Source organism: Marmota marmota, unplaced genomic scaffold (genome assembly GCF_001458135.2).
Source record: "Marmota marmota marmota unplaced genomic scaffold, marMar, whole genome shotgun sequence".
In the NCBI taxonomy this organism is placed as follows: Eukaryota; Metazoa; Chordata; class Mammalia; order Rodentia; family Sciuridae; genus Marmota; species Marmota marmota.
Genome location: NW_025999968.1, coordinates 18,621,098 through 18,693,186, shown reverse-complemented (window position 1 = coordinate 18,693,186; position 72,089 = coordinate 18,621,098). Strand labels below are relative to the sequence as shown.

The 72,089-nt window shown below is 37.7% G+C and overlaps 2 protein-coding genes across 7 annotated transcripts in view; both read left to right on the top strand.

Moving 5' to 3' along the window:
- Nucleotides 1-29,877, top strand: part of LOC107136363 (transmembrane protein 45A-like) — a 66,439-nt gene extending 36,562 nt beyond the window's left edge. For 2 of the 3 annotated variants that reach the window (XM_048803453.1, XM_015478581.2), the window contains exons 3-7: nucleotides 15,132-15,324; nucleotides 16,578-16,784; nucleotides 18,114-18,298; nucleotides 24,345-24,490; nucleotides 29,360-29,876. In XM_048803453.1, coding sequence (XP_048659410.1) covers nucleotides 15,132-15,324; nucleotides 16,578-16,784; nucleotides 18,114-18,298; nucleotides 24,345-24,490; nucleotides 29,360-29,453 — 825 coding nt within the window. In that variant the 3' untranslated portion in view covers nucleotides 29,454-29,876. Of the gene's footprint in view, nucleotides 1-15,131; nucleotides 15,325-16,577; nucleotides 16,785-18,113; nucleotides 18,299-24,344; nucleotides 24,491-29,359 lie in introns of all 3 variants that reach the window. The other variant, XM_048803452.1, reaches the window with a different exon arrangement.
- An 11,952-nt stretch (nucleotides 29,878-41,829) lies between these two features.
- Lnp1 (leukemia NUP98 fusion partner 1) lies at nucleotides 41,830-70,246 on the top strand. Of its 4 annotated transcripts, XM_048803451.1 has the most exons (7): nucleotides 41,830-42,411; nucleotides 46,457-46,570; nucleotides 59,581-59,726; nucleotides 61,030-61,224; nucleotides 67,127-67,357; nucleotides 69,124-69,139; nucleotides 69,734-69,845. In XM_048803451.1, the coding sequence occupies exons 4-7, from the start codon at nucleotides 61,069-61,071 to the stop codon at nucleotides 69,739-69,741; spliced, it is 411 nt and encodes a 136-aa protein (XP_048659408.1). In that variant the 5' UTR covers nucleotides 41,830-42,411; nucleotides 46,457-46,570; nucleotides 59,581-59,726; nucleotides 61,030-61,068; the 3' UTR covers nucleotides 69,742-69,845. The 4 variants fall into 4 exon arrangements, with proteins under 4 accessions (XP_048659408.1, XP_048659407.1, XP_015334064.1 ...); XM_048803450.1 differs by lacking the exon at nucleotides 69,124-69,139 and having other exon boundaries at nucleotides 59,581-59,648; nucleotides 69,734-70,246; XM_015478578.2 differs by lacking the exon at nucleotides 69,124-69,139 and having other exon boundaries at nucleotides 69,734-70,246.
- Nucleotides 70,247-72,089: the final 1,843 nt, after the last annotated feature.

The following is a 72,089-nucleotide window of genomic DNA, read 5'->3' as shown; positions in this document are numbered from 1 at the left end:
ATGGCAACTTTCAGTAAATTTCAAAGGAAAGCCTGAGGCCAGGCAGAGGTTTGCTGCAGGGGCAGAGCGGACAGGGAGAGCCCCAATGTGGCAAAGCATAGGGGAACCATGGGAGTGGAGCTGCAGCTGGGACCTCAGAAAGTAGAGCCATCAGCAGTGTGCAGTGCCAGTCTCAGAAAGGTGCAGACATCAGCACTTGGCCTGAGACAGCCACCACAGGAGCTGTGATCATCAGAGGTGTGGGAGGGGCTTCCTGAAGCCTCGGGGGCTCAGAGTGCAGTAAGTTCAGGGTGTTGGACTCGGAGCTTTGAGATTTAATGTCTGCACTGCTGGCTTTTTTTTGGGGGGGGGGGGCTGGGGGGGGTTAACTCCTTTCTACTTCCTTATTTCTTTCTTTTGGAATATGAATGTTTATCACATCCCTGTGCTACCATTATATTTTGTAAGTAGATAACTTTTTTTTTTTTTTTAATATTTAAAAGCTCACACTTGTATGGAATTTTTCTTGAGTCTTATATGAGACTTTGAAGTTGGACTTTTGGGTGAAGTTGCAATGAGCTAAAACTTTGGAACTATTGGGCATGGAATGATTTTATTGTGCACTGGGACAAGGACATGAACATTCGGAGATAGAAGCAGAATTCCATGGTTTGAATGTAGTTTGGATCCCACATGTTGGAAGTTTGGTTCTCTATGGTGATTTTGGGAGGTTGGGACCTTCATGAGGTGGAGCCTGGTGCAAGGTCCTTAGGTCACTGGGAGTGCTGTCCCTTGGAAGGGATTAACATAATTCTCATGGGGTTCCAGTTAGTTCCTGAGACAGGGTTATTATAAGAGAGTAATACTGACTCCTCTCACTCTCCGGTTTCCTGTTTCTCCATGTGATCTTTCCCTATTTCACGCACTCTCACCATGATACCATTTGCCATGTGGCCCTCACCAGAGACTGATCAAATGGGGGGGTCTACCCCAGCTTAGACTTTTAGCTTCCAAAACTGTGAGCTAATTAACTTTTTTTTTTTTTACTTTGCTTAGCTCCAGGTAGTTTGTCATAGCATTGGATAACAGATTAATACAAATGTGTTACATGCATTTTTGACTTCTGATAGTTTTAACTTACAATGTTTTGGGGGAGTCATGAGTTAAAGAACATCTATTTACACACACACACACACACACACACACAAAGAGGGGAGGGGGATGTATGGACCTATCTATTACCTATCAATATCTATATAGGGATATTTATTTTAATTTATTTTATGGAGGCTAGAAAGCCTGAAATCTGCAGGGCAGGACCCAGGGAAAAGTTGATGTGGCAGTCTTGAACAAAGGCAGTCTACAGGGAGAATTTATCATCCTCCAGGGGACCTCAGTTTTTTCTTTTAAGGTCTTGAACTGATTGAATGATTCCTCCTGCTACCACCACTCTCCCTACCAATATGGAGGGTGATCTGTTTTACTTAAGATCTACTGATTTAAATTTAATCACATCTAAAAAAATACCTTCATAGCAATGCCTAGACTGGTCTTTAACCAAGAACTGGATCATGATTTAGTCTAGTTGACACACTAAATTAACCATCACAATTTTGAAGTTAATCCACGTCATCTCATCTTTTCCTCTACAATATTTCAGTAATGTATATAGCTCTACAAAATAAATATTCTTCAGAAAACTTAAACATAGTACATATTATTATAATTCCTATGAAATTTAAAATCCTGGATTATTTTTTAGTTAGGATCCAAATAAAGCACAGGCATTGCAACTATAGATGTAACTTAGACATCTCTTTGGGTCTATAGTTTATCCCTTTATCTCTTTTTTTTGGTATTTATTGTAATTTATTTGCTGCAGAACCCAGTATGTCTTATAGAATTTTCACATCACTGGGATTTTACTGGTTGCATTCCCATGATGTCATTTTTTTTCATGTTCCTCTGCCTCTGTATTTCCTATAAATTGGTAATTATATAAGTTGGTTGGATCGAACCCAGGTTCAATTTTATTTTTGCAAGAATACTTTAGGCACATCTTGCTGGACTATCTCTCTTTGGTATGTTAACAGTTTTTGACATTGCCTGAATTTATTAATTCATATGATTTTGTAAAATTATAAATTCTATCATTTATTCTTGCATTTATTTGTTTACATATTTCTTTTTTAAAATTTATTTTTAGTTGTAAGTGGACATAATACTTTTACTTCATTTATTCATTTTTATGTGGTGTTGAGAATCGAACCCAGTGCCTCACACATGCTAGGCAAGTGCTCTACCACTGAGTCACAACCTCAGCCCCAAGTTTAAATATTTCTTTAAAAAGAAATTTCCCTTCACTGGTCATTTGGGTACAGTTTTTCAAAGTACTTCTTCCTAATTATTTACCCCAGTGTTTCCCAAACCTCTGGGAGTCTGCTGATATGTTCTGTTGTGAGGAGTGATGTCTGCAAGTTTCCTATTATAATAACCCACCTCTGTATTTTCATCTCAATGGTGATTAAGCAACATTATAAGCACATCTGTCATCTAGATGACCTCTTGTATTCTTGGAGTTCAACCAATTATCTCAATCCTGGAATTTGCATTCCTATTGGGATTGTGATGGTGGCAAGTGGCAGTGCTTTAATTTTCAAGGTTATTGAATAAAGAAGATGAACTTCAGGTGCCTGATAATCTTTCAGTGGGTTTAGTTTGAATAGAGAAAACTCAAGTGGGGCACACAATGATATACATATTCTGGACCAGAAAGAAAATAGACATAGAGGTCAATGCCTGCTATGGTTTGAATGTCTGCTCCAAAACACTGAAATTTAATTGCCTGTGTAACAGCACGGAGAGGTTGAACCTTTAATAGGTAATTAGGCTATACCTTCATGAATGATTAATGTTGTTATTGTGGGAGAGGGTTAGGAACTGTGAAGGTGGGTATGTTATACCCACCATATGTTATAAGTCCGACCCCTGACCTCTTGTGAGTGCCTGTTTGCCCTTCTGCTATATATGACACAGCATGATGCCCTCACAAGATGCTACCCCTGTTTTAGGACTGTGTAGCTCAGAACCATGAGTCCAATAAACTTCTGTTGCTTATGATTCACCCAATCTTAGCTAGTTTGTTTTAAAAACACAAAATGGACTAAGTTAATGTCATAGTCATGTTATGAAAGGGGATTTGTTTTAGCAAATTCTATAAATCTTGTTATAATTGATTTATTATTTATTTATTTTTTATTGATTAAAAAATAAATGACAGCAGAATGCATTACAATTCTTATTTCACATATACAGCACAATTTTTCATATCTCTGGTTGTATGTAAAGTATGTTGACACCAATTTGTGTCTTCATACATGTATTTTGGATAATGAAGTCTATCACATTCCACTGTCCTTGCTAATCCCCTGCCCTCTCCTTTTCCCTCCCACCCCTCTTCCCTATCTAGAGTTCCTCTATTCCTCCCATGCTTCCCCTCCCTACCCTACTATGAGTCAGCCTCCTTATATCAGAGAAAACATTCGGCATTTCTTTTTTTTGGAATTGACTAACTTCACTTAGTATTATCTTCTCCAACACCATTCATTTACCTGCAAATGCCATGATTTTATTCTCTTTTATTGCTGAGTAAAAATTCCATTGTTTATATATGCCACATTTTTTTTAACCATTCATCCACTGAAGGACATCTAGATTAGCTCCGCAGTTTAGCTATTGTGAATTGTGCTGCTATAAACATTGATGTGGCTGTGTCCCTGTAGTATGCTGTTTTTAAGTCCTTTGGGTATAGACCAAGCAGAGGGATGGCTGGGTCAAATGATGGTTCCATTCCCAGATTTCCAAGGAATCTCCATACTGCTTTCCATATTGGCTGCACCAATTTGCAGTCTCACCAGCAGTATATGAATGTGCCTTTTCCCCCACATCCTCACCAACACTTATTGTTGTTTGTCTTCATATTAGCTGCCATTCTGACTGGAGTGCGATTGTTATAATTGATTTATATTAGTTAATTTGATTCACATTAGTTTATTGATTTATGTTGGTTTTGCAGTTTTGTTTAACTTGTAAGTTTGTCCAAATAAGTGTTTTTCTATTTAAAGAAGTTTATAACAAAGGCAACTTAAGTGAATATACTGGTGTGAATTTATTTCTCCTTTTTAAAAGGTCTGTCCATGACTCAAGTTTGAGAAATGCTGCTTCATCCTGTTCCTGCTGTTGTAGGCTATCAGCCCCATTCAGCATCATTTGTCTCGTTGAGGAGTGGCCTCCTGCTCAGGGCATTTTGTGTCTAATGATGTGTGCCTAGAGCCACTTCCCACAGTACTCAAAAAGTGTTATATTCAGGGGCCTCCTGTCCTGAGTTCATCATCTCAGACCACAGAACGTGAGGAGCTGCCTCTGGTATTTCTCCCTAGAGCCTTGTGAGTATGGTAAATGGATAATCCTACACATGAACAAACCAACTCTTTGGAAAGATAAAAACTAAAAGCACAACCACCCCCTTCTCCAAACTAATGAACAACTCCCTCCCACAAAAATATACAAAACAAAATCATGTACAGTAGATTTCCTCAACATTATTGTGCTTGTGAGTCTCTTGAGGATCTGTGTTTCTCTCAGGTGACACTGATGGCCCATACAACATAACACTGAGTGACCTGAGTCCAAACAACCCATTGCTTTGTCTTTATGCCACAATCATTTTACTTGATTTCCCGTCAGGTAACACATAGAAAGTTCTCACTAAAATGAGACAGAATCAGCATTTACTAATTATTCATTGTTTTTGTTATGATTGTTGCTATTTGTTTTTGCGGCATGGAGAAGGGTAGAAATGGTGGTAAAGTTGAGGGTTTAGAGACAGGCAGCTCTGAATTAGAATCCCAGCTTTGCCATTTACAAGCTCTTTGATTTGAGCTAGTTATTTAGCTTAAGTCAAATTTATACCGTCAGATGTAAAATGGGGAAAACACCACCTCATGGAATCCAGAGGATTTCTGTATTGTTCCTGCAGAGAAGGGTGTTCAATAAATGTCATTTTTCTTCCTTGTTCCTTATGGACATAGACTTGGAGTTGAATCTTGGTTCTGTCACAACACTATTGCAAGTTGCTTTGTATGTAATCCCTGTAAAGACAGCTCCTTATCATTATGTTTCATGTGGAGATAATAATTATGAAGATTAAATTAATTGGTGCATGTGAAGTGTCCCAGAACCCAGTGATTATCCGCCCTTCATTCCATTCCCTTCCCTGCATCACTGAATGGTGTAGTTGGCTACATGACTGAACTAACAAAGCTTAAGTACCAAGCATAAGAGAAGGGCCTGATAGTTTCAGTTCTAGTTGGTTAGAATTAGAAAACTTTCAAAATTAAAAAAAGAAAATGGTTCCCAGAGATTCTGATTGAATAGGTCTAGGGTGGAGATCAGACACCACATATAATCTTTTTATGGCTACCCAGATGTTTGCATAGGCGACAGGCTGAGGATCACTGATCTAGCAGAAACCTAAGCCTTGATAGCTATCAGATCACCTAGCAAATCACATCTTTTCTGCTTGCAGCCCCAACCTTTCTCGTTACTTCAGACTAATCTGTTTATATGTATTCCAGCAAGAGGAGTCCTGTAACTCTGCTCCTAATGCTGCTCTTCCGCAGTTTTTAGTGAGCTCCTCAAGGGATCCTCAAGGAGTATTAGTCTTAAGAACCAGGTAACATTGTGCCTCTTCCTGCCACACTAATTCTAAGCGCAAATCTCCTTTAAAGAATTCCCTTTATTTCTGTTCTGTTCTCCCCTATCTTTTGACTGTTTAAAATTAAAAAAAAAAAATATGACTGTTAAAGGTCCTCCCTTTGAGTGACATTCCTAAGGGAGTTGTGGTGAGCTGAATAATGGGTCACAAAGATGTCATGTCCTAATTTTTGGAAATGAGGAATATGTTACTTTATGTAAGAAAAAAGATTTTGCTTTTGTGATTAAACTGAGGATTTTGGTATGAGGAGACTACTTGAATTATGTAGGTAGGCTCAATCATTGCAAGATCCTTATAAAGCAGAGGTGAGAGGATTGGAATCAGAAGATGTAGGCACAGAAAAGTGGGAATTAGAGAGGTTTGAAGATGCTATGTCACTTTCTTAAAGACATAGGAAGGCCCAGGAATCAAGGAACGCAGGAGGCCTCTGGAAGCAGAGAAAAGACAATTCTCCCTGAGATCCATTAGAGGAGGCTGATCTTTTCAACCCTGAATTCTGCCTCTGGGCCCATTCAGACTCCTGATTTCCAGAACTGCAACATGTGAGTTGTAATTTGTTAGGCCAGCAACATGAAATGAAACCAGGGATCTTTGGTGCTGTAGAAAGTTCACTGTCCTCCAGTACCCCCGAAAGTTAGATTTCTTTCCCTCTACCATTTATGGTCTGTGCATTCTCAGGCAAATCATCAAAAGTCTTAAGCTCAGCTGCTTCTTCTGGGAAATAGAGCCTGCAAAAGTGTATGTATAGCACTTGAAAGCAGGACTGGGAGGCGACCTCCACCTGACAAGTGCACTCTCTGCCTGGCTTCCATTCTTCCACTCAGCTCAGCACTGAGAGAGCAGCGCTGTGGTTTCTACTCCGTCCAACTGAACCTGAGCTATTACATTATTTTGTCACTAACTGGAATACTTTTTTTAAGTGTACTTGCCATAGACATCTGCCAAAATCAGGAGTCCTAATGCCTAGACTGAGTCTATTTTTTTTTAAATTAACTAAAAACAAACAATGGAATATAAATTTCCTGACACAAAGAAACTGAGAGACCAGAGTTATGTTGTCGATTTTTTTCTCCTTTTCTCCGATCAAAATTGCACAATGCTCGGATATCACCATACTGGCTTCAGATTATGCTTATGTTATTTATGACTTTTTTTAAAGTCAGTATTTGAAGGTAAATGCACTTTCACTATTTGAGGGTAGACGCAGAGCTTGATGCCCTATTTGCCAGCTATTTCAAAACAGGAGGTGTTCTAAACCTTTACATGATGGTACTTAGGGCAAATATCATTGACAGTGATGACATCCAGTCCTAAATCCTTGGTCTCATGGAAGCTATAGTAAATTTCAAGTCCCTCTTTATGCTTAGTAGTAACATTAAATCACAAACTTGAGTAATTTTTTTGTGTGAAAGTTTTTGCATGAGAATTGTACAAACTTTTCTTTTTCAAGTTTTGGGTTGTTCTGTTAGTTGCAAAAACTTTCTGAAAAAGTGCACATAATCTTGTAATGTAATGTAATGTAACAGTTAATAACCAAATTTGTTGCATTTCTCTTTTTCCTCAGAAAGAAGGAAAAAAATAGTGTTTTGATGTTAAGGGGATTTAACCAAGAGATTCCTAGGCCAGGATTTCTTCAATGGGAAAGAGAATGTGATTTTTCCCTCCAGGGCACACAATATCTGGGGTGGAAGTGCTAGCATATAGTAGGCAGATGCCTGAGAAGCTGCTAAACATCCTACCACACATTAGAGAGCCAGTTAAAATAAGAATACTAATTTGGTAAGTCTAGGGTGGGGCCTGAGATGCCATATTTTCAACAAGCCTCATTTGATGTGGAGCTAGGACCACATTTTCAGTGTTCTAGAATTCTTATTTGTTTATCTTCTAACTCTACAAGAGAAATAGCATAAGAGCAGGAATATTGTTTCATGGCCCCAGTGGCTAGAACTGGACCTGGCACATCATAGTTGTTTAATAAATATTCGTTTTATTGGATGAGTAGATGGAGGAATGAAGAATGAATGAATGCATAAGCAGGCAGGCAAGATCACTAATACTCCCACACATACCTCTGAAGAACCTTAAAGGCACTTCTAAAGAAATCAGAATTCTTTCAACAAAGCCAGAAATGTGCCAAGAGGCTTTTCCAGAGCATGGGAGTTTGCAAAGCTGAGTGTCATGAATGAAATTTAATGAAACCAACAGGAAGCAGGGGGAGGGGAGGACTGGACACTTGGGTGGCTTTTATGCCTCTGAGTTCAGGAACTCAGAGTTTGATCTACCCTATCTGGCAGAACCATTTACTTCTCACTTTTGGCTTTCTGGGCTCCATTGATTATCTTCTGTCATTCCCCATCCTACAGACCAACAGAAATCCAAACCAGGCCAAGTTTTAAAATCTGACCGAGGAGTGCCTTTCCTTCCCTTAGGTGGCCCCTTGCTCTTGAAGGGAATTTGCTTAGAACCCTTAACCTCTCTGCTGCCCTTCTGGAAATTCATTGTGGCAGGCAGAAGAGAAAGGGAAGAGACAAGCAGGATGACAGGGAGGTGGGTAAAGAAGAGTCAAGGCAGGTAAGGCCCTGAGAACAGGCTACCGGATGGAGGACAAGGATAGCCAAAGGTTGATTCAGGTGTCCTTGTTAAGAGAGCTGTTGAGTGCAGCAACTCCCTTGTTAGAAGTGGTGCAAATGAATGTGACAACACTGTTGATTCAGGTGTGGCTGTTTCTGGGTACATTTTTTAAATAAGCTAGTTGACACTCCTGAGTGCCTATGACTGCCCTGAATCTGAAGGCAGTAGCTTTCTTCCCTGGATTGGGAGTGGGTAGATTAACAATGTATTTAGGAATCATGTCTCCACATTTCATCAAGATTAATGAATGTTTTGTGTTTTTACTGGGACCTAAAACCGATTCAGGTTGGCTATAAGATGACATTAACTGAGAGTGAGATTTGTATGTCCCTAGAATGGGTTGCTGAAGCACTTGGAGCAGTTCTCCTTTCTGGATATCTTTAAATGTTTTTTAATAGATTTTTTTTTTATTTTTAATTTTTGGATGGTTTAAGGGCTCCTGTACATCTCTCTTATATCTATTCTTTGCTCAAAGACATTCAGTTACTTCTTGTTTTTCATATAATTAAGTTGAAACTTCTTTTTTTTAAGAGAGAGAGAGAGAGAAATTTTTAATATTTACTTTTTAGTTTTCGGCGGACACAACATCTTTGTTTGTATGTGGTGCTGAGGATCGAACCCGGGCCGCACGCATGCCAGGCGAGCGTGCTACCGCTTGAGCCACATCCCCAGCCCAAGTTGAAACTTCTTAACCTGACATTTGAGGTCCTCCATTATCTGGCTCTACACCACTTTTAAAAAGAGAAATCAAAAAACAATTCAAGACTAACGAAAAACAGACTAGGTACTGAGGGGAGCATTCTCAATGCAGGGTATCCACGCAAGATAGAGACTTAAGGATGCCCCCTATCATCATTCCAATTCAACATCTTACTTAAATTCTTAGTTTATGCAAAAAGACAAGGCAAGGAAATAGAAAATAAACAGACTAGAAAGGGCAAGCTAAAACTGTCTTTGATTACAGGTGACAAAATTATCTGTGTGGAAAATCCCAAAGAATCCACAACAACAAAACTGGAATTAATAAATTATTATGGCAAAGCTTCAGGATACAAGATTAATATATATTTAGTCAAATGTTTTCTAATATAGAATAAAAAATTAGAGTTTGAAATTAAAAGCAAAACACCATTTACATTTACACCAATAAGAAAAGAAATACTTAGATAAACAATACACATTTATAAATATGAGCAAAACTATAAACCTCTTGTTCAAGAAATCAAAGATCTAAATAAATGGAGAGATAGTCCATATTTTTGGATAGAAAGAATCCATATTGTTAAGATATCCATTCTTCACAACTCAATCTATGAATTTAATGTAATCTCAAAATCCCAGCAAATTACTCTGTGGATACTGTAAGCTTACATGGAAAGGCAAAAGACACAGAATAGCCTGATCTATTGAAAAAGAACAGAGTCAGAGCATTAACATTACCAAGGTTTAAAGCTTAGTTTAAAGTTGTCATGATCAATGTGGTATTGGTGAAAAAGTAATGAAAGATCAGTGGAGCAGAATAGAGAGCCCAGGGATGGACACACATGAATACAGTCAGTTGATCTTTGACAAAGGTACAAAAGCAAATCCCGAGTGAAAAGACAGTCTTTTCAACAGATGAAGTTTGAACATTGTACACCCGCTCTATTACTTAACGTTCTCTAGAGACACAGAACCAACAGGATATTTGTAGATATACAGGAGCAGATTTAATGTGGTAATTTGTATGTAATTATGAAGTGGAAGAAGTTCCCTGATATATGGTGTCTGCAAGTTAGAGAACCAGGAAACCTGGTGATGTAGTTCAGCCTGAGTCTGAAAGACTGAGAACTAGGGGCCTGCTGATGTGAGCCTCAGAGTCTAACTCCTGAGAAGCAGGACTTCTGGTCTTTGAAGGCAGGGGAAGATAGATGTTTCAGCTCAGAAAGAGAGAGCAAATTCATCTCTTTTTGTTCCATCTTGGCCTTAAAGAAGGGATTGAATTGTTATACCGATCCGAGACCCTCAAATAACTCTCAGCCCACACATTGCCATTCCAATTAAGCCTTTATTGCTGGCCAGTGGCGGACACTCTACTCTCTAAAAGCGAGATGGTCAGAGTGGCGCACCCCCTTCAGTTTTGCCTCATATTTAAGCCAAAAAAACCACAAAAGGGACATTTGGGGGTTTAGTCAATGCAAGCAAGCCAAGTTACAGAAGCGGGAGATTGCAGTCAGGTGGCGGGAGGCTTAGCCAATCATAAGCCCAGTTACCCCAGGAACAGAAACAGAGCCCAGTTAGACAGTTCTGTGTTCTCAAGGGTTTCCATAACAAAAGGAGAAACAACTTGCCCCAGTCATGACCTTTCTAGTTGACATGGCTGTTTCACAAAATGGAGTCACTATAGTCAAGACTTCTGTCTCATTACAGAATGATGCCCATCAATCCTATCTTCTTTAGTCTATTGTTTCAAATGCTAATCTTTACTGGAAAACCCTCATGGATAAAGGCCCAAATAGTGTTTTACCAGCAATCTGGGCATCTATTAGCTTAGTCAAGTTGACAGATAAAATTAACAATCACCCCCACATGTAAAAAAGAAAGAAAGAAAGAAAGAAATCTACACAGACCTTATATATTTCACAAAATTAACTCAAAATTGATTATTGAACTGAATATTAAATGCAAAACTATAAAACTTCTAGAAGACAACAGAAGAAGTTCCAGGTGATCTTGGGCATGACAATGAGTTTTTAAAATATAATATTAAGAGCACAAAATATAAAAGAAAAATGTATATATTAAACATTGTCAAAATTAAAACCTTTTTCTCTGTGGAGGACAGTGTCAAGAAAGCAAAAAGACAGGCCAAGTAAAAAGAAAGCAAAAAATGAGGAAAGTATTTGCAAAACATATATATAATAAAAAAAATATACATTTAGAACATTAAATACAACTCCTAAAACTCACCAATAAGAAAAACAACCCGATAAAAATTGAGCAAAAGATCTGATAAGACACCTCTCCAAACAAGGTGTGCTGATGTTAAATCAGCATATAGGAAGAACATCTTTGATAAACCCAGCCTAATTCCCTCTTCAGATCGGGAACCATCTCATCACAAAGGCATGAAAAGTTAATTTGTGCTTTACTATAAATTTCTGCGATTTCTAAACTTGCTTGGAACGCCTGCCCATGCCTTGAACTCACCCATGCCTGGTTTTTCCTGACCAGATAACAACCCTCTCTGAAACCTTAGTGGCACCTCATACATTCTGATGTTGGAATCCAAATTTATGCCCTAAGTGTTGAACCATTTAGACCATTAACCTACTACCTGCCTTTGTATTATGCTTGTCAAAATCTTGTTATCTGTAAGTTCTCAAGACAACCCCCTTTTGCAACTTTTTGTTCTATAAAACTGTGCTCCTAGAGAGCTGGGGTATTATCTTCTATTCCCATAGATTTTGGGAGAGGGACAGTCCCAACTGGTCGGAATAACAAGCTTGCTTTAATCTGATTTTAATTTTCTTTAAATTGGAGTCGGTGGTCTTTTCTTTGCGTTATGGTTTAACATTTTATGTCATTAGGGAATTACAAATTAAAATTATAAGGGATACCAGCATATGCCTATTAAAAATGATACGACTCAAAATACAACATAAAATAGTGGTGAGAATGTGGAGCAACACGAACTCTCATTCATTGCTGGGGGAATCTGATGTGGCTAGTTTGGAAGACATTTTGGCAGTTTCTTACAAATTTGTTCTCCTTGATATCTACTCAAATGAGTTAAGAACTTATATGTATACAGAACCCTGCACATGAATGTTATTAATAGTTTTATTCATGATTGCTAAAATTTGGAAGTGTGTCCTTTGAAAGAGAAATGGATTAAAAATAAAAACTGGTGCATTGACATAATGGGATATTATTCAGTGATTAAAAAGAAAAGCACTCTCAAGTCACAAGAAGATATGCAGGAAACAAATATATATGGCTAAGTGAAAGGAGCCAGTCTGAAAATGTTACATACTATATGGTTCTAATTATGTGACATTTTGGAAAAGGCAAAACTATAGAGATAGTAGAAAGATCAGTGGTTGTCAGGAGCTCAGGATGAGGGAGGAAGGAATAAATAGGTGAAGCACAGATTTTAAAGGATATTATTTATGAAATACTATCATTCTGGATATATGATATTACCAGTGTACCAAACTCATAGAAGTATTAAACACAGAGTGATTATAACAAAAATCATGGACATCAGTTAATAATCATGTATCAATATTGGTTCATCAGTTATAACAAATATACTGTACTATTAGCAAGAATTAATAAATGGGAAACTGAAGGGTGGGAATAGTGTGTAATATCTGTTCAATTTTCTGCAAATATAAAACTACTCTGAAAAAATAAAACCCATTGCTTTAAAAATATAGTGTAAAGAACTATGAAAACTGTGAATAAAAAATATGACATACACTCATTTTAACTATGTAGACATGGTGTTTTGCATAATTTTCTTCCAGGTGTACTTATGGTAAATCAGCATATAGGAAGAACATCTTATGTCATAAGGGAATTACAAATTAAAATTATAAGGGATATCAGCATACACCTATTAAAAATTATATGACTCAAAATACAACATAAAATACTGGAGAGAATGTGGAGCAAGAATAACTTTTTTAAGTAAAAGAAATAAAATATTACAGTTTACATATCCCTTGCCCCGTCCCATTTCTATTTCTCTACTCTCTCCTCAAAGGAAACCATTATTATTTGTGTGCATCATTTCAGTTTCTCTTTTATACTTTTACATTTATATATGTATATGAGCAATTAATCACATTCAAGTGTTTAACAACAGTATATGATTGTACCAAAATATAGCAGTATTTCACATTAAGCATTATCCACCCAGTTGAATGCTTTAAATATCTCTTCATGTTGTTAAACATAGAACTAATCTTTAAATTTTAAAATGTTTCAGCTATTGTACCACATTCTAATGTATAACACATTATTTATCAATTTCTCTATAAATTAATGTTTAAATTATTTTCAATTTTGTGTTACTACAATTAATGCAGCAATGAAAAAAGTTTTTGGCATATACAAAAGAACACCTGTTAAGAGTTTTCTGGGGTATGTACTACAAGTTGGATTGCTGAGTTGCTGGGTATATGTACTCTCCACTGTCTTACTTATCGTCAAATTGCTTGCCAAAGCAAATTTACATTTCTCTTAATAGTGTATGAGTGCTCTTTTTCTTTTTATTGATATTAAGAACCAAGTCTCAGAGAGGTTAAGGAACATGCTTCAAACCACACCATGAGTCAGAATTAGGAAAAGAACCTGTCCCTAGCACCATGTTGTATAGAGTCTGACTCTCTTGGATGGCTTGGGTGATTCAAGGGTGCACTGCAATGAGTATCTGGGGTCTCGGTTGGAAATTTGAGACTTGTAGTGTTAGGGTCAATTTCACAGTATCCCTAGAAGGTTCCCTTTATATCAACTGGTATGGAAATAGCCCACAGGGGTATGTGCTGAACTGAGAGGCCCAGTTCTCACTCAAGGAGATAAGGAAGTCTGCTGGACCAGGCGGAATCCTAAACACCTCCTTTCATGAGTTTTCTTATGCCTAGCCTAGTATTAGATCCACAAGGATGGTTCTGGCCTGTCACTTCATTATTTTGTTGATGGTATAATACATTTGTTTGTTTGAATCAATTACTATTTCCATGATTAAAAATGCATAGAAATCAAGATTGGATTTTCTGTAGCACTGATAAAAATGGGGCGTATTTCTGGTTATTAGTCAGAGATAACTTTATAATGTGACAATAGTGTAAACAAATATTTACAATATGATTTGGGTTGGTATATATCTGGCTAAGTGGAGCTAAGCTATTTAAAAAATAAACCTCAAAGTTTCAATGACTTAGGGTAATAAAGGGTTGTTTCTTGGAAAACTGGAAGTAGACTGGTTGTTTCTTTTATTAGTATTGTGCATATTTTAGTGGGATCTGCTATGTACCCAAGGCTTCCAGGGTAAGGGATGAGTGAGGGAGAGAAGACGGGGAGGGGGGGGATGGGGGGAGGAATCACATAGACTTTATCGACACAGCCTCCAAGTGACATGCACCAATTTCACATTTAATGCTGTAGCCAGAACTAAAACTAAAGTTTTAATCCAATTGGAGAAGAGGCTGGGAAAGTGTAGGGAAACGCACACACATATCTGATGAACATTGGTGGTCTCTTTCACACACTGGATTCTTTAAAAAGTTTGTAGGCAATTTCACATTTCAAATTTTAAACAAAAGGGCATAGTTTTATATTACTTTTCTTTAAATATGCGCAAAGGCAACTGTATAGTGAAATTCGTACTAACTTTTTAAGAAACCCTCTTGAACTCTATGTTAAAAACAGCAAAGCATTTACTTAATAGTTGTGAGATCTGGGCAAGTCATTTAACTTCTCTAAACTTGTATTTCAATTGAAAATGGAATAATAATTCCTCACTCAGAGTGTTTCAAAAATTAAATTAGAAATGGCATGTAAAACACTTGACCTAATGCCTAATACACGGTGTGTTAATGCAAATTTTTATTATCTTTTATTGGTATTGTGGATATTCTAGTGGGATCTGCTATGTACCCATGATCATCAGAAGTCAGTATATTCTACAGGAAAAGGAGATGTTTGGGCCAAGTTCCCAAAATGAAATGTCTTCTTCTGTTTGTTCTTCACTTTATAGGTCATTGGGGATTTCCCAGGTCATGCCCTCCCTGGAGTCTTCTTCTTTGTCATCGGTCTTTGGTGGAGTACAAAGAGTATTTTGAAGTATGTCTGCAAAAAGCATAAGCAGACCTGCTACCTCGGATCCAAAGCATTATTCCAGCGATTAGAATTTTTGGAGGGAATTGCAGTAGTTACCATGACATTGATTGGTGAGTGGATCATTTATGTGTTCTGTTTCTCCTTCTGGATATTTTCATGTGCCAAGAGAATATTCAACAAAAGTTAAGAAATTGCTAAAGTGAATTTTGTATTCAAAACATCTCTCAATATATATTCTAAATGTATTCTATCTGATATAATTTGTTAGGTGATAATTCGTGTTAATACAAAAGCGTATTTCTTAATGAATTCATCATGGTAGTTCATTTGCCTACTCAGCCAAAGTGAATCTTCTTTATAGAATGGATTGGAGCCTCTGAAATACTTTTAAATGAATTGTTATAAGCCTTGAAAGAACAAGCCCAATCAGAAACCATTTTGGATGCGACACCAAAATAATCAAGCGTTCATGGGAAAGTTTCAATGATAAATTGTTGCTGATCAGCTGTAGAGAGAGTTCAAGGCTGAGAAAGACCTTGCTTCATGCATTCGTCCTTTTTTTTTTTTTTTTTTTTTTTTTTCCTGAATTGGAGGAGGTTAGGGCAGATAGCTTCTAAGAACTTCCCATTGCCCATGAGGATTCCATGAAGTGTTCTGTGTTTCTGGAGTTCACTGCAGTCTCTCCTCCATAAAAGGTAAAACCTCCCATTTTCCCATTAGATTTTTTTTCACAGTTTATTCATGATACAAGGCTTTACTATGACTATCAAATTACAGAGTAACTATTTCCAAATAGAGAGATTTCCTTGCCAAATTCTATAGATTAACAAATAAGGTAGCATCTCTAATGTTAATGTTTGAATAACTGAACTAACTATATGCTCTGTCTGGGCCTTCTCCGTTATCCTTAGTTGGAGAAAAGCTGAACTCTTGAGCATTTTTATTGGGAACCAAGGATAACTCCCTACTTTGTGGCAGCTACCCAAAGATGTAGTATCTAGGAAGAAAGTAATCAGCCTTTATAAGACTGATCTGGTAAATCCGAAACCCTAAATCATTCAGGATTTACTTTGTTAGACAAGAATAGATAGTTGAACTCAAATCATCAGCATTGTAGAACTGAAATAGTTGTTTGATTCATATAATTGTCTGTGACTAAAATTGATCCAAACCAGCATTTGAAGTTTTAAAACAAGGGTAAAGCTCTAGTGTTAAGCTTTTAGGCAACAGTCTAGAGAGAGGAATCATTGTCATAACAGGACATCAGATTGCAATAGTCAATGGGAAAATCCTTCTGCATCTTCATGCATGCTAGACAAAGCTACAGAGAGGGTTGCTAAAACTGTAATATATTTCTCTACAGGTATAATTGGTCTACAGTTTTTTGCTGGAGGGCCCCACCTGATCATACACAACGAAAGCCCATGGAAACGAGTGCTGCGTTTGCAACACTTGACCCTATATTTCTTCTTTGGACTACTGGGTGTGGCCAGCATCTTATGTTCCACCGTCAGTTCAATTCCAGTCTCCTTAATCAAGTTAATGATGTCAAATGCCTTCTTTGTGGAGTGTAAGAATGAGTATTTTTTTCTAAATCTTTCTCTATTATTGGGCATTTATGGTAATAATTAGTGTAACCTTTTATAATAATACATCTTTGCTGTCTTGGTGCAACTGTGATTGATGGGTATCTTGATGTGATTGTTCATAATGTATTTTGGTGTCCTATGTAGGTTGCCAAAGACCTTCCTTACTGACTCACTTAGAACTGGGCAAGCATAGTCATTCAAATGTGCTTTATTCATATTTCACATCTGTCTTAAAGAACCACCTACAGTGTTTCATTATCTCTTGGTTGTCCCGGAAATTATTATTTCTACTTTTATGAATGAAAACTGAACTCAGCATAGAGGAGCATAGATATCCTGATATGGGGCAGCAACTCACCACAGAACAGCTTTCACTGTCTACTAACTACCTTTAAAAATATTAATGAAATAAAACTCTGCAATTATGTGATAAGTAGGTCCAAAAATTCAGTCACATAAAAATATGAGGTCCTAATTTTGAGTGGTTATTGAAAAACAATATGTTTTATTCAGTTGTTTTCCCAGTTTACTATGTGGAAAAAGGAGAAAGCAAATGTTCAGGGATTTTTTTTATTGCACATGTAAGAAATAGATTGATTACAGAACAACAAAAGTCCCAAATGATTAGAAGTTGGTTACACCCTAACTGCTGCCCTTGCCTCCCACATCTGAAGATGAGGACTTCTGCTTAATCCTCTATAGAACAGGACTGGATGAAAGATGGGTGCCAACAACCAGAAGCGTGGTTCTTGTTCTTTCCAGGTGTTGCTATGTTTGGAACAAACATCTGATGAAAATGACTAAGATGAAGCTGGAATTTGTTCATGGAATGAAAAATGCAGTTAGTTACTATGTCTTGGGAACTTGTCATACCTGGAAGGTCCACCCTTGTGATTTATGGATGTGTTTCTTTCTTCCCTGAGCTGGTTCCTCAGAGCAAGGCTTCAGCTTCAGCCTGCTCTTCTCTGTAGTCACCTTAATTACAGCTCTCTGCCCTATCATATTTATTATTCATCATCTTGTTTAGATGATGCTTTGAAATATAGTTAGTGGAGAATGTCATGGTGTGTTAGAGGACAGAGTAAAGGTTGGGGAAGGGAAAGTATTAGATTTCAAATATTCCATTCTGAAAAGGCAACAATGACTCTGAAAATGCAAGAATGCATTCCTGTGGGAAGCAGTGGGGACATGCTCTTTTGGACAATTGTGTGTGTATAGAAAATTCTATGGGCAGAGAGAGGGAGTGAGACAAGCGGTGGGCAGCATTTGGTTTCATTGACAAAGACAAACTGTTCCCCTCCCTCTATTAGCTTTTATCTTCTACAACCACACTCATGGCCGGGAAATGCTGGACATCTTTGTGCACCAGCTGCTGGTCCTCGTCAGCTTTTTGACAGGCCTGATGGCCTTCATTGAGTTCCTCACACAGAAAAATATACTTCTGGAACTCCTGCGGTCAAGCTTCGTCCTGCTACAGGGGAGCTGGTTCTGGCAGGTGAGTAAGGGTCTCCAGCTAATCTACCAGACATCTCTGCCTATAACTTCTGTCCTCATTTAATGGGGCATTTTCTCCTAGACCTCCAGTCACTTCCCTCCACTGTGCTGTCTCTAGTGAAAATGTGGGTCTCTGAGAAGGCAAGTTATTTGGTTGGCACAGCAGCTCTGGTAGAGTTATTGTCAGAGCAGCTGGGCAGGAAGTAGGGTATGCACCTCTTCCTCACACACATAAATATCTTTTATGTAGGAACTCTGAGCAAATGCTGTTAGTCAAAAGCAGATCCCCATGCTACAGCAAATTACAGCCTAATGGTTACTGAGCTTAGGAACATATGGAAGGCAGGAAATAGGAAACTATTATTTATTGAGTAACAACTATCTATTGGCTACTGTACTGAATTTTTACACACTGTATTTTACTCTGTTTGCACAACAATCTGTAAGTTAGCTGATATCGTGTCAAATTTACCAATAGGAAGATTCAGAGAGACCTGGTTACTTTCTCAGGTTCACACAATATTGGAGCTAAGATATAAATCTGGATTTGTCTGACCCCAAATCCCAGGCTCTTTCTATTTTATGATGTTCACTCCTTAATCTCAGTGCATTGTTGAAATTTATCATTTCCAATCAGTGCATATATATTTTGTAGAGACTAATAAACCATAATCCAATATACATATGTATATGTAAAGAAAGTCTTGAATGGATGCAAAATGTGTTTTAATTAGGGAAGCCCTCTCAGAAGAGATGTTAAGTTGCCAGAGAGCAGGGACATGACATGATGAAGTTGTTTCAGGGATTTGCACTTCACAGTAAAGAAGCATTGGTAGGTGAGGGGAAGAAAAATAAGGTCAAAACAGGATCTGACAGCTGTGGTATTTAAATATGTGAGGGAGTAGAAGGGCTATTGGAGCAGAGGCTGGTAGGGAGGAGCCTAGATTCATGGGTTTTTTTGAAGAAAAATTTTATCAAAAAAATGACAAATGCCCTATAATGTGATAAAATTGATAACTGATAACTTTAACCAGCTAACATACAGAAATTGTCTTGTTAGATTACTTATCATTTACTGGGAAGGTAAACTGGGTAAATAGAATTGCACATAAAACACTGTTATGTACTCTACACCTCTTGATTGGAATGTTTTATTATGTGCATGCATAATAGTTTCAAAAATAAATTTAAAAGAAATGTTTTAGAAAGAGATAACTTGTACCTGAGAAGACACAGTGAGTTCATGACTCAGAGTATCTGATCTGCTGCACAGAAACAACAATGACAGATAAAATATTTTTTAAAAAACTTCTAGAAAATAAAAAAAAAAGAAAAATAATGAATGAAGAAGAAAATTAAAAAAAAACAAACCAAAAACATCTAACTATGGGTGAGTCAAATGAACAAAAACAGGGCAAGAATCCTTGTGGTCCAGACGCAGAATAGGAACGCACATGAGGAACAGCGATGAGCTCCAGGTCTGCCGGGTTCAGGTTCAGAGCAAACAGTTGTGAGTGTGTTCTGGGATGAAGTCAGGCTCTTGGAACTCTTTAAGTTGTGTTGTTTGTAGAGTCTATATTCTTAATTGTTTTCCTTCGGATTTATCTCTGAATCAGTCTCCTTATATCAGAGAAAACATTTGGCATTTGTTTTTTTGGGATTGGCTAACTTCACTTAGCATTATCTTCTCCAACGCCATGCATTTACCTGCAAATGCCATGATTTTATTCTCTCTTATTGCTGAGTAAAATTCCATTGTGTATATATGCCACATTTTTTTTATCCATTCATCTACTGAAGGGCATCTAGGTTGGCTCCATAGTTTAGTTATTGTGAATTATGCTGCTATAAACATTGATGTGGCTGTTAAAGTTTTATATTATAATTGTGAATTCGTCAATTTCTTATTTTCAGTTTTTGCTTTGTTGTAAGCTTTTACTTTTCTTTTCCTAGTTTTTTTTAGTATGTTTCTCATCTCATTTATTTTTAATCTTTTCTATTTAAAAAAAACACATTTACAGCTATGAATTTCCCTCTGTATAGTACTATAACTTCCTGTTTGGGCAATTTTTTTAAATATTTTTTTATTGGTTGTTCAAAACATTACAAAGCTCATGATATATCATCTTTCATACATTTGACTCAATTGGGTTATGAACTCCCATTTTTACCCCAAATACAAATTGCAGAATCACATCGGCTACACACTCACATTTTTACATAATGGCATATTAGTGACTGTTGTATTCTGCTACCTTTCCTTTCCCCTACTATCCCCCCTCCCCTCCCCTCCCATCATCCCTCTCTACCTCATCTGCTGTTGTTCAATTCTCTCCCTTGTTTCCCCCCCTTTCCCCTCACATCCTCTTCTATGTAATTTTGTGTAACATTGAGGGTCTCCTACCATTTCCATATGCTTTCCCTTCTCTCTCCCTTTCTCTCCCCCCACTCGTCTTTGTTTAATGTTAATCTTTTCCTCATGCTCTTCCTCCCTGTTCTGTTCTTAGTTGCTCTCTTTATATCAAAGAAGACATTTGGCATTTGTTTTTTAAGGATTGGCTAGCTTCGCTTAGCATAATCTGCTCTAATGCCATCCATTTCCCTGCAAATTCTATGATTTTGTCATTTTTTATTGCTGCGTAGTACTCCATTGTGTATAGATGCCACATTTTTTTTATCCATTCATCTATTGAAGGGCATCTAGGTTGGTTCCACAGTCTAGCTATTGTGAATTGTGCCGCTATGATCATTGATGTGGCAGTATCCCTATAGTACACTCTTTTAAGATCCTCACGGAATAGTCCGAGGAGGGCGATAGCTGGGTCAAATGGTCCAGCTTTCCTGTTTGCGCAATTTTGAATATTGACATTTCCACGTACTTTCCCTTACAACTTATGAGTTATTTAGGATTGCCGTGTGTGTGTGTGTGTGTGTGTGTGTGGTATCAAACTCAGGGCTTTGTGTTTGTTAGGTATGCACCCTACCACTAAGATATACTCCCAGCCCTAGGAGTGCACTTTTAAGTTTCCAAACCCATTCTTTTTATTCATTTCTAATTTAATTTCTCCGGGGTCAGAAATTATGTTTTGAGTCTCATTAAGACTTCCTTTGGGACATAGTCTGATGTCAGTGGTAGTGGATACTCTATGTATTTGAAAAGAAAATATACCTATTCTTTGTTGGGTTCAGAATTCTATATTGTATGAATCAATTTTACATTGCTATAACAAATGCCTGAGATGATCAACCTGTAAAGATAAAGGTTTATTTTGACCTGGGGTTTCTGAAGTTGAAGTCTACAACTTGTTTTGGCCCTGCTGCTTCTAGGGCTGTGGTGAGGCAGTACATCATGATGGAAGCATGTAATGGAGCAAGATCAGTTATCTCATGGTTGGGAAGTGGAAGAGAGACAAAGAAGGGATTGGGGTTCAACAACCCCCCTTGAGGATAAGCCCCTTGGTGACCTAAAGACCTCCTACTAGGTTCTACATCCTAAAGCTTCCACCATCTCCCAATAGCCCCACCCTGGAAGCAAGCCTTTACCACATGGACCTTTGGGGGGCATTTAAGATCCAAATTATAGGGTACATATATTTACTAGATCAATTTCTTTAAAGATATTTATATTCAAATAAGAAAAATAGTAAAAGCAAGAGAGAAAACTCAGAGACTTGAAGAATAGAATTATAAAGATAATAGTAAAATTAATCAAAGTAACTAATATTCAGTTAACAATTAATGATTAATTATGTTTAGAATCTGAAGGAATAAGCTGTGTTATATCTCAACTGAGAATAAGTCAGCTTAATCTTGGCTCTTTTGGTAGAGAAATAATATTTTCATGTTTTCCCCAATGCTTTTCCAAGGAAGAGCTACAATGTTAAAGTCTTTTGATTACTTGGAGGTTTTCCCACCTGCCAATAGGTCTAGACAAGTTTCCTGTTTGGTGACCAGCCAAATGATTTTGCAGCTTTAAAGAAGAGTGAATGTTTAATACAACACAAACACACACAATGATAGGAAGTAATGTAACTTTCCAATTCTTGGATTCCTCTGAAACAAAAATATCTAGAAATGTAGGTAAATTTATTATGTTTTCATGTCTTGTTGGTATGTGTGGTATATATTTATGGCCAAGACTTAAGCTAACAATATTATGTTGTGATTTGCTTTTCACCATATTTTTTCTCTAAGTATGGTCAATACTAAAACATAAACTATATATAGACAGATCAGAGGAAGTACCCACCTGGAATCTTGGAACCCTATGTAAGTAGATGTGAACTGCATGAGACCAGTGTTCAGGGTGGCTAGTTTTTTTAATAACTCATATTTAAACGATTGTATAATCTGCAGACAGGGGAATTTTCTTCCCAGCCTACAAAAAATGGTTTCCTTTCCATACCACACATTACATTTAAAATGCTTTCTCAATAACTTGGTCACATCATGCAATTTCAAAACTAAAAAGAAAATCTTTCATGACCCTTAATTCCATGAGTCACATTTTCCCAGTGTCTGTGTGGGAGGATATATCAATAGCTCATTTAGTACTTTGTCACTTCCAAGCTTCTCATCCTCCTGACAGCGTGGGGGACAATCTGGGGATGAGGAAGCTGCATCTCTTGTCCTCACTTCTCTCTTCTCTCTACTTGGGACAATGGTTTCCTTTGCTTCTCTTAGCTCTACTAACCCCACTTCCCCTCAGAGATTATTCCCATGACTGCTCAGATTCTGAGTCCAAACTAAAACTCAGACTTGCCTTGCCTTTAAGAAAGACAAAAGTTGAATGACTTTGACACCTTGTCAAAAACCAACTGAGGGGCTCAGGATGTGGCTCAAGTGATAGCGCGCTTGCCTGGCATGTGTGAGGCAAGCGCTGTGCCATTGAGCCATAACCCCAGCCCCTGGTTTTCTTTTTTCAAGGTTTTTGTTTTGATTGGTTTTTCTTTTTGTTTTCAGTTATCCTGGATTCCTCGAAATTCCCTGTGAATTTTCAGATCAACTTTTTTTATTTATGCAAAAAAGGCCATTGGAATTTTGATAGGGATTGCATTGAATCTGTAGATTGCTTTAGGTGGCATTTCAATCTCAATAGTATGAAGCTTTCCAGTTCATGAATATGAGATAACTTTCATTACTTTAGATCTTTGATTTCTTTCAATGTTGTTGTATAGTTTTTGATGTACAAGTCCTGAACCTCTTTGATTTTTTTTTTTTTTTGAGGTGATGGGATTGATCCCAAGGCCTCTTGCATGCTAGGCAAGTGCTCTACCACCAAATTACTTCCCCAGGCATGTGACTCCTTGATTAAAGTTATTCCTAAGCATCCTACTCTTTTTCAGTGCTATTGTAAGGGTAATAGTTTTCTTAATTTCATTTTGGGGTTGTTCATTGTGTGTAAAAATACAACTATTTTTGTATGTTGATTTTGTATTTGTAAAACTCATTTATTAGCTTTAATTGTTTTTTTGGGGGGGTAGGTTCTTTGGGATTTCCTATACATGATAGTATGTCATTTGTAAATATGGATAGTTTTACTTCTTCCTTTCCAAAAAATATCTTCTGTTTATTTTTCTTATCTAATTGCTCAGATTGGAATTTTTTAGTAAAATGATGACTAGAAGTGATGAAAGCAGACAACTTTGTATTATTCCTGATCTTAGGTGGAAAGTATTTGGTTTTTCACCATTGAGTATAATCTGTGGGCATTTATTTATTTTAAAGCCTTTTTGCACTCTAATCTTGAAATAGCATTATGAAACTGTACAATATAGAAGCCTAGGACATTCTGAAAGACCACCCATCCTCAAAGATGATCTCTGTTCATATTCTGAAAATTGATCATTAAATGTCCTTTTAATTTTTTTCAAAACTGTGACTTGGTAGATATTGTCAGTATTATTAAGACAGGCAGAAACATCTAATGTTTTCTCTGTGACATTGGAGATAATGGGAGTTATCTTAGTTGTCAGGCATTGTGAAGTGCACAATCTTTGGGAATATGGTTCATTATTTTAATGTGTGCTTTTTATTTTAAATTACAGATTGGTTTTGTCCTGTTTCCCCCTGGTGGACGTACTGCATGGGATCTGCTAGATCATGACAACATCATGCTTCTCTCTGTAGGCTTTTGTTGGCTTTATGCATTGGCTTTCATTGTCATTGGAGCGAATTATGCTTTTATCACCTGGTAAGTTAATGAATTTTGTTTATGAAAGTTCCATTCCTTGATATATGACCATCAAGACTTGATAGTGTTGAACTTAAAATTCAAAAGGTATTTTATTCCTTACAATCCCATAAGACAGGGTAGCATTGCAGAAAATTGTCTGTAAGTATAAATTGCCAATAGAAAGAATATGGTTGGTTTAACAGTTGGAATAGCTCAAGAGTATCTCTGCTGTGCCTTTGACCCATGCACCAGTGTCATGCCCACTGTTCTGAGTCTCCACGTCTTTGTGTATGCTGTTCCCTCTTTCCCACCTGCAGTGATTCCTCCATTTACTTATGCATGCACCCTTAAATTATAGCATTTCTTAAGCTTGGAGCCATTTTTTGACCAACTCATATGAGTCCCATTAAATTTGAATGCCTGGTTAACTTGGCATTGACTGTAATATTTCTAAACAGTGAATGATACACTTATTTTATAAGAATCCTGATACAACATTCCATGAACAGGTAAGGAGCAATATAACAGAATATGTATTCCTATTTCTCCTGCCTATTAGTTCATTAGTCAGGCCAATTATTTTTTCCATATTTTTTCATTGGTGCACTATAGTTGTACATAATGGTGGGATTTGTTATTACATATTTGTACATGCATACAATATAACCATGTAACTTTCAGATCAATTATTTAATCACAATATGTCTGTCATCTTGTTTGCAAAATTGGGATAATGACAATAACCTAAATGAGATCATGTATTTAAGCTGCTTAAGGCATAATAAGAACTCAATAAGTGTTATTGTTTTCTTGTTGTTTTTGCTCACCTCTTCCTGCTCTTTCTTCTCCTTCCTGTTTGGTATACAAAGAATGAGGTATAGATGATGCCTATGAGAAATTTTTAGTGCGCTAGTTAGGACTAAATTAGAGAGAGACAATTGAAATGCAATACAACAAATGGAAATAGTGGAAGAATAAAACACCGCTGGAGCTCAGGGAAGGCTCCTCACCATTGGAAGTTAAGTTGCAGCTTGAAAATAGGTAGGAATAAGGATGGGGTGTTTAGGGTTCCTCTTTATAAGGTAGTTAGTGCCAAGTCACAATTGGTTGATCCCAGTTACCAGCTATGAAGGCTGTATCTATCACCTCATCCTTCAGACTTTAGTGCTGATTGAAATGTTCTATCCCTTCAGAGCTCTATATATGCAGTGTTCAATATGGTAGCCACTAGTTACTGAGCATGTGAATTGGGGCTAGGTCCACATTTAATTTTAGTTAATCCAATTATCCATATGTGGATAGTGCTACCTTGTGGGATACTACACATCTAGCAGTTTCTCCAGATTTCTAGAATGCAGTCGCTGCCTATAAGCTTGGTGGGGTCTCAGCCTCTGCTGGAACCAGCTTTTCACTCTCTTTAGACATGGGTCCCAGGCCACCCCTCCTGCTCTGTGATTCTTTGTGCTTTATTGCTGAAGTGGCTCTGGCGCTAGGGTTCTGATTCATGAAACTTCCTTTGCCTAGCTCCAAGATGTCTTTGATGGGCTTCCAGGAGAAGACATCTACAGTGAGAGATCTGAGATGCTTTGGGTGCCCAGAGATTCTGCTCTCTCATTGTCTGCTTTCTACTGCTACTATTTTACTACCCCAGATATGATGAGCTCTTTGTTAAGGTGGGCTCTGCCACTGAGTGAAACTTGACTTCTTCCATTATTGTTATTCTAGGCTGACACCTGGACCTCATTTCCTTAGGGGCAGGGCAGTTTTCTGGAATAGTGCCAGAATTCAAGGAAATTCTCTACTTCATATCAGCTCCCCTTCAGAGCAAGACCACTGTCTCTCTCTGTTTCAGAAACCTTCAGATGTCTAATGAACTTCTTATCCACTTACTGTTCTCAGGAAACCAGAATCTCCATTCTTAGTTTTCCACCTCTCCCTTTCCCTGCTGCATGCTATTCCAATCCTTTTGACCAGGCAGTTCTCTCCACCTGGCATATCCACATTAAACAACCATCTCTTTTATGGATGCTTCTGTGATCCCTCTAGCCCTTGCTCATCTCTCTTTCCTGAGTTTTTATATCACTTTAATCTCCACCAGATATTTTAACAGTTGTGACCTATCTGGTGATGCTGACTACTAGCTAATGTGTTAGTCTTATTAGCTAGCTAGATTGTATCTCCTTGTGACAAAGACTATTTTCATATTCCCACACTTCTTGACACATTGTCAAACATAGAGTAGGTGCTCAATAAACACTTGTTACTGTTTTAATAGATCTGTTTCAGAACTTCTTAAATATAAGCTTCATTTTCTCAGAAATCATGTTTTATATGCGTTTCAGTTTTTGTTCTCATATTGCTCCTGGAAAAATAAGACCAGGAGTTCAGTTTTTCTGAACTATTGTGATATAAACTAAAGCAATTGCTTAAAATATCATGAATATTTAGTGCTTCCTTTCAGTGAGGTTGGATAATCCAGTCCTAAATTTCAGGCTAAGGAGTCTTGCAAGTCTACTGGTCTGGAATTGACTATGGAGTGATTTGGAACTTGTGCACAAGTGATGAAGTATCAGAACATTTTATCAAAATCTATTTGACACAACACCAAGATTGCCATGGAAGCATGACTATGTTATGGAACTGATCCTCAAAATTTCTGAAAGATGAACTTGTATTTCCCAGTTTTCCAGAGCAATAGTTCAAAGGTTGCCTGACCCAATCCCATGCCTGTAGTTTTATCATAGCTCAGAGATGACACGAAGTGTCAGAACATTTTATCAAAATCTGTTTGACACAGCACCAAGATTGCCATGGAAGCATGACTATGTTATGGAACTACTGATCCTCAAAATTTCTGAAAGATGAACTTGTACTTCCCAGTTTTCCAGAGCAATAGTTCAAAGGTTGCCTGACCCAATCCTATGCCTGTATTTTTATCATAGCTCAGAGGTGACACCTATCTGTTTGGGAATCCTATTATGTACTTAACTTTAACTGCATCTCACATTTAAACACCTCTCAATTAAGAGTCCCTCTCTATGGCTAAGGAAGTATTGGCATTTATAGACAGGTTTTAAAGCAGTGATTCACATGAGCCTTTTTGAAGAAGAAAATAGAGATGTTGGAATGCATTCATATGAGAGTTTCCTGGAAATGCACCCATTGTCTCAGCTCTAATCTTTCTCATATTAAATAAAGAGAGTATATGGGAGGAAAAATGTGGACATATACTGACCTGAGTTCCTGGGATTTGCATCATTCTAGTAGCCAGCAAGTTTTTTTACTTCTTCCTTATTCTACATCTCTCAATCTACTACAGGCACCTGATAAAGGTGTCTAACAGCCTCAGCTTGTTGGCTTTTAGCAACATCCTGTACAACTCAAAGAGGAGGAATAGGTAATAGGAGGAGCCATTAGTCTCTCTACCTTGACATAATTTGTAAAAATCAGCCATGAATTATTTTATTTTCTACGAGAGTCTTCAGAAACTAAACTATTGGATTAATCCATTTCATTTCACATGTATTGAAGTTGTACAATGTGGAAATAATGCCTTTGACTTGTTACAGCAATTAACCTTTCATGAGTGCCACGACTTAAAAGGGTTGAGGACAGTGGGAGCAACATCAGTAGTCCACCAAGGCAAGTGATTTTGAGCAGGTTTTCTTCTTAGCTCTCAATTCAACAAACAGACGCTATGATTCTGCTCAGTTATTGTTATTTGCTGGAGGAGTCACTGCTAAGTTGGAAGTGACTGAAAAATCAACCACTGTGAATATGTGGGAGATGTGAACTCCTGGCAGATTACCCCAAAGGGCATTACCTTGCCAGATGTGTATCAAGGCACTTTTATGTACCAGACAGTGGTCCAGACTCTGCCTGGGGTTAGGGAGCAAACACGATAACATTTCTTCTATTATAAAGCTTTAGTGGGATCCAGAGCACAGGTAAAACCATGTCATATTGACAGGAAAGACCAGAATTTCATCAGAAGAAGAAAGGCAGAAAATAAGGATAAATATGTGAGTAGGCTAGTGAAGTTTTTCATAAAAGGAAAATGATTTTGATGACTTGATTTGTTAAATTTGTTTGCATAACTCTGTGTGTTTTTGGAAGCTATCTTTTATTGATGCACCTGAAAAGCTCGGCATAGTTCTTATTAGTAGTCTTTTGCTTTAACATCAGAATACTGAAGAGCCTGTGGGGCTTTTGCCACTAAGAAGCTTCAGATCTTCGAGTGTCAAACATTGTCATCGCTACTTCCCCCAAACCCAGTTTATATTCTCTTAACCTATGAACATGGTCATGGGGTGAAGAGAACTTCTCTGAACTTAATTCATCATGGACAGGGCCATCACATGCAGTTGAGTGTCCTTTGCCCTACACAGAAATATGTCTCTGGAAAGGGACATGGGGGCTGAATTCTAGGCTAGACTTGGCATGGGGCTTGTCTTGGGTGCTAGCCCTAGGGAAGGAGGTGTCTTCCTGCTTTTCCTTTACAGGAGTGGACATCTCTTTTGCAATCACTGATAGCTTTTACAATCAATGAAGGAGAAGCACCACTGATAGCAGTTTCATCTGGGTTTGCTGTAAGCCAGGGATTCTCTTTTGTTTGTTTTAGAAATGATCAAAGTTATCTTCTGATGCCCAATTAAACAATCACATACCACATTTTAAAGTCACATTTTTATCTTTTTACTTATAACCTGATTTAATCTACAAACATGTTCATGTAACTCTAAAGCCAAATAAAAACAATCTTCCTTTTTGGGTTGCTTCCCCTATTTACACACAAAAAAATCTGGTGGTTGTTGCATTACAGATATATGCTACCCTCAGTTTTTATTTTAAACATTATCTAACAGAGATGGTTTTCTGTTTCCTCAGGTTGGTGAAATCTAGACTTAAAAAACAGTGCCCTTCAGAAGTTGGACTCCTAAAAAATGTTGAACAAGAACAAGAATCAGAAGAGGAGATGTGATTTTGATGAGCATCTAGTCTATCTAGATAAACCTATTCACTTTTGCATTGTCTTTGCTCATGGTTTTGTTTCTTGACCTTTTATTGGAGATCAACAGGCAGAGGATGACTGTGGTTTGTATTTCTAATTTAGTTAAAGTATGGGAGTTTTAGTACTTTAACTTTGAAAATTCTTTGGGTAGTAAGTTCATTTGTACATCATGCACATCATGGTATTCAGGGACTAGAGTGACTTTTCTCACATCATGTATCATTTGATGTCAATAATATGAAACATACTGGCTTTATTTGCCTGTGGATATGTTCAAGGTTCCTGGCCTTGCTACCATTTCTAACTTGTTGAACACAGAACTATAAATGTTTATCTTGTTTCTGCAATGAGAAATAAATAAATGCAGTTACCTCAAATCCTTGTTTTTGTTATTGAGCTACACCTCACCCTTAGGTGATGCACAAGAAGCTGAATGACACAGAAATTCCTTTTGGTGACACAGCTCTCTCTGGAGTACCTGAGTCCTCCCCTGGGAAATGTAGATCAGATGTCCTGTTGAGTTGTGTGATCTTCCCAAGATGAAAGCTATGGTCCCCAGTACACGTGGTTGCAAGACCACCAGAGACTGGGAAAGGAGAGTTGTGGTGTTGGCTGTAAGAGTAAAAAGTCATTACACCATAGAAGGGTCACCCTGCACCCCCTGGGTTAAAGTAGGTGAGGACTTAAAGCAAGGAAAAGGTTTCATAGAATACCTGGGCCAGAAGTCAGGGTCCTTTCCCAATTGTGGGCTTCATACCTCTCAATCATTAACCTGCCTCCAGGTATCTAGTAATCGCCATGTCCTCTCTAAAGTGAGGAAATGTAACTGACTGCATCACAGGCCTTTTTCTGGCTGTCACATTGCGTGAATCTCAAAGTGGAAGCATGTGGACAGCTAACTTAACACAATGCCAGTCAGAAAGCCCAGTCTCTGCCATGAGAGAAGAGAGGAGGACTGCAGGAGTCCCCAGGAGAGGACTGACCCAAATGTGGAGGAAAGGAGGCAGCCTTGTGGGCAGCTGGAACTAAACGTGGGCAAAGTGAATCCTGAGGCCTCCCCTGGCATTCCAGAGCATGGCAAGTGCAGAAGCTGCCCTGTCTGGTACATATCACAGTGGCGCTGAAGACAGAGGTGAGCAGATTCCTCAGGCCCAAGAGCTAGACACATTCATTTGTTACACAAGGTTCGAAAAGAACAGGTGCCTAAAGGTTTTCTTAGTTCACTCTGGCATTTGAAAATGCCCACATGCCATAGTTCTCTGGGGATCATCTGTTCTGACCTACGTGTGTCCTAGATCTCAGGGTGCTCTTCTAGTCCAGCAAGATTCTATGACTGGCAAAAGAATGAATGAGCAATCAGCCACAGTTACTTAAAATTGGCATCACTGGTATCTAGGCTTGAGCAGGGACTCTAGGAATAACTACAATGATTAAGATGAAGTTGGTATGGTAGTTCACACCTGTAATCCCAGTGGCTTGGGAGGCTGAGGCAGGAGGATCCCTAGTTCAAAACCAACCTCAACCACTTAGAGACGCCCTGAGCAACTTAGCGAGATCCTGTCTCAAAATAAAAAATAAGGTCTGGGATGTGGCTTAGTGGTTAAGTGCACCTGGGTTCAATCCCTGGGCGGGGGAGAGAGGGGTGGGGAGGAGAGAAGAGAGCGTGAGCACCTGGGATCTCATCATTGATACGTGTAAATATTCTAGAGCCTTTATGATAGAGCAGAATTGTCCATTTCTCAAGTCTCTGCACACAGAGAATATAAGAAAGATGTAACACAGTGAATTCTAGGATTTAATTCAAAGGCCACAGTCTGGCACTGTCTCTAGCCCTTGAAATGATCAATAAATTGGAAAATTTATCATATCTTTATCATTGTATTATCAACTTTGTATTTTACAACTACCATTTTTATGGAATGACACAAATTAGCAAATAGTAAGATTGAGCCCAAATAGGAAAGTCTGCATTTTCTTTACATCGTTCCATGAAGTCATGGGTCAATAAAGACAATCTATAAAGGTTCTAATCTATAAAGAATTATATTTCAGGGCTGGGGATGTGGCTCAAGTGGTAGCGCGCTCGCCTGGCATGCGTGCGGCCCGGGTTCGATCCTCAGCACCACATACAAACAAAGATGTTGTGTCCGCCGAAAACTAAAAAATAAATAAATAAATATTTTAAAAAAAAGAATTATATTTCAGCATATTTTCAGAAATCATGACAAATATTTTATAACAAAAATATAAGAGGTCTTCAACTTTAGATCATGGGATGAGGAAAATAATCTTCAGGCAATGCTTATCAACTCATATGTACGATGGGATCATTCAAAGCAATTTCTATGTGCCCAGCAGTGTGCAAGAAGCTAGGGACATAGTGATACTCAGGCCAAAGTCACTGTCCTCATCAGACTTACATTCCTAGTGGAGAAACACAAAATATAAAGTCAGAAAATCTATAATTTGAGGCAATAATTTTAGATCAATAAAGTTGAGAAGGAGGAACAAGAATGATTGAGTTGGGGTAATGACACTTTTCCTTGGCTGGTCCTTTCTCAGAGGCATTTCTCTGACTACCCTAGGGAAAGTAGCATCCTAGTCTATTCCTCTCCATCATTATATGAAATTCTATTTTCAGAGCCTTTGGCTCTGCCTGGGAAGCCCTCATCAGAGAGCAGGTGGGGGTTCCCTTCCATACTTTGCATTTTGTCTCAACTCTTCCAATCTCCTTGGGGCCTCATTCCTGAGGTTTTGCCACACTTCCTTCAGGGGACTCTCATGCTTCATTGCCATAACCAGAAGAATAAAGCCTTGCAAGTCAGGGCATGATTTCTAGTGCTGTTGTCAGTGCAGCAAAACTGGGAGACATTTTACAAGGCAGATGAAACCCTGCAGATGGAAAGTCACTGTGATGACATGACACATGGCAGTGAGGGGTGGGGGTGACTATACAGCAATATCAGCCTTGGCTGTTGTCATGATAACAATTCCCCAGGGTTTTCTGTAGTCTCTGATCTCCTCTGCTTGGCCTGCTTGGCAAGCTCTGATTGCAGCTCATTGTTGAAATGGGACACTGGGACGTGACCATAGTGGCATTCTCCTTATCATTTCATCACTATAGGATGATGTACTGATTGTATCTTGAATGTGGATTAATAAGGTGAAGAAAGAATTACCAGATGATATGGGAACAATGCAGAAAAGGACAAGAAGTTAAAAAATCATCCCAAATATAAGGAAATGTTTGATAAATAGAATGAAAGAAAAGTGAATACACACAGAGACTAGACCCAGAAGTTCTTTATCTGTCTAGTGTGAAATTTATATGGAGAGAAATTAGAGAATAAAAGACAGGCATGAAATAATATAATTTCCCTTAAATAAATGTCAGTGAAGGTAGAGCTTTGCTTTAAACCTGGATAGAGTGTTCTTTTTTTAATTAAAACAATTTTTAGTTGTTGATAGACTTTTTAAAAAAAAGTTTATTTGTATGTGGTGCTGAGAATTGAACCCAGTGCCTCACACATGCTAGACAAGTGTGCTACCACTGAGCTACAGTCCCAGCCCCCAATGGGGTATTCTTAAGAGGCATGTAGTGGATAGGAAAATTGGATTTCTGGACAAACAACTAAAAAGTTAAAAATATTTATTCTTTCCTATCATTTTAAATTAAAATTTCAAATATTATCATTTTATTTTATTTTTTGTGCTGCTGGGGATTGAGCCCAGGCCTTGCACATGCAAGGCAACACACTGAGCTATATCACCAGCTCTAGTCTAGTTGGAAGTCTAAAAATTTAACACTTAATTTTCTTTTTAAAAATTTTTCTTTTTAGATATACATCATAGTAGAGTGTATTTTGACATATTATGCACACATGGAGTATAACATATTCTAATTAGAATCCCATTTTTGTGGTTGTACATGATGTGGAGTTTTACTGGTAGTGTATTCATATATGAACCGATGAAAGTTATATCTGATTCATTCTACTGTTGTTCCTATTCCCATCCCCCTTCTCTTCATTCCCTTTTGTCTATTCCACTGAACTTCTATTCTCCCCTTCCCCTTGTTGTGTGTTAGCATCTGCATATCAGAGAGAATATTTGACCTTTGGTGCTAGGAACTGGCTTAGTTCATTTAGCATGATAGTCTCCAGATCATCCATTTACCTGCAAAAGTCATAAAGTCATTTCTTTTTTTATGGCTGTATATATGCCACATTTTCTTATCATTTATCTGTTGAAGGGCCTTTAGTTTGGTTCTATAGCTTAGCTATTGTGAATTGAGCAGCTATAAAGATTGATGTGGCTGTGTCACTGTAGTATGCTGATTTTAAGTCTTTGGGGTACATATGGAGAAGTGGGAAAAATGGGTCAAATGATTAATGCTTAGTTTTAAGGGGACTTTAATTCTGAGAACATAATTTTAAACTTAGATTTCCCTTTAAACATTTCCAATTGTGTATGAGTTTAATGTTTTTAAGATCTTTCTTAAATATTTTAACGAACTGGCCAAGTTTCCCTAAATTCTTAATTTAGTCTTATGAATCTAATTATTAAACTTAACATAAATTTGTGGAAATTAAAATTTTCTTAAATATTCCAATACTGCATCAACTTAGTGAGATTTCATAAAGTCACCCTAACTTGGTCAATTACACATTTATAAACAGACCTTTTTAAACTAATCTGAATAGATAGCATGTTAAAATTATACATTTCTAAAATGCTATTCATATACCATTCCTTAACATGAAATATGGGATGCTATGTTTTTGATTCTCTTAAACATTTCTTGTGTTTAATTCAAATTCTTTTCATGTTAAAATATGTTCACTATTTTGTGGCCGACAGTGCTTGTGAGATTTAGACCCAGAGACAAGAACAGGACAGGATTCTCAAAAGCCGACCTAAGGACACCCCTGGATCCTATTGATAGCTATGCATTAACTCCTCCACACAGGTTGCATCCCAGCCTTCCTTGCACAGGTGTGTACCTTCTGGAGATGGAGTCATACTTATAATTACCTGTAATTACCTATCTATTCTGCCTACACATGATAATCTGCAACTCACACCAGGCCATCGTGTTGCTTGATGGGTTTCTTCAGTGCCTAAGAAATTTAAGAATATCTCCTTTGAAGTGAAAAGCCTGAACCTGAAGTAATCATGCCTTTCTCCACATTTATTTCCTAACTTGCAGGATTATTTAATTTTTACAGCTATTAAGGTGATATCCTAATGAATTTCAGGGCACTCTCTTGTACAGGTAATTCACCCAGGAGCTCTGAGACTGCACATCAGTAGTTGTCAATTTGTACTGTCCTGAAGCAGGGACCACATAGGCTTGTTGAGTGTGTTTTAGTTGTGGGAGGAAGTAATTCTGTGACTAGGATATTGTTAACAATGGAAGCCTCTTGTCTGGGTCCTCATGAACTTGGGCTTTTTTGCCTGGTGTCAAATGTCCTAAAGGGAGTTAGGTGGGGTAGAGGTTTTAAGTAAGAAGCTGTAGGTAGAGCCCAAATAACCCCCCATTTGCAGATAAGTGACTGAAGCCAAAGTACATACACACAGGAATGAGCTCACCCAAGTAATTGAGGGTCTTAGCGATTTCGAATGGAATAACTTATCTTCTGCTCAGGAGCACAGCCAGGTTCCCTTTGCTTCTGAGATCAAGTCCAAGTTACTTAACATTATACCCAGAACTTTGACTGTTAAACAAAACAATTCCTATTGTTTGTAATTCAGAGAATGGTTATGCTTTCATATTATGCTTCTAACACAGTCCTTGACTTGTGCTCCTGAGCAGAAGATAAGTTATTCCATTCAAAATCGATAAGACCCTCAATTACTTGGGTGAGCTCATTCCTGTGTGTTCTTTTTCTCAGAACATTTTTTTGACATATCTATGTTGTATTAACCATTCTCCTTCTCACTGACCTGTCAGCTTAACTCTGAAGCTTTTAGAGATCAGTTGAAAATTTCTTTTCAACCATTTCATACAGCCCTCTTCTGTCAATACATTCCTATAATAGGGAGCCCAAGACAGCATGGATCATATGCTTTTCAGTCCTCTAATTATCTTTAGACAACAATTCTTCCTTCTAACTACAATATAATCCCCTAGGGGACTGCACTGCTTTCGTCTGTTGTGACACTTAAGAATCCCTTTCAGTCTACAGTCCTCCACTCTACCAGCTGAATCAAATGTATGAAATATGATGTCAAGAGCTTTGTAATATTTTGAACAACTGATAATAATAATAATAATAATAATAATAATAATAATAAAGAATCCCTTTCAACATGCAGTATTGAAGAGTGAGCTATAGGTACAGAAAGAAGACAGGGAAATCAAAGGAAGAGATCATTTAGATAAAATTAGTCCTAAGAGGTTGTCTGCAGAAAAGGAACCTGAGATCAGAGTTACTGGCTTGTCCCAAGATCCTGTAATGGGTCAAGCCCATGAAGCTGAGGATGCCAGATGTGAAGGCTCTTTCCACTTCAGAGATTATTACTGCATAGTGAGTGGCTCAGTTCTTTCTAAATAGACCTGCCGTATTTTAAGTATCATCTACTCAACCCCTGACACAAAATGTTTTGCTTGGAAAAAGAGACAACAGCTTTGTGCAAAGTTCTCTGGTGATTTGATTCTGGTCAGAAATCCAGGAGAGGAATAGCTGGGACACACGAGTGTGTCTTATATATGTCACCTTCTCCACTTCCCACCACTCAAGAAATGTGCCTTAAATTTATTCCATATTGGATATGCCTACATATGGATGAACTAACTAAAAATAATGTAAAATAAGCTTAATCAAAGGAAGATAATAGCAATGATATTATCCTCTAGTGGCAGAGGGTGAAAACCCAACTCAGAAACAAACAATCCCTCATATCCTAAAAAAAGCTTTTTCAACCCAAATGACAAATCAGATCCCCAAAATAAGAATAGAGTTTGGATTATTGAAAGAAAATAGTATATTTTATTAGAAATATAATCCATTTTTATGTGTCCAATTGTGTCCCCCACTCTCCAAATTCATTTCTGACTCCCAGCAACTCAGAATGTGAGTTTATTTGGAAATATGGTCATACCAGTGTAATCTGTTAAGGTTGAGGCCATACTGGAAGGGGGTAGACCCCAATCCAATATCATGTGTCCTTATTAATTTTTTTAAAAAATATTTTTTAGTCGTAGTTGGACACAATACCTTGATTTTATTTATTTTTATGTAGGTCTGAGGATCGAACCCAGGGCCTCTCACGTGCTAGGCGAGCACTCTACCACTGAGCCACAACCCCAGCCCCTCATGTGTCCTTATTAAAAGGGGAAATTTAAATTGAGACACACAAGCATATGTTTGTGTGCATACACATACAGAATACACTACATCAACATCAGGGCCAAAATCAGTGTGATCAGTCTACAAATCTAAAAACACCAAACCTTGGCAGAAAACTACCAGAAACTGGAAGACAGGCACAGATTTTTCTCTAGTACCTTCAGAGGGAATATAGCTCTACATATGGTCTTGAATTTCTAGCCTACAGAATTGTGAGAAGATAAATAATTCTGTTAAGCCACAAAATTTGTGGTACTTTGTTATAGCATCTGTATTAAACTAATACAGTCCCATTACTTTAATATTAATTTTGAGCTTAATCTTTTAGACTTCAAAATAAGGCATCTACTTGAGTTAGGAAATGGTTTGCTTAAGGCATTTTGGCAAGTCAGGGAGGAAATGATTATCTCCCACATTTTATTACCAACCATAAACTGTTTTATCTTTGTTGCAAAGCCTGTTGGAAACTTTGGCTTGGTCATACATTTATGCTGTTTAATCAGGTTGGCAAGTTTTCTCAATAAGTCTTTTTGTCATTCCTGCATTCCTGAGGTAGGCAGGGCTCACACTTCTAGCATAAACAATTTGTCAATGAGTGACTTCTGCCTTGTTATCTTTAGCATCATCTAAAGTTTTGCACACTTGTTCTCTAGCTAGAGAACATTTCCTTAAGTATTATTGAGTGTCATATACTAATTATTAAGATTTCTGGGGATTATGGGCTTTCCTGTCTTGGAAAATGCATGCCGTTTGTTGCGAAATGCCCCAACAGTAGTTTAGTAGTTTTCTAGAGAAACAGAGCTAAAAATAGAGATGTATATACACACAAATACGTATTTATTTTATTTATCTATGGAGAGCAAGTGAGAGATTTTAAGGAATTTGTTCACACAATTTTGGAGACTGGCGAGTACAAACCTGCAGGGTAGGTAGTTTGGCAGGCTGGGTAGAATTGATGATAAAAGTCTAATGCAGTCTGCTGGCCAAATTTCCGCATCTTTGACAGCAATCATTCTTTTTTCCTTTGAGACTTTTTAGTCTCAAAAGAGGTCCATTCATTTTCAGTCATTTGCTTTCTGAAAGGCTACAGATTTAAATATGTAATGGTATTCTCACCTGAAAAATAACTTCCTAGAGATATTTGAATAATATTTGACCAAATATCTGGGTACCATAACCTAACCAAACTGACACATAAGAGTAGCCATCACAGTCCCAAATGAATTCTGCCTCCCTGAATTTATGCCTTTTTGCATCCTCCTCCAATATTGAATCAGGGTGGCCTTGTAACTTTCTTTGAGCAGCAGAATTTGGTAGAAGTTACCTGAATAAATAAGACCTCTTAAGACCTTAGGCGGTCTTATTTTCTACTATTGCTATCTTGGACCCCAGCCTCCATCTGAAGAAGCAAGTTTTGTTGGGGGTCCTTCAAAGAGGAAGAGACTTCAGAGAAGAGAAAAACCTGAGGTAGAGAGAGATCCAGACAATTTGGCTTTCTCAGTCATCTTAGCTGAGACACAAACCAGCTTAGATCCTCCAGTTCCTGAGGACTCCAGATGACTCAGCTAAAAAAAGATTGGTGAGAGGCCCTCTCTGGAGTCCTGCTCAAATTAGTCACAAAACTGGTGTCTTTAAGTCACTAAGTTTTGGGGGTATGTGTCATGCAGTAATAGTTAAGTGATATTTATGCCAGAGATTTCATTAAAATATTTTACAAAAAAAGGTTTAGGATCCAGAATATCATCTCATCAAAGTACTAGTTTACACAGGACATTGAAAATATCAACTCATCTTTTCTTAGGTTAGGTTAGGTCTTGCTACTACTATTTTCAGAAGGACTAGTATTTAAATAGGACAACTTCACTACTGAAGACCTTGTTTCAGTATAAATTCTGGGTTTGCTTTTCATCTAGAAGGAAAAGAAGAAAAATCAACTATTTCCTATACTATTCCTCTCAACCTAACTATGGCTATTTCCTTGACTTTTATATCTTGATTGTACACCTGTGCCAATCAGCTCATATTTTGGAAACATAAAAGGGAAGAAACAAAAAAGTGAAAATGGAAAGATTAATGAATAAAGGCAGTAACTGAGGAGGTTAACTTGAAACTAAAAAAGAGGAGTCAGTGACCTGGTGGCTACTTTTTGGCCTAGAAAAGTTTTTTGAATCCTACTCCCCTGCCCTCCCTTGACCATCAGATAGGAACACAGGGTAATAGGGTTGTTTAGATATTCAAATAGGTGACTTTAAGGGTTAATAGTAGCTCAGTTTTATCAGTGAAAGAGTTGCAAATGTCACTGGGCAATTTCTAATGGAGAAATTCAGAGACTTTTGACTAAGGTGTAACAGGGGGAAAGTTGAGCTTGGTCTTCATCAATGCTGTAGGAAGCACAGTGAGTAGATTTGTGGGTTCTTAACTCCTCACTGGGTTACAGCACATGTGGTAGAGAAATAAAGGTGATTTCACAGATTCTTGACATTTCTAATGAGTATACAATAATTAAAAACCTTGATAAATGAATAAAATGAGTGATTTCACAAATGACAGAAAACAGGCTTCTGATAAATTTTAGCAGGTTTATCTGAATAATTGATTTTTTTAAAAAAATATTTTTTAGTTGTTGATAAACCTTTATTTACTTATTTATATGTGGTGCTGAGAATCGAATCCAGTGCCTCACACATGCTATCGCGAGGTACAGTAAATCCAGCCCCATATCTGGTAATTTTTAAGGAAATGAAAATGTCTATAATCAAATAGGAATGTCCTACTAATAAAAAGCCCAGTTAATCTCTTGCCATATGCTACAGATTGGATTACCTCTGGATTAATCACTCCAAAGCAGCAGTTTAATCACTTGGAAGAGTTGTTAGATCAGATTGTGGTCATCAGCCCTAGAATTGCAGATTCAGTAGTTTCCTGATTATGTAGTAAATTAAAATCTCTCATATCATTTGTAATACTTATTTTGCAGTTACTCAATAAAATTTTATTACAAATATTTTGATGCTCATATTTTTCATTTACTCCCAAGGAGTCTCTCTGACCTAGATTCTGTGTCCATTTATTATACACTCAACTTTTGCTTTCCGAGTTAAGACATTCCTGGTCAACCTTCGACATTCTCTGCTGCAGTCTGGAATTAGACATTTCCCCAAGGATCCACAGTCCTTTTAGTGGAAAACTGTTTATAAATTAATAGATGTGCTTAGTAGCTAGAACTAGAGAATATATGTGTGAACGTGTGGTATATATTATAAACATACACAAATTATATACACTTGAATCTTTAATTTACATATATATATATATATATATATATATGAATCTTATGAGCTTATGATGAATCCAATTCCAATCCAACACAATAGGCTTCTTTTTAAAAGGCAAAATATAAATTAATTAGTTCAAGTATTGTATATAGGAATTATCACATCACTTCCTTTTAAATACTTGACTTTGTTGTAGTAGTTGTAAGTTTTCCTCTTTTGGATAAGTTCCTGACTACACTTACAAATTTATCTGACAGACATCTGCCATAAAGGGTATTGCTTCCTTCAGTAAATTCAAAACAAGATTTCATGCAGGAGCTCACATGGTTCCACAAGATGAACAATGGTATATAAGTGTTTTGCTCCCTTTTATTTGGGATCAAAGATAATAAACATTTTAAAGTAGCACAGGTTACATGAAGAATTTGATCTTAAAAGTCTAATTTTTAACAGCAATCAGGGGGAAAAATTCTTTGTAAAACTTAAAAAACTACAGAACATAAAATTCAAAAATCATCAAGGTTAATTCACAGTGCTGAAAAACTGAAAAGGAGACTTAAATCTAAACACCAAAAGGGAATTTGCTAAACTCTATCAAATACCAATGGCATGGAATCCCCAGGATGAAGTGTGGTGGCTGAAACTACAACAAAATGTTAAAAACACAATTTTATTTTTAATGATTATAAATCTGAGAACTTTAATGTACATTTCTTTCATCTATTATTCAATGATTAAAATTATATTAATTAAGCATGGAATTTCATACTTATGAAAATAACATGTGACAGCTAATTCAGAGAATCCTCTTGATAACAACTCTCACTGGCAGCCCTCTGGATCATCAATTTTTAGTGCTGGATGAATCTGAGAGATCCAATATTTTAATCCTCCTATTCTACAGGGATGATAGTGGTAACATCAGGGAGATAAAATGACTTTCCCAAACTAACAGTGGTGAAGAGTTCAATATTAAGTGACATTTCTCTAGTTCTCACAGTCCATGGGTTCTTTTCCATATTGTAATGCATTTTCTTTGATTAAAAACAAGCCATAACTGGGAGCTGTGGCACAAGCCTATAATCCTGGAGGCTGAGGCAGAAGGATCGCAGAGTTCAAAGCCAAACTCAGAAACTTAGCTAGGGCCCAAACAATTCAGCGAGACCCAGTCTCTAAATAAAATATAAAAAAAGGCAGGGTATGTACGTGGCTCAGCGGCTAACCTGATAACCTCTGGCTATCACCGGTACCAAACAACAAAATACATGTTTTACTCTCCTACTGCTCTTTCATGGGTTAGTATCATACCTCACACATTGTAGGCAGTAATATATAGAAGTTAGACTAATATAACTACTTACTAAAAATGCATCTTCACCTTGAATAGAGTGCCAATGGCTCCCATGTGTATAAGGGTATGTATATTTCCAGTGAAACAAATATTTAAGATGCTTCCAGGCAAAGAGTTTAAGACATTATTCCCATCCAACATATCAAAAAAAAAAATTAAAAATGCCAACATTATTTTACTCTTTAAAACATATATAAAGTTATATTGTATATATATAGTTATTTAGCTTTTTCTCATTAAAATGTTCTTATCGATTAAGTTCTGGACTTTGGAAATTACAAAAGCAATTCATATCATAATGTACCAATCATTAATGAAATTTGGCTTCCTTAGATTCTTAGCTAAACGCAATCGTGACATTCGCGAATATTTCCCTTACGTATAACAGTAGGAATAAATGCCGAGTCATTGGGGAAAGCGAGACTTTTTTTTGGAAAGCCAAAGGAAAATGTCAAAGAAGGTCGGTAACCTGCACCCTGGTGTAACTCCATTCCATACAGAGGCAGCCAGAAATGAGTTTTTAAATTCAGGAGCAGCCCCTTGCTGTTTCTCCCTCACCCGGACAGCCCTTGAAGGTAAAGATGCATTCATTCGGTTCTACCTCTACGGCCCCGGGCAGCTTCTCACGATTTCCAAGTGGGCACCGGAACCTTCGGGAATTCTGCTGCCCCGGGGAGGACTGACCCTGCCCTCCGGGGTCTTCCGTTCGCCACTGAGCCTAGGCTGGCCTCGCGGCGCCACCGCTACCAGTTCACAGGTACAGGGCACCCGTGCCCAGAAGCAGGAACGCCTCTACTAGCCGCGCCAGAACCCTAGTGCCTGAGCCGAGTCCCACCGCCAAGGCCCACTCCACTCCCGGAGACTGGAGCAGCAGCTGCGACCATTGTTGCCTTTACCGGCTTGGAGGCGGCCATGTTGAGTGTTCTGTGCCACCGCCTCCGAGACACCAGGTATTGTGAAAAGGAAGTCCCCACCAAGTAAAGGAAAGCAATGAGCAATAGCACACGCTTGGAAGCCAGAACAGACGGCAGGAAAGGGGCAGGGTCGCCGGAAGCCCAGGGCATGCCGGGAAGACCTAGCCTTGGGTTTCCTCCGCTCTCAACGGTAGGGGAGATCACTTCCGGGTTGGAGGAAACGGTGTGCGGTGGGCGTTCCTAGACAAGCCCTTTCTCTTTCCTTTCGCCTCGCTGCTGTTTGGGAGTATCACTTCTGGGGCCTTGGGCCTTCCGTGGTAGCAGATATCCTCCAGTCCACCTTTAGGATGAAAGGACAGATGGTCCTCTTGCCTAGCGGGGCGGNACCGGGAACGCTCCGGGGGCGGGGGCACTCTGATTGGGCGGGACAGACGGAAAAAGTGTGGGAGTTATAGGCTGGCAGGGATGGTGGGCGGGGCGTAGGCCGAGCTGCTCAGCTGATTGGTAGGTTTTGGATCCCGTTTTCCCCTTTCCGCCCCTTGGCTTTTTTTGAACGTGGGCAGCCCTTTAACTCAGCTGCGCACATGTAGAGGAAACCAACTGATTGGAAGGACTTTAAAAGTGAGCGAGGGAAGAGGTGAAAATAGCTTAGTGTATCGCCCATCTTTTAATCTCTCCCATAGCCAGATTTTAGTTTAGACTAATTTGAGGTTATGGGGGCAATAGCAGGGGGCAAAAAAACTAGGTTGAAACCGACAAAGGCAGGGTGATTCCAATCCAAAAGGGTTGATCGGGGTTCCTGCGACTCTTAGTCTGAAGCAGTTAGGAAAGCAATTATGTGTACACCGTTAAGAGGCTCTCGAAGTGACTAGGTAGAAATGCGAGGCCCCAGGCTTCCCACCTGCTTCCAGTCTTCCTTGTGTAGTGGTATCTTGAGCTGGATCCCATCTGACAACCCAACCCACTCCAGGCTCCCTGAAGTCATGTGCCTGCCCCAGTGCTCTGATCTGCCCACCCTCGTGCTTGTTTTGCAATGTCTTCAGCTATCCCGTCATGCCCAAAATGTGATTTCAATTCATAGCTTTTGTATCTCCAAAAGCTTTGTCAAGTGTTTTTCCTTTGCTGTGTGCGTGACCACTTAAATATGAAACTGTTGCAAGGTATTTAGAGTTAACACTATTTTCAAGGAAAAAAAAAAAAAAGACAAGTAGAACAGAGAATGAGAATGCGTAACTGGCTCCTCATTTCAGGTATAGTGGTTTGCCCACCCTTACATTGAAACTTTATAAATGATCATTTGACTTTTGAGTACAGGAGGATTTTCAACATCACAGAGGTGCTAAAGGAAAGAGAAAGAAAATTATTAAGTAGCACTCATATTGATTTAAAATCGAATGGCCTAAACTGAAAGAGTTTCAGGATCATTGCTTTTCTCTTGCTTCATGTAGATTCCTATCAGGACATTGCTTTTAAGCAATAGGTTTTCTTAGCCACAAACTAAGAAAATAGGCTAAACATGGGAGTGGAATCAATTTGATCAGATAGTGATTGTTAGAGGTGAACTGCTTTCTCCCCCCCTGATTCATCACCCAAAAGGTAGATCTCTTGTCTCTTGATGTGATCTTGACCTTGCCTTTTAAGAAAATATTCCTGAAATTTCAGTTTTTCTGTGGCATCTTGGAGCATTGTGTAATGCAAGCATTTATAAACTGTTGGTTGGAACTAAAACATTGAAATTCAAATATTTCAAAAAGGATTGCTTATTTATTGGAATAGTCAATAATATATTGTTATGCTTAAGATCCAGAATTTATAAAGGTTTAGTGTTAAAAGTCTACCTGGGACTAAAGGGATATAGCCACATCAATGTTTATAGCAACATGATTCACAGTAGCTAAACTGTGGAACCAACCTAGATGCCCATCAGTTAATGAAGTGATAAAGAAAATGTGGTATATATACACAATGAAGTACTATTTATCATTAAAAAATAATAAAATCATGGCATTTGCAGGTAAGTGGATGGAGTTGGAGAATATAATGCTAAATTTGCCAATCCTCAAAAACCAAATGCTGAATGTTTTCTCTGACATAAGAATGCTAATTCATAATGGGGTTGGGTGGGGAACATGGGTGAATTAGATGAACTCCAGATAGTAGGAGGGGAAGAGAGGGGTCATGGGGGTAGGAAAGACAAAACGGTGGAATGAGATGGACATCATTACCCTAACTATGTGTATGAAGACACTAATGGTATGACTCTACTTTGTGTACAACCAGAGATGTGAAAAAGTGTGCTCTATATGTGTGATATGAATTGTAATACATTCTGCTATCCTATATAACAAATTAGAATAAAAAATGTCTCCCTTGGGGTTGGGGTTATGGAGTGGTAGAGCGCTTGCCTCTCATGTGAGGCACTGGGTTCAATTCTCAGCACCATATATAAATAAATGAAGAAAATAAAGATCCATCAACAACTAAGAAAGAGTATTAAAAGAAAAAAGTCTGCCTCATTCCCTTCCCCCAGCCACACAATTCCCCTCTTAAAAGGGAATGAATGTTAAGAGTTTCTTGAATCATTTTTTTATCAACTAATATCCCTCTAAAGGATTGATTCAATTTTTAGAATAGGCATTTTTGCAAATGAATTCATACTTGTTGCTTTTATACTTTTAGAAAAGATTTTAATTCCACTCCTTGCTTATTCCTCTCTTTTTTTTCCATTTCCTAATTTCATGTAGTGTAGAGCTGAATTCACAATTACAGGCTTTTTTACCTTACTGACTGAATGCATAATTTTCTAAGCTGCGAAATGGTGAAAACACACTCCTTTCAGCTTATGGTAAGGATTTAATTAGATAATATTTAGTCCTTTTGATTTGTTCCAAACCAGTATTCAATGCTTAGCTCTCTGTTTTTCTAAATATTAAAGAATAAAAGTCAAAAACAAACCCATGATTCTAAAAGAAATGGAAATTTTGTATATGTGAACATTTTCTTGATAGATGAACAGAACTCAAAAGAAACTGTTTTCTCTCTCTTTGATCTGTATCTTTGGAGGCAATTGAATGAGGTAGAAAACTATAATGGATTGGCATTTGGAAGCCTTGAGTTCTTATTTTAGATGTCAATATCACTGAACTGTGTCACTGTTAAGAAACTTTGCTTTCTTTGTAATGTGAATGGTGACTTAGATGATCGATTTATAAGTCTCCTTATTGTTTTTAAAATGTATGATTCTAGGTTGGTGCATTGGCACACATCTGTAATCCCAGTGGCTCCAGAGGCCGAGGCAGAAGGATTGTGAGTTCAAAGCCATTCTCAGCAAAGACGAGGTGCTTAACAACTCAGTGAGATCCTGTCTCTCAGTAAAATACAAAATAGGTCTGGGCATGTGGCTCAGTGGTCAAGCGCCCCTGAGTTCAATCCCTGGTACTCCCCCAGACCACCACCAAAAAAAATGTATGATTCTTCCTGGTTGACTGAAGGTATTGTAGGGGACATATGAGGCAGGGCACCAAAGATAGCAGGAAACAGTTTTATTTGGTTGCAGCCAGGTTCAGAGGGAACAGATTTTGCTGTAATCAATTATTCCCCTGCACCCCAACACCCCAGGATCAGGTAGTTTCAGAACTTTATACCCAGCATGTAAGGGGAGGGGCTTAGAAGTTCACAGTCTGCAGAAGTTCACCTAAAAGCAGCTTTTTCTTTCACTGTTTTGGACTAGTTAACCCTTCAAGGACAACACCTGAGAAGGGGAGAGCTTCTTCGCCCCTTTCTTTCCTCTCCCTGCAAGCTGTTACCATGGAGCCCAACTGGTAATTTATCTTAGAAATGCAGACATCTCTGTGAAGCTCCAGCTCAAAGCTAAGAGGCCTTGTTAAAGGATTTGTCTTTTAATTATCACATTTTGCATTTGCAAACACACTTTTACAAACTACTACATTGGATAAATGTCTGTGAAAAACTAGTAAAGGGGCGTTAAGCACCTAAAGTGCTGACTTTTCACAGGCCAATGGCCAAATAAAATAGATTAACAGGAAAATAGGAAGTTTACCTACATTTAACTCTTTTGTAGAGACTCTTATGCTGATAGACCTAAAATCAATTATGGTGAAGATTTCTGGAGAAGCTAAGTTACGATGTTCTGTGGAGAAGGGGGTGCCACTACAAAGAGTGTCCAGACCTTCTGGTGAGTTCATAAATGTGCTTATTTTAAGCACATACCTATACAGCTCTCTTCTCTTTCATTTCGGCCTTAGGTTTTCATTCTCTCCATTCCTCTTTACTGAAAAATTACCAGAAAGAATTATCGCCACCTGTTAGTTCTATTTATTTATCATCCATTTCCAATCTGTTGTAACCCAGTTTAACTTTATAATTTTTGTGAATCTGCTTTGGAAATTTAAAAAAATTATTTTTGTTTGGAACATCATGCAGTATTATGTGATACCATTGTCCTTAAAATGTTTTCTCTCTGTGTTTCAGAGAAGATATTCAGACTAGATTTTCCTGATTCTATTCTCTAACCATTCTCTAGAATTAATGTAAATAGTTCCATGTGACTAATGGCTACTGTACTGGACAAAACAGCTCTAGTGCTTCCTGAAATACAGGAATTCATAAGAACTTATCTTCTTTTGTTTTGTAATCTCTTCAATGTGTAAGAAAAGCACATCTCATTGCTTCAGATGCCATTTCTATACAAATTATCTAAATGTTTCTTGCCCTGATTTCTGGCTTTATATTTTCTACTACTTACAGAGAAGCTTTGCTTGGATGCTTCATTTTGTCAACAACAAGAAGCATCAATAAATAAATCATTTGCCCTCCCCATTCTTTCATTTTGTGTAATCCTTTTGTTCTTATATTACCTTTATTACATTGCTAGTGACCCCACTTGAAGCCTTAAACCTTTTTAGGAATTTAATAACCCTACCCACCCAAACAAAAGTGATTATACACATATATTCACATGGAAACAGAAAATCAACTGTGAAGCCTTCAACAAGACCAACTTTATTGTAACATTTTTATGTTTTTCTGCTTTTCATTCCTGGTTGAAATATGAAATAATTGTCTGGGACATAACATATGCTTAGAAACATGACACATTTCTTATTGTCTTAATTCAGGCGGCTATAACAAAATAGATTTGTTGGGTTATAAGCAGTAGAAGTTTGGTTTTCACATTTCTGGAGTGTGGATTTACAATCAAAATGCCAGTATGATCACATTCTGGTGAGGGTCCTTTTCCAGGTACAGACTCTTGAGTTTTTATAGTACAGTCACATGGTAGATACAAGCAAGAGACCTATATGCAGTATCTTTTAGAAGATCTAGCCACCTCCTAAGGTCCCTACATCTTAATACCATCACATTGGGATAATTATTTCAACATATTAATTGGGGTTATGGCACAAACATTTAATCAATAACACCTCCTTTTTTCTCTTTTATCTATTTCCCTTGTCTTTTCTGAACCCCATATTTGCTTCTCAGATGCCTTCCCTGTCCCTAGTATCTCTCTTCTATGTGTCACCCATGCGTTTAGATACCAGATTACTTTTTGTACAGCATAATTACAATTTCATTCTGAAGCTCAAAGACTTTTATAACCTTTGCATTTCCACTATAATGTTAAATGTCTCTGTTCTCCTGTATCTCCCCTCACCCATGTCCTTTATCTTTTTGATCCATATTATTAATAGTAAGATGTGCTTGAAATTACTTATGGTACTCCTTATGTTAAAATATAAGCTCCGTGAGGTCAGAAACTTTGTTCATCTTGTCCTCCCAGAGTCTAGCAAATATTTGGTATGATGGCTAATTTTATGTGTCATTTTACTGGGTCATGGGGTGCCCAGATATTTGGTAAAACATAATTTTGGTTGTATTTGTCAGGGTATTTTGGATGAGATTAATATTTCAGTTGATGGTTTGAGTAAAGGAGATCACCATCCCAAATGCGGTTGGCTCTCATCCAATCAGTTGAAGACCTGAATAAGACTTTCCCTGAGTCTGGCTGTCTTGAGATAGAACATTGATCTTTTCTGCTTTGGACTTGAACTGAAACATTGGCTTTTCTTGGTTCTCAAGCCTGCTAGCTTTTAGGTTGGAACTACACTTTCAGACTATGACACCAGACATCAGCTTATATTTCTTCCCGACAACTAACACATTGCCATAATTACATTTTGTTTATGTACTACCATGCTTAGTTCTGAGTGTTTGAAGGGTGGAGTCCATGTTCTAGTCATCTTTGTACTCCTGCATCTATTACAGGATTGGACATATAGTTGGTGCTTTTTAACTTGTTTTCCCACCCAACACAATACCTGAAATATGGTTGATGCAGCATGAAGAACTCATTGAATGAGTTCCTAACTGCTGCTGCATTTCCATTACTCTTGCCACCAATGTGACCAAAACCACTAGTGTCAGCTAGGGAACAAACTCATTTGCTACTCCTGCACCAGAAATAGTCTGCTTCCAATACACCCACCATCATAGCTGCTAGTTCTAGTCGCTAGCATGCTGTGACACTGCTCCTATCTCCACCATTGCAGCTGCTTCCGAAGGGACCTGATTGGTTTGTACTTTGTACACTAATGCTATATAGAATCCTCTGTTATCCTGGGCGTTTTTGCCTCATACTGTTAGTTTTTTTCCCTGATTCTGATTATTTCTGCCTTATGACAGAAGTTGTTCTGTCATAGCATCAGCTGAGTGGGAGGTATTGCTTTTCTGCTCAGGGAAAATGTCATGTTATGTTTCAATCAAGTGGATGTTCTTTTTGCTGTCAGAATTTGTTGACATTTGTCTTTAGGGAATCTATGGTAACTCTAGTTTCCTCTTTTTCTCTGTGAGATTGATCAATCTATCATCTATCATACTCATATGCCATCTTTTTGCCCACTCACACAGATTTATAAAATCTTTCCATCCTTATCAGTTTAATTCATTGCCATCCACAAGAATTTGTGTCATTTCCAATGTAGAAATGTTTTCTTGCACTTTAATTTATAAAGATATTACATATTGTAAGAGTAAAAGAAATTGAAGTTAAAGTGTAAAAGACCGGGTAACGTAAAGTTTCTAAGCTGCAAAGCCTGAGTTAAAATGTAAAGGACCAGGTATTGTTAAGTTCCTATGCTACACCCAAAACCTGAAATTCCTGTAGCTGTTAGGACAATTCCCAGGACTTCCCAGTAAATATTCCCCCTGGCCATCTAGTTGTTTAATAACCTAGGACCCTGTGCAGCTTGGCACGTAGGCATCTCAGGGCCTAAACCAATCAGTTTGAATGTGTACCCCGCTTTAGAACTGACCTATCACCCCTGCCCGACCTGTTTCCGCCAGTAAATGTGCTAATCAAGTTTGAGAGTTGTTGTTCGATTTTCCCGCGCCTCATGATGATTTGTTCTGATGTATGCAAAGCCCCCACCCTCCCCAAAAAGTGTACTTAAGCACTGCTTAACCTCTGCTCAGGGCTCCTGGCCGCTCTCCCTTCTTCAGTGAGCCTGGAGCCCCAGCGCGCTGGATTGGATCCTCAATAAATCCCCTTTTGCTGTTGCATGAGCCGGTCTCTTGGTGGTCTCTTCCTCCGACATTCGCCGGACCCTTACAATATGGATTATGCCATTGTGCTCTGCATCATGATGCTGGGACATGAGGTCTGACCTAAACTTTGCTTACCCAAGTCTAACTGAGTCTTCCTGGAGAACGGTGCTCTGTTTTATGATTTGCATTGCTGAGAGCCATAGCCAAGTAGGAATGACGAATGGCAATTTCTTTGTCAGCCTACCCAATGTTGCTTAGAGGGAGGACTCTCCATTGTGGAAATGGGCTTGCCTTGGACCCAGGTCATTTGCAGTGTCATTGCATGAATGTTTGAGAAAGGTGACCCTGCTCAAGGACCAGGGTGGATCCGGGTTTAGGGAGGATCCTGCTGGATTAGGGCAGTTCCAGGTTTAAGGTGGACCCTGCTGGGAATAGGGCGTATCCTGCTGCCTCAGGCGCCCGCCCGCTCCTTGAGTTCCCCGTTGAGTTCTCACGGGATTCAGAGAGTATTTTGGGATGCAGAGCAGAGTGCCGGTGAATTTGCCCCATATCGTGCGTGTAGAGTGCTGGTGACAGTTCGAGAATAAAGAGTTGCTGTTTGAATCTACAAAGCTGTGAGTGGCTCGTGATTTTGTGCCCAGCTAGACTGCGGCATTGCATGAAGACACTGGTCCGTTGCTAAGTGAAAGGCCTAGAGTGATGCATCCATACAAAATGACACTTTTAAAATTCACTCCTGTTAGACTGTTACCCCTGATTATGTAGTCCTGACCTTTGCATTGGTCTAGGCTGGAACCTGAAAGCCTCTGGGCTAGGGCTGTGCTTTCCTAGATTTACCTTTTGTTATTTTTTCATAGCCAGTAGAAAATAACCTCATCTCCAACAATGAGATGCTCAATTTTATTAAATTATGAATATAAACTTAAAGCCACAAAAATAGTTTCTGTACATATGTTCCAGATATATATTGCTGCTTCATAAACTTCACCAAAACTTGATGGATTAAACAATTATTTTATTAGCTTTCATTATTTTGTTGCGTTTGAATTTTGGCACAGCTTGATAGACTGCTGCTATCAACAGAGATTACTCAATGATATTCAGTTGGTGGGCAAGTTTGTGTGGAAGGTTCAAAATGGTTTAATCAAGGTTAATCAAAAAGGAGAACAACCCCAGTGTATCTGACCTATTCAAGTGAGCCCTTGAGGGAGGTTAAAGCTATTGGGAGTGAAAAAAGCACTCCCAATGAAAAACCAGCCTCTACCTCAGAGCAAAGCCTTTCCAAGGAAGGGACATGACCTTAGTCCTTGGAAAAACCCACAGAGCACTCCTAAGCACATTCCCACCCTGCTAAGTTGTTTATCTACAAATAACAGGAGAGATCTGCTGCGCCAGGTGTCCCTGACTCAGTCAGGCTAGGTGGGGATCCATAGCAGCCCCCTAGCAGCCACCAATCAGCATGAGACAGGGAAATACCTGGGATGCCAGATGACCCTCCCAATGGTTTATGGTGGTTAATAACAAGTTGGGAAACCATGTAGTTCAGCACGTACACCCCTCTTGGCTCAAACCAATCAGTTCAAACGAATACCCCTTTGTACTGACCAATCACCCCTACCCAACTTGTTCCCGCCAGTGAATGTGCTAATCATGTTTTAGAGTTGTTATTTGATTTTCCCGCGGTGTGTGATGATTTGCTAAAAGAGGCCATGATGTATGTGAAGTCCCTGCCCTCTCCAAAAAATGTATAAAAATGCTGCAAACCCTGGGCTCGGGGCCTCTCAGCCTCACCAGTTGCTGTGTGTGTGCGCGCGGAGGACCGAGCTAGCTCGCAATAAACACCTCTTTGCTGCTTGCATCGATCTTGGGTCTCTGGTGGTCTTTGGGGGTCCCGAATTCGAGCATAACACCAATCTTTTGGGAGTGAAAAAGCAATAAGCTATGGAAGGGCCAGCCACATGGAAAGGAACTCTAAGACCTGAGAGTGGTCCCTAGCCAGCAACCAGCAAGAAAAATGTCCTACCCTACAAGAAACTGAATTCTTTTAGTAAACTTGGAAGAAGACTATGAGCATCAAATACTTTGATTTACATCTGATTAGACCTTTAACAGAGGACCCAGCTAACATGTATTTAGACTTCTAAGTTATGAGAACTGTAAGATAATAAATTTGTGTTGTTTAGCTGCTAACATTTGTGATCATTTAGTGGATAATCCTACCTTATATCATAAATCTGTGATAATTTGATACATAGTAATAGAAAGCCAGTAAAGTTACCAAATAACAAAAATTAAAGGAGAATTCTACCTGATACCACAAATAAAATTACACATAGTTTGAAAACCTATATGTAGAAAACAAAAGCTTTCAGAAGAAAATGTAAGTGAATATCTTGATGACTTTGTGATAGGATAAAGCATAAGCTTATAAAGAATGTGTTTGTCTATATTAAAAGATTTCAACTTATATAAAACATGTGATACTATAATTTGAGAGAAGACCTATACTGGGAAAAGATATTTGTGATGAATATGTCTTGAGCAACTAATAAAAAAAAGGTTACTCTAAAAAAAAACTTACAGAAGGTTAATATACAGTATATGGAAAATAATAAAGATCAATTTTAAAAAGCTCTGAAGAAAAATGAGTAAAGGAATAGAAGAAATGAAATGAAAATGGCCAATAAACATATAAAATATCCTTACCTTCATTAATAATTAGGGAAATACAAATGAAAAAAACAAGAGATTTTATTTTGCACCTATAATGCGATAAATTTTAAATGTGGCAAAACTCGTGTTTTGCCAGATGTCAGGAAATGGAATTATAAATTGGTTGAGCTACTTTAAAGAGTAAATAGTATGATTTGAGTGTGTGTGTGTGGTGGTTTCTGCCCTCTTGGGACCAACTCTCAGTGTTTAATAAAAGACAAAAATTAGTTATCACCAGTCCAGAAATTTCACCTGTAAATGTAAGCTCTAGAAAAACACTGCCCAAAGAAACAAGGTTTAGAGCACAGTTGCCTTTTATTGGCAGAAATTGGAAATTAGAAGTCCACCAATAGAAGAATGGATTAATTATTATAAGAATTGATTATAACACCCTAAATCCATCATCCACAGCAAGATATAAAAGTTTGCTGCTAGCTGGGCGTGGTGGTACGTGCCTGTAATCCCTATGGTTTAGGAGGCTTAAGCCGAAGGATTGCAAGTTCAAAGCCAGCCTCAGCAAAAGCAAGGCAGTAGCAACTCAGTGAGACCCTGTCTCTAAATAAAATTCATATAGGGCTGGGGAAGTGGCTCAGTGGTTGCGTGCCCCTGAGTTCAATCCCTGGTATCCACCCTGCAAAAAAAAAAAAAAAGTTTGCTGCTGTCCCAGAAGCTTCTTCCATGTTTCCAATCCAACTCATAATGTACCTTCAACCTCTCATAAGTAACCATTATCTTCACTTACACAGTAATGGTTTATTTACATTAAAAAAATGTGAAACCCTATATTGTGATTTAGTCTTACCCATTAAAAAATGATATACATTTTTAAATTAAAAAGAACAACAACAAAAAACCCCCCAAAAGAATGAGTTAGTGTCTATATAAAAGTGTTTACAGAGAACTAGCTTGTTCCTTCTACCATGTGAGGTCACAGTAAGAAAGCACCATCTATGAATCAGGAAGAGGATCCTTACCAGACACCAAATCTACATTGCATTGATTTTGTACTTCTCACCTATAGAACTATAAGAAATAAATTTATGTTATTTATTTAAAAATGGTGTTTTCTAAGCCTCTCTTAATCTGCATTGGTGGCTGGATCTACAGTCAACTAGATTCAGGTTTGATTCCTTTGCAAGATTATAGAATATAGATGACATGTGGTTGTCTCTTTGTGACAACCAGCCCAATATTTCAGTGGAATTGACTCTGTAATGGAGGCACAAAATGCTGAAACTCTATTTTTAACATCTCATTTTCATTTATTAGTTGGAATACTTTTATAATGGAAAATTGAAATTATAACTGGCCTATCTTTAGTAGTCTAGTTTTCTTGCTCTATTGAGTCAAGAGTTTCCAAGATTGTTCTTGATCCACAAGAGATTAATCCCTTTCTTCAATAAGTCATTTTGTTTTTTTACTACGACTTTTTTTGTTCTTTTGTTGTTAAATGATAAATAGCACTTCAAGACTACAATTTGGGGCCTAGAGATGCTCATTGACTTTTGGCTCATCATTGTTTCTAGTCTTTTTCTATCAATAAGAGTAAGGTTATAAATAATATCTCATGAGATATTATTTATAAGACATGTCCAAATTCATGTCTGTCACTGTCTATTTTTCTGGGTGTGAAGTTCTTGGACTTTTTTTTTTAATTAGGGCATTTTAATTATGCATAACAGAAATCTTTCATCACAGAGGTCTTTTATTGGTTAAATTTACTACTGCCTCAATCACAATATGGAGGTGATTCATAACATAAAATTTCTTAAAGCTAAATTTTTAATTGCCAGAGTCCTTCTTCCCTAATCCCTAACCTAGGGGAATCACAAATGTGGTCTAAATCTCTATAATTATGTTACTTAAGGGATGCTTTATAAAATTTTCATTTATATAGTTATAAAATTATATTTTTATTTATACAATTATTAAATTTCTTTTGAGATGTGAACTTTCATTAGCATAATCCTCTCTCTCTCTCTCTCTCTCTCTCTCTCTCTCTCTCTTTATTATTTGGTACTGGGGATTGAACCCAGGGACTAGCCACATCCCTATCCCCTTATATTTTTTATTTTGAGAAAGGCATTCGCTAAGTTGCTTAGGGCCTTACTAAATTGCCAAGGCTGGCTTGTGATCCTCCTGTTTCAGCCTCCCAAACTGCTGGGATTACAGGCATGTGTCACTGTGACCAGCAAGCCTCTACATTTATGAGCAGGTTTTTATTAATGAATGTATGTTTTCATTTCTCTAGTATAAATGCCCAAGTGCAATTTCTGGGTCATATGGTAGATGTATTTTTAATTTTAGAAGAAATTGGAAAACTATTTTCCAAAGTGGTTATAACATTTTTCATTTCCACTAACAATATATGAGTGCCCTAGATTCTTATTTCCTGTTCAGCACTTGGTGTTAACACTTTTTAAAAAACATATCATTTTGATCGTTTTGGAAGTGTTATCATACTGTGGTTTTAACTTTCCTTTACCTTATGACTAATGACTTTGAAAATCTGTTCATGTACTTATCTTCCATTTGTATATCTTTCTCAGAGAAATGTCTTTCAGGTCTTTTGCTCATTTTCTAAATGAATTGTTTGTTTTTTGTTCTTTTAATATTGAACTTTGAGAGTTTTTTATATATTTCTAAACTCTACTCAATTGTTGTATACGTGGTTTGTAGATATTTTCCAAGTCTTTATCTTGTCTTTTTATCCCCTTATCAGGATATTTCACAGAGAAAGTTTTAAATTCAATGAGACACAATTTGTTGACTTTTCCTTTTATGGATTATACTTTGGTTTCAAGCTTTAGACCTCTTGGCTTAATTTTTGATCTCAAAGATTTTCTGTATGTTTTTTCCTAATTTTTTTTATAGTTTTACAGTTTCCTTTAAGTCTGTGGTTTATTTTGAGTTAATTTTTTAAAATGAAATATGGAACATAGGTCAAGTTTCAGTTTTTAAATTATGAATGTCCAATTGCTCAAGCACCATTTTTCAAAATGCCATCTTTCCTCTCTTGAATGTTTTGCATCTTTTCTAAGTTCAGTTGTGTGTGTGTGTGTGTGTGTGTGTGTGTGTGTCTGTTTGTAGATTGTTCATTCCATTTCATTAGCCTTTGTGTGTTTCTCTCCATCAGTACCAGAGTCAAAAGGGAAGCTCTCTTTGGTCCTGTGCCGCTGGCCACATCTCCTCCAAGGGTGTCCAGGGATCCGTTACGGAAAGCAGATGGTTGGGCTTCAAGTGTGGAGTAGGGTCTCTTTCATTCCAGGGCTTCCAGTATAGGCCAGAAAAGCTATTCTAACAATGTTGAGACTTGACACATGCTGTTGCGGCCCCTTCGATGTTTTATGATTATTATAAAAACCTTAGCCCAGGAAAGGGGTGGGAGAATCATCTTTCTTTCATGGTGTTAATAAAATGGGCTTAACTCAGAAACAAATGAAATTGACAGTCTAATTTTCTATTCTGTTATCAAAATCCTTTTTCTTTCTGGGGTCAATTTTTATCTTGTTGCTTTGATAAAATTATTGGTCAAAGATTTAATGACTTCCCCTTCCTTCTTGTTTTAGGGGGTTTCTAATACTAACTTTAGATTTGGTGACTCAATGAAAGGATTCATAGGGCCCAGCTTATAATTGTACTCATGGCTAAGATTTATTACAGTGAAAGGATACAAAGCAAAATTAGTAAATAGGAAAGATGCATGGGCAGAGTCTGGAGGAACCCTGGCTAAAACTTCCAAGAGTCCCTTTCCAGTAGAGTCACATAGGACATGCTTAATTCTTGCAATAATGAGTTCTGACAACATGCACAAGGAAAGTTTTTGCCAGGAAGTCTTAGTAGATACTCAATAACTAAAATTTTTATTGGCTGCTGGTCATGGAAGTACACTCTGCCTGGCTAGTACTGAAACTCTGAACTCTTGGAAGAAAACCAGTTTTTCAACATGTTATGACTTGAATCTTAAAAGTCCCCGAAAGGTCATGTGTTAAAGACTTGGTTGCAAGCCTGTGGAGTTATTTGAAAGTGGTATAAATTTTAGGAGGTAGAGTCTAATGGAATGAAGTTAGATCATTGGAGGTGGACCCTTGAAGGGGGTATTGGGATCCGGCCCCTCCTCTTCTCCCTCTCTTTGCTTTGCAGATGACATGGGGTGAGAAAATTTGAACTCCTTTAACCTCTCTAACTGTGGGATTTAACGTTTCAAACTATGGGCTCAAGTAGATCTTTTCTCCATTTGTCTCAGATATTTTGTCACAGCAATGGAAAATTGACTAACACATAGCATAAATCATTTTGGTCTTACAAACAGTTTAGATCACTCTTAATTCAGGGAAAGTTTAATATCATTGCTGAAACTACCCTCTGAGTTCCTAGATGCCACAAAAGGCCAACTTTACAAGTAATCCCTTCTAAAGACAGGCAGTTTTGGGCTTATTATTGAAACCCCCCCCCAACTTTTTTTTTTATATAGTCTATTCTCTTGGCCAGGACATTTTATAGCAAAATTATTATCAGTAGGACCCCAAGTTACAGGGTGAAAACTATCTGCAGTATTATCTTCATTTGAAATCTATGAGTCCTGGATTTAGCCAATTAGAATAAGTCCCATTAACTGTAAAGGTCAATCTTAGAATGTCATCTGAGTTTCTCCTGAAGTTTTTGTATTAACCTTTTTTTAACCTGACAAGGTAGCAATTCAAGCCCATCATAACCCTGTTTAGTGAGTTAAAGCTGACCTGCATGCCTTTTAGGGCCCAGGCAGTCCATGATAATCTAAGTGCACACTGAAGGGTACAATCCCAGACAGTTTACTTAGAAACAGTTTGCAGTTAAGTCACCTGTGAGGACCCATGTTAGTCTAACAATGCAAGTTAATAGGGTCCCAATGTGGCTTCCCACTGTGGGGCGTTTTGTCTGAGGGCTTTCTGTATGGTTCATGCAGTCCAGTTGAGTCCTTGGTTTTAGAAGGACTATCCAAAGGCAGTCAGTTATTATAAATTTTGCTTGTCTATGACATCATTTTATTTGCCTCATGACTGTGAACAAAATCTGGGAGTATTCTGAGCAAGTGTAGGGGACACCCCTGCTGTCTCATAGTCAGCTCTGTTAGGTATGATCATAGACACAACCATCAGTTTAGAGACCAGACCTCACAGCATCTTGGTGTTCAAGAGTAGTCATAAAAAGCACATCATGATGGTCTGAGGTTGTGGCTCAGTGGTAGAGCACTTGCCTAGTATGTGTGAGGCACTGGGTTCGATTCTCAGAACCACATATGAATAAAATAAAGGTCCATACATCTAAAAAATATTAAAAAAAGAAAAGTACATCATGAATGCTTTCCTTCCACTGCATGTCCCCAGGCACTGTTTTTTTTTTTTTGTTTTGTTTTTGTTTAGTTTTTCCTATTATTATAAAATCAGTGTGTTTCATTTTGAAATCAATCTTTTACATTTTTTTCTTAATCTTTTTTTATTCTCATCTTGATCTTTTATTAGGATGGGTTGGGTACAAAGGGAACAAAGCAATTTACACACACACATATATCATGTATATATCATATATATACACACACACACAGACATACATACATACACATCATGTTCAGGAGTTAGGACAAAATTCTGAATTTTCAAAAATGTTCAGAATGTGCTTAGAAAATCTCCACCCCCTTTTTTTCTGGTCATTTATCCAGAAAACTGCCTGGAAAAGATTAATCTCTGTCTGGGGACAGCTGCATTTAATAATCAACTGCCTAACTAAACAGAGTGAGCAAATTGGTCAGGCTCTCAATCTAATGTTGAAAATTTCAAATAATCTGGAAAACTGAACACAAATTAAAACTCATGAGACAACCCTGAGAAGGAGTCAAGAGACCCATCTATCAGAGGTGATTGGAGTGACCTCACATCCTTGGGATGTGCTCTCCCCCAACTTGAGAGAAACACAAATTGAGATAGAATTCTCAAGAATGGATTAGTAGCTGTGATGTTAATGTTATGTGTTAGTGTGGCCATGGGATGTCCAGATTAAATTAAACATCATTTCTGGGTGTGTCTGGGAAGATGATGATGAGGTCATCAGTTGAATTGGTGAACTCAGAAACATGGGTTGCTGTCCCCAGTGTGAGTAAGCATCATCCTACTCTGAGAGCTTGAATTGAAGAAATTGTTTGCTTCATTGCTTGAGTTGGGACATTTAATCTCATTTTCTCCTGGTATTTGATTTGGATTTACACAGTTGGCTTCCCTGGTTGACATAGCTTTGGATTCAGATTGAACTATATCAACACCTGTTTTGGTCCCTCAGGTTGCAAGTGGCAGATCTTGGGATATCTCAAATTCCATAATTGCATGAATCAATTCCTCTTATTCATTCCTTGTCCCTCATATGTGTATGTGTATGTGTGTTGGAACTCTCTGACCTGAGAATTTCCTTTTCAGTTCAAATAATTCACTTGAATCCTTGTTTTTAGAAGGAATGCCCAAAGGGAGTCAATATATTGATTCAGTTTCTCTGGAGAACCCTGACTCCTATTGATTCTGTTTTTCTGAAAGACTCTGACTAATACAGTATGCCTTTGAAAGTCAGTAGAGGAGAGGTAGGGGAGAAAAGGGGAAGGAGGGCAGGAGAGAGAGGGGAAGAACTGGGGAATAAAATCCAAGGGGAGTTATCTTATGTCTTTTTTTAATAACAAAGACAGCCAATAGCGATGACATACAGTTATAATTTTTCCTGAGTCATTGAGAAGCAGCATTCCTCCAATTATTATAAAAATATTACAAAACAGCAAGCATGAATCAGAAGTAAAAATTTTGCAAGCCATTTTAGGCTTTGATTATTTTATTTTTTATGTAAGTATAAATTATGGTACCATGCTCTAGGACTAGTGCATAGTTATCAAGCTTATCTTTTCTTTTTTAGCTCCAGAAAGGATTTTTATTTGAAAAATCACCAAGAATCTCCTTATGAAAATGCAAGATTTCTCCAAGGTCTGTGGAATACTGGCAGAATGGTAGAGAGACTTGCTTCAAACCTGACTGTGCTGCTTAGCAACAATTTCACCTTGGGCAAGTGATAAACTACTTAAATCTCAAATTCTTCATCTATAAAATGTGACACAAATCTCCCAGTGACAGGTTTTTTATTTTATTTTGGTGCAAAATACTAGTACAGAATAGTGGGTTTCATTGTGGCATATTTGTACATGCATAGAACATAATTTGATCAGTTTACTCCTCAATATCTCCCAGTGCTGTTATAAAGAACACAGCATTTGTAAGATACTCTGCTCCATATGCAACACAGTAGAGGCTCCATAAATTTAATATCCTCCTTACCTTGAAAAAAATGACTGAAAACAGGGAAGATAAGTTCACAGAAGCTTTTTAAAAATAATAGCCCTTACTGGAAATGACCCATGTTACAGCCCTAAATGACCATACATTATTGAGTAAAAAAAATTGTGGGATATTCATGCAATTCATTACTATGCCACATGAAGTACTGTAACTGAAAAAATGTGGACAAATCTCACAGATATAATGTTGGATGACACACAAAAAATAATAATGTACAGTGCCACTGAAAGAAAGTTCAAGTATAGCCAGATTAATCTTAGGGAGTGGAAGTCAGGAGTAGTAACCTTTTAAAGGGAATGTGGATTGGAAATGGGACAAAGGGAGCCTGATGAGGAACTGGGAATGTTCTGTCTTAACCTGTGTCATGGTTGGTAATACAGGGTATACATAGTAAAAATTCACCCAAGTGGTGTACTTCAGATTTGTACATTTTACATGTATATTATTTATATTGGTACACACACATATATAATACTTCAGTACAAACTGCTTGTCTTGACACAAGAGCTAGATTTCCTGTTAATATGTATTTGATTTATTAGGAGAGTATCCAGATCTAGAAACGGGTTGCCAACAGCTGGCTATCTTGCAAGCTGCTGTCAGTCTGTCCTTTAAATGTGGCCTTATTTCAGTGCTGGCCTGACATATTATGAGAGTCATGCTTCATCATCATTGACAGCTGGAGATGCCATCACATGCCATTGGCAGCAAAGCACAGGGAAAACCAGGCAGTGGACTGTGCTTTCTACCCTTAGGCTGTGAGGCACAAGCCCCAGCAATGGGAGGATTAAAAGCCTCTCAATTAAAAAAGGGGGGAGGGTAGTGTGGGCTGCACAATTTATAAATAGACATTGCCCAAGGCTGCCTGATGATGAAGTGGTTGTTAGTAAACCTTTCTCCTTTAAGGATGCCATTATCAGAGACCATTTAAAAATATCAGCTTCGTTTTGTCTTTTCGGGGAGAATCCTGGGTTTCAAGTCAGCCCTGTTAGGTGATATTTCTCTCTGTTAGACTTAGGAACAGGACTTCAATGTTTTGAATCACCTTTAAATGGAGCACAAAGATGATGATGATGATGATGTATCTTTTGCCAAATGGATGAGCAGCTTCTGGGGTCACAGCTGGAGAGAGGAGGATGAGAGAGGACCCCGGGAACACCACCGACCACAAGACGCCAGTTACAGGAAAACCTCCCTGCCCTGCCCAGTGAGTTGTTATCATAGAACCAAGGGAGAGGTGGAATGGGGAGGGGATTTCTCTTAGAGAATTTTTTGAATCTTTATTCATACCCACAAAAATCCTTTTTATCATTTCATCTTGTTCTTTAAGTGACCTGATTTTATCTATTGGTAATGATTTCCTTAATCTTAGTAATCTAAAATATCTTTCACTGCTCTTCAGAGCTCCTATAAGCCTGGCATAATCCCACAGCATGGCAGAATTCAAGGCAAAAGAAAAGAAACTTGATGTTATAATTAGTCTGTGTAACACTGTCAATCAATGTGTAATTTCTACTAGTCACTTTGAAATACTGAAAATAATTCCCCTATTGGTGCCAAGACCTCTGAGGAGTTAGGGATTCCATGTAACAAATCACTACTATTGATATATGTGATATACTTTTTCTGGTGTTTCCATTTGGTTCTCTGACAAGAGCAGGAACCCAAACTCCCCAGTCCTCAGCCCTGTTTTCCCAGGGCTAGGCAGAGCACCAGGTGTCTGGTGAATGAAGGGTTAGCAGAAAGCTGTGGTGAGGAAAGTGGGTGGCCTTGCCAGGTGTGGGCTCAAAACAGGTATCAGAGTGTTTCTGTCTGCCTACTGTGGTGCTGGAAGACTCCGCAGTAGACATACATGTCCTCTGCTTCACTGTTACACAGCAGTAAAATGGCTTCTCTCTTTCCAAGTCACTTAGAATTTCAGCTCCAGACACTGCTCTCTAACCCCCGTTTCTGCCAACTCCCAAACCAGAAAGCTTAGGGGTAAATTTACTTGATTTAATTTTTAGTTTTAGGGTTCCAAGATGCATAATGACTGTGAATTATATTAATATGTGCATGGGAACCTCTTTTAGTGCCATTGGTCAGCAACTTGGAAAATGAGACCTTTTTAAGACCAAATATTTCACAGTACTTCTTGGTGCTTCTGTTTCCTTAAGTGAAGAATATTTAACAGGGTGCGCTTGGAGAAACCTTCCAGCTTTAACTTTCCCTCATTCTGTTTTAAACAATAGACCTTCATCTACAACTAAACAAATATTAAAAAAAAAGCAATAGACCTGCTTATCATGCTCTCATTTAATCTAAATATAATTAATGTTCCACACCTAACAAGGTGTCCATAATGTATGATAACAGGAGTATGGAGACACTCCAGTTTCTAGATGTGAGAACAGGCATAAGTAAAGGGAAATATTTTGATTTACTCTTTATCACAACAGTGCCTATAGCCACAGGAAAAATGAAAACAAAGGAAAAAATATGGTTTACAAAATATAGTTTTTTGAATAAACTTTAGCACCTCTCAAATTTTAACTTAGATAAAACACCCTATTTAGAGAATTCACTTTTAGTTTGCAATATTATTTGCCTTTATGCTCTTGGGAAATAGCAGATTTTATTTGTATAATGTTTCTGAAGCATCCATTAAATATTATTTATCTGAATCAATAGGTTAAGAGTACCTGAATTAATAGGTTTAGAGCATCTGAGTCAACAATGAATTTTATAATGATCAGTCTAACACACATGCATTTACTTATGGAGACAAAATATGGGATAAAAATTATAATCTGACTAAATAGAAAAGAGAACATAGAAGCATAAACATAAATAAAAGGATGCCGAGGAGTTATACACAAAGTCCTGGAAAACAGGGAATCTGATTCTTCTTTCCCTATCTACGTAATGCTATACATTTGTAAATTGAATCTGTATTGGATACTAACTTTTCATACCTCTAAATGTACTAAAATTTTTCTTATTTTGGAGATCTGAAAAAATTCAGTTTTTCAATTTTTTGTGTTTTACTTTGAGCTCAATGAAAATAACTTTAAAAGAGTTACTGTTACCCTTATTTTTCTTCTCTCTTAATTGCTCCAATCTAAGGCCATTTCCTTTCTAAATATTAATCTATTGATATTTACCTATTAATATCACATTTATAGGAAACAAAGAGCTTCTCCTTTCTTTCCTGTTTTGCATGTGCTTTCTAATGCGTCTTATCAGTCTTATGATCAGCATTAATTCATATAACATATTTATTGAGCCCTCACTATGTGCCAGACACAATCGGATGACAGGGTAAAAGAAGACATACATGATCCCCATGCCTGTGTAAATTTTTGGTCTAGTATAATATACAGATTGGCAGGATGAAGTATAACAAGGAATTAAAGTTTAGTTCTTCTCATAGAACATTGCTTTTTGTCCAAACCCATTATAACCTGTGATTGTTCGTTTAAAGCAAATAAAGAAATCTTGCTTTTTCTGTCCTGTTGTCTTTGGTGGGAAAAAAGGTGAAATCTCTCTTGGCTATTGAATATATCTGCCTTCCCTGTCCATTATCACGGAAATATAAAACTGAAGTAAAAATTTCCATATCATTTATTTAAATTTAAAGCTGTGAAAGATAATTTTAATGTTTATCCCTGATTGACCTAAGCCAGCTACACACTATCATTTCTACAGCAGTATGTCACTATAGGGGTGGTTCTCTTGCAGTTGTTTGCTATAGGGATGAGTTGGGGCTTGGCTCCTTTAAAGGTTTTGTCACAAACCTGGAGAGAAAAGGTATACTATAGCATTTTATAATTGATAGTAAATGGCTTCTTGTATTCCAAATTAGACTTGTATTTAACTTTTTGCTTTTAAAAGACAGAGTCTTCCTATGTTGCCTAGGCTAACCTTGAACTCCTTGGCTCACGTATTCTCACCTCAGCCTCCTGAGTATCTGGGACTACAGGCATGCACCACTGCACCTGGATATTTGTGTTTAATTTTGACAAAGCACTACCAGAATCCTTAATTAACAATAGGATTTCAGTGATATTTCTCTGGGGGAACTTTTAGCTTAATGTTCTGTGTACTTTTTTTTTTTTTAACAAGGTGCTAATGTGGAGGAGCTATCATAGAACAATGAAGGAGTTAAGAGCAGGACTGTGGAGCTTCCTCCTGCATTTTTCATGTATTAGTACCCTGACTCTGAGCAAATTGCTTAACTTCTCTCTGCCTCAAATATACTATATTTAAGTGGGATTGATGATAATAGCAAGCACCTCCTTAGATTGTTGTGAAGATCCAATGAGTAATGTATGTTCAGTGCTTAGGTCAGTGCCTGCTACCTAGTAAGTACCTATTATTATTATTAGTCAGTGATGTTTAAACTTGGAAAGTTTTTTTTCTAGATGCTTTTAGTTAATTACTGCCAAAAGTTCTAGAGTTTTTAATTTCACCTTTCCCTTATTATTGTTTTTAAAATAATTTTTTTATTTTAATTGACCTAATAATTGTACCATTTGGGAGTATAGTTCAGTGGTAGAGTATATCAACATGTATGAGGTCCTGGATTCAATTTGTAGCACCATGAAGAAAAATTTGTATGAATTTATGGAGTAGAGTGTGATATTTTAATACATGTATACAATGTATGATGATCATACAAGATTAATTGGCATACACAGTCCCTCAAACATTTATAATTTCATTGTGTTAGGAACATTAAAGATCCTCTCTACCAGCTATTTTGAAATATACAATTGATTGTTGTCAAAAATAGTTACCCTACTGTGCTACTGAAACACTATAAGTTACTCCTCCTATCCAACCTCATGGCCTTAACTGTCTTTAATGTTTCTCATATTACAATGGGAAGATAATTGGTGATTTTCTATTGAAGGTTGCCATTTGGTACATGATTCCCAGATTAACATGTTGAAGCTTAATCCTCAATGGATGGTATTAGAGATGGGGCCTTTGGGAGATAATTAAGGTTAGATGAAATTATGAGGGTTGGGTCCTGATCTGATGGGATTGGTGGTCTTGTAAGAAGAAGCACCAGAGAGCTAGGACCAGAGAGCTGGCTGGATGGCTTGTTTACTTCCTCCTTATTTTTGTCTCAATGTACCCATGGCTTGCCTTCCTCCCAGACTCATACCTGGTCACTTTTTCATTTTGTACCTCATTTTGCACCACCTCACCCTTTCAATGGCATGGCCTCCCTGGTCTTTAGTCAGTGCGTCCACTCTACTGCCCAGCACAGGCACTAACATGGGCAGTCCTCCCTGCTGCAGCTTCATGTGCTATCACCCCCTCACCTTTCTAATCTCTATGAAAATTATTGATCCAAGACGAAGTTCCTCTGTCACACCTGGACAACATTCAGAGCTGGGAAAGCTGGGAGCTCATGCTCGCTCAGCCTGTCTGAGATAAGAACTATTTCAAGGACTTCTTCAGGAAAAAAAGCAAAAAAACAAAACACCAGAAAACCTCCATACACAACATGCTTGACATAGCTCACACACAGACACACATTTCTGTAACAGAGTTTAATCTTTAACATTCTCTTAGACTACAATTCAGACAAGATGCTTTCCCCGCAATGGTATCTCTACCAATAAGACTTCAGCTCCTGCCACTGGTCTAGAAAGAAGACCAATAGACTTTGTATCTGAGCAGCTTACATGATTTTTTCCCTTTTTGCCAGTAAAATATTTTCTTATCTTTTCCTCTTTGGTTACACCTTTGGCTTGCCATGCTGTGCATTCCAGATTAAAAGCCTTTTACTCATTCCTGAATGTATAAATTTTTTATACTTGGAGAAGGAAGAAGTAAACAAAAATGTTTAAATCACTGTAGCAAAAAGATCAAAGGGAAAACCAGAGGGTGCAGTGATAGAAAGCAAGGAAAGAGTGTTTCCAGCGACCCCTGCAGGCAACTAAGCTGAACACCAGTCAATAATTAAGACCAAAAAGTGTACAGCATATGACAGTTTGAAGACCAATATCTTGGTGCAAAAGTTACATAGGAACTTTCAATGCTCTGCTGCTTTTCCAATTGTGATTTTAACATTGTTGTTATTGTGTTATTTTATCTCTATGTCTGTATGTAAACGAGATGTACTTATGTGCAAGATATTTATTAAACAATAATATGTAGCTATTGTTTTTTAGTTTTTGTCTAAAGCTTAATTTTATATTGCTTTTGGTGCACATTAGCTTTTTAATATAAATTATATTTTTCTTATGACTCTCCCATTATACTTTTACTTAGAAATTACATAAATATTAATCTTTATGCTATTTCTCAAATGTTTATGGTTTAACTAGAAATGTTTAAAAATCATTGGTAGAGTAGCAAGCAATTAAACTGGTCCTTGGATGTTCTATTTAATATTTTAACCAATGGATTCTGCTCCTTCATTGTAGAGAAAAATCTTTTTTTTTTCTGAAACTCTTTTTTTTTATTATTAGTTGTTCAAAACATTACAAAGCTCTTGACATATCATATTTCATACAGTTGATTCAAGTGGGTTATGAACTCCCATTTATACCCCGTATACAGATTGCAGAATCACATCGGTTACACATCTACGTTTTTACATACTGCCATACTAGTGTCTGTTGTATTCTGCTGCCTTTCCTATCCTCTACTATCCCCCCTCTCCTCCCCTCCCTTCCCCTCCCATCTTCTCTCTCTACCCCATCTACTGTAATTTTTCTCTCTCTTGTTTTTTCCCTTTCCCCTCACTTCCTCTTATATGTAATTTTGTATAACAATGAGGGTCTCCTTCTATTTCCATGCAATTTCCTTTCTCTCTCCCTTTCCCTCCCACCTCTCATCCCTGTTTAATGGTGATCTTCTTCTCATGCTCTTCCTCCCTGCTCTGTTCTTAGTTGCCCTCCTTATATCAAAGAAGACATTTGGCATTTGTTTTTTAGGGATTGGCTAGCTTCACTTAGCATAATCTGCTCTAATGCCATCTAATGCGATCAAGAAGATAAAATTTCAGTTAAATATTAGAAATGTTTATTAGTAGTTTATGGGCATCTTGTGTCTGTGCTAATATTGTACATTCTCTTTATGTTACAAAAATTTTAATTTTATATCCCCAGTTTCCTATGCTTCCCAGAATGACATCATGTGACCACCAACCTCGAAGGCATTCTCATGAGGATCAGGAATTCCGAAACTGTGCTCACATGCGATATTACAGGAAATGCTCAGTGGATGGGTCACTCAAGGAGTCACTGGAATCAAAAGGAAGCTCTCATTCCAAAATTCAGGAGTTTTCAGAGTCCTTTGAACAGCAACTGTGCTTTAAAACCAAACACTCTGTCTCTCTGGTATGTAACTGAGCTAGTACACATTTAAGCCCCTTGGGAAAGAAAACCCAGAGGTTTTGTCATCCTCAAGTTTGAGGAGCACAAATTTAACTTCTCCATTTACAGCTTGGTAATAAGATCAATGAAAACAACACTGAGTTTATTACAACTAATCTAAAATTAAATATTTTATTTTATGTCAATTTTAAGGAGCATATTATAAAATTTTTGTAATGTAAAATTAAAAATTCAAAACGTAGATTTTTAAAAAAATTTTCCACTGTAACAATCCACACACTTTTCTAAAGCTAGCTACAATAAACAGTGGGTTTTTTCAGCAAATTTTAAAATGTATATAAAGTATTCCCTAAGGTATTATCTCTAGCATCCCACACAAAGGGTACCAAAATTTATGAATGTTAAAGTCCCTTATGCAACATGGAGTATTATTTGCATATAACCTCCATACACTTTACATTCATATATTTTACATTTTCCCATTTACTTTTAAATTATCTCTAATTTTCTTATAATACTTTATACAATGTAAACAATAGATAAATAGTTATTATAGTATATTGATTAGGGAATAATGACAAGAAAAAGAAGGTGTATATTATATATTCAGTACAAACACCATTTTGTTTCCTGGTTATTTTTCATCCTTAGTTGGTTGAATCCACAGATATTAGCCCCACAGGTAGGGAAGATTGGCTGTATCATTTTTTGTTTGGGGACCAAATGAATACTAATGTGTTGGTTTAAATTTCACATATTTGAACATTGAAAGAGCCAGAAACTGCTTTTGTGGCCTAATCATGACAAACAATATTAATTCTTTCACCTCAGTATTTAGAAATTCAATTGACTTATTTTTCTTATAACTTTCTGATTTTCTAAGTGATGAAATGAGGAAGTAAATTTCAAATCATTATTAATAAGTATATCTTGCATAGTGTTTATTCTTAATAAGGTAAAGACCAAATTTGAAACAATATTCACTATACTGTTTTTTGTACTGTTCTGACCAGCATTAGAAACATTTATAACTGCTAAACATGAATTTTGATCAGATAAATACAAGTGATGGGTCTATGAAAATCATCTGGCAGCACATGTACAGAACTAGTACAGTTTTTAAAGTTTCTTTTAACTTCTATCTAAGCGTCTTTGTTTTGCTTTCTGACTTCAATCAATGAATGGTTATGGATAGAATGAGACAATCTAGGTATAAGAAACAGTTTACACCATGGAGTAGCAGACACTATTGTGGTAATAAGACACCTCCACAATGTTCAGCCTGTAGGGCTGAGTTCTGCCACATGACCACCACTCATCACTGGATCCCTAATGTTTACAGTTCAAATAAGGGGGAGGAGAAGGGATTTTATCTGTTTATTTTTTAAAAAATAGAAGCATACATAGATACCATTACCATGTTTATGCATGTTATTTTTGCACAGTAATTCTTTTCAAAGAAATTCCCTGACCATCAACACTGAAGAATCTCCCCTTCTTTGGGCTAGGGTTGTAGCTCAGTGGTAAAGCACTTGTCTAGCACATGTTGGGCACTGGGTTCAATCCTCAGCACCACATAAAAATAATGAAGAAAATAATAGAGGTATTGTGTCTATCTACAACTAAAACTTTTTTAAAAAAGAATCTCCCCTTCTTCATAGTTCCCTACTATATATCACCGTCACCTGTTGTAGTTACAATTTTATTTATCATCATTGTTTACTTCCTTTTAGCCTTATTTACTGATGGTCTATCTCCCCCCCCCCCAGGTGGAATATCTAGAAGGTAAAGTCTCTTCATTTAGTACTTTATCTCCTAATCTTACAACAACACTGTGTGTTCAATAAATCAGTGAATAAATGTGGACCACCCGCCCCTGGCCTCCACCTATCCCACTTGGGCAACTTACTGGGGAATGCTAACATGGTTGGAAGTTATTTCTCAATACTTCGTTTTTTCACACAGTTCTCACATTAAAATTTAGTGCAAACTCTAATATTAATATAAGGTAATGAACACAGGGAAGTTAGAATCATTCCATATGTGATCTTGTTTTCCTTATCCAAAAACGCCAGGAGACTTAATTTAACTGTACTGTACGTTCTTTAGCTTTGGTATGTTAGAGCACAAGAGTCATGGTCATGTGCAGGTTGGCATCCTTCTCAGACCAGCAGTGATGCCCAGGACCCTGTATTCCTTCTCTTTATGACTAAAACCTTTGGCAATATGATGATTTGGGGTTATGCTGATTTATTACTAGAAACTAAGAACTGGACATTGGCTACAGGGCAGGGCTTTCCTCATGTCTGGTGGTTGGGAGCAATGGGAGGCACAGAGCTTCTGGTGCATCTCTCCCCTTTCCTGACCCTTCTCTTTCAGGGACCTGAGAGCAGAAAGGAAAGAAATGAGAGAGAATGTCTGAGGATGGAGATAAGATCCCGCAAGAAGGTGGAAGAAGGAAGGAGCTCAGCCAAGGAAGAACCCCGAGAGGTATCCATGGCCTCTCTGGTTGAAAAAGGGCCGGAATAGTTCTTTATTTTTATGTTGTGATGACGGGCGCCACTGGTTGTTTTGGGCCCAGTTCACCATTCCAGGAGGGCAGGATGGCAGCTGCAAAAGGGCATCCCAGATGCTGAGTGACAGAGGTGGGCGGTTGGAATGGGGCTCCTCAAGACGACTTGCGTCACCCTCCAACTGCTTCTGGCATCTTGCTGGAGTGTAATCTGCTTTCTTGCCTTTTCATGGGAATAAAAGAATAAAAGGTATTTTAATAGAATAAAGTAATTTCGGAAAATGCAAACGAAGATTTTTAAATAGCTACCCACACATCTTTACCAACTCTTCTTCCATGACAACCTCGCAATTCATCTTAAATAAAAGTCATTGGTGTGACTCTTTAGATTTACTTCCTTTTAGAAGTAATTATGTAAGAATGTCTAATAGCCATCATTTAACCAGAACTGGTAATTACCATGCCAAGTATTATCCTGAATGCTTTAATATATTACCTAAAATAATCTTTTCTACCCTGAAGTAGAACCTTGTGTTATTCAGGGTTCTGCAGAGAGGCAGGACCCAAAGGATATACAGAGTGAACTATATGAGATAGATACATTTGGGGAATTGGCTCACATGACTATAGAGGCTGAGAAGTGTCATGATGGACTGTCTGTAAGCCAGAGAACTAAGGAAGTCAGTAGTGTGGCTCAGGCCAAGTCCAAAGGCCTCAGAACCAGAAAAGTTGCTGGTCTAACTTCTTACTCTAAGACCAAAGGCATGAGAACCTATGGCTGTTGAAGATAGTGCAGGTGTAGGTCTTTGAGTTCAAAGACTGGTGAACATGGAGTTTTGATGTCCAAGGGCTTGAGAAGAGAACTGTCCCAGTGAGACAGGGGGAGGGAGGGAGAAGAGGATATTTGCCTTTTTGTTCATCTGAGCCTCAAACAATTGGATGGTGTCCACTCAGATTGAGTGAGGGTAGATCCTCCCTACTTCCAGTGGCTCAAATGCCAATGTCTTTCAGAAACACCTGCATGGATACCCTCAGAAGTAATGCTTTGCTCGGATTTGAGTATTCTTCAATTCAGTCAATTTGACACTAAATGATATTTAGTTAGTTAATACTATCATAGATAAATTTTCTCTTTACTTTCTGCTTGAGGAAATTGCAGTATAGAAAAGTTCTGTAGCTTCCAGTTATGTTGGCAAGGTGAGGGCCTGAGTCATTCATTTACTTTGATGGCAGAACTCATGCTCCTCACACAGGACCTCCATTTCTCTTTAGAAGTGGGTCTGACTTAGTGTGTAATGTGCCTGTGAATGATGAGATCTTAGTGGGTAGGTTACAATTTTGAATACATGGGTGAAGACTGAGTACTTGAGGTCAGCTTTATACTCTAGATTTTAACTTTTTAAGACTATATTCTATCACCATTCTACTCACCCCTCACAAAAAATGGACTGGAACTCTAATACTTAACCTGTTTATTCTTTGTCTCTATCTTGGATCTTCAAATGCCCATGTGCAACTAGGTTTTCCATTTTGTGAAGAAGAAAATCTCCCACATATATTACTTAAACTAGTATTGTAATTGACTGCTACTGTAAGATATCTTTATATAGACAATAGAAGGAAGAGAGAAAAGGGAAAGTCTTAAGGGGAAAATAGTGCAATAAAACTAAAATAGCAACTACCTTGATTGGAATAATTTTGATTTCTATATAGCCTACACCTGCATCCTTTCTGGACTGATATGTCCATGTGACCTTCTTAATACAGTATTATGCTTTTTTCATACATATAATGAAAGGTGAGTGAAGGCTATGATATAGTGACTTTGCCTATCCATTGCCACTACTGACTGGGAGGATAGGAGGGGTCCTCTCTGTGCATAAGTCATGCATAGGAGAGTAGTTTCCCTGGCTTTGAGTACTTTGAAGTCTTGTCAAACAAGTTTCGATTCTGGGGGGGCAGTTTGCTCATCTCCTTTTGTTTCTGAAGAGATGTGGGGAGAGATGACCCACACATTGGGAAAGTTAGAAGCCTAGATGAATCATTTTGGCCCAGTGGATGGCTGACTGAGTCAGTAGCTGCCTCCTACTCCAGCCAGGATATCTGGATGCCTGGATTCTTCCCATTTGTAGACTCATGGAAAAATCATGATTAGGAATTTTACAAATGTTTCATCAAACTGGAATGAAGTCATTTTCAACACATGTTTAAGACCATAGTATG

What these genes read in the sequence shown, in the direction of transcription:
- Lnp1 (XM_048803450.1), top strand. Translation starts at nt 61,069, where the DNA reads ATGGAGCACAAAGATGATGATGATGATGATGTATCTTTTGCCAAATGG. An exon ending in AAACCTCCCTGCCCTGCCCA is followed by an intron (nt 61,225 to 67,126) that starts GTGAGTTGTTAT and finishes TTATATCCCCAG; the next exon opens with TTTCCTATGCTTCCCAGAAT. An exon ending in CCAAACACTCTGTCTCTCTG is followed by an intron (nt 67,358 to 69,733) that starts GTATGTAACTGA and finishes CTTCTCTTTCAG; the next exon opens with GGACCTGAGAGCAGAAAGGA.